This window comes from Strongylocentrotus purpuratus, unplaced genomic scaffold (genome assembly GCF_000002235.5).
Source record: "Strongylocentrotus purpuratus isolate Spur 01 unplaced genomic scaffold, Spur_5.0 spur5_contig_851, whole genome shotgun sequence".
Lineage (NCBI taxonomy): Eukaryota > Metazoa > Echinodermata > Echinoidea > Camarodonta > Strongylocentrotidae > Strongylocentrotus > Strongylocentrotus purpuratus.
This window is the reverse complement of record NW_022145559.1, coordinates 397030-461033: the sequence shown is the minus strand read 5'-3', so window position 1 is coordinate 461033 and position 64004 is coordinate 397030. Positions and strand designations below refer to the sequence as shown.

The following is a 64004-nucleotide window of genomic DNA, read 5'->3' as shown; positions in this document are numbered from 1 at the left end:
CCGTGAAAGAGCTACACAGAAAGATATATGGGACTACACGAATATGTGGCAAAAAAATTTGTCCCGATTTTTTTGCTGTTACATGCAATATTTAGAATATTATGGCATTTGAAGAGCCATGCTTTTCAGAGAACATTTGTATCCACACTTGCATAATACCAATTATAACGCTCACACATTATTTGTCACCTCTTCCCAGAACTCAACCTTCTCTTTAACACTAAAAAGACTTGTCATGATAATAGGCTCTCGTGGTAATCTCAGGAATTTTTTTGAATCTTTCACCATTTCATTAAACAGCAATTTGATCATAAATGCTTAGGATTTTTGATAGATGAATAATTGAAAGGGTCTAAACAAATCGAAAACGTAAGTAAACTTACACAGGAAAACAGTGGCATGATAAAGAGAGCAAAGAGATTTATGCCTGAACAATACTTAAATTACTTTATAGCAGTATAGTGTTGCCACAAATTGATTACTGCTCTCTTGTATGGTCAAACAGATTTTATTCCATAACAACTAAGCTACAACAAATTCAAAAGAGGGCCGCAAGAATAATATTGAACAGGACATATGACACACCGTCCGCTGATTTGTTTACAAGATGACACTAAACAAACGGTTTGAGTTAAGTCGCGTTATGATGATATATACATGCGTTCATAACTTAGCACCTTGCTTCCTTCAGGTAGGCTTAATCAATCCTAACGATGTACATGGGCATCATACAAGGCAAATAGGCAGTGGATGTTTGCGTGTGCCCAGATTTCACACTGATTATTATAAGTGTAGCCCAATTGTTTCTTTTATATTTGAATGGAATAAGCTAGATAAATCGATGAGAACGGCTTCCTCTCTCGATTCATTAAAGCCATTGTTTAATAAACAAAGTTTTAATTTTTGAAAAGCTCAACCGAACATTCACTTCGTGCTTATTCTATAATATTAACATGATTTATTCACATAATTGCGACTTAATCAATATTTCTCTTTTGGCCTAAATTAGATGAACAAGGTCCAGGCGCGCACGCAGGGGGGGGGGGGGGGGGGGGGGGGGGTGGGGATTGGGTTAACCCCCCCCCCCCTTGAGTTTTTTGTTGTGTATGTTCTGTGTATGTTTTTTGTGAAACCCGCCCCCCCCCCACCCTTTTGAGTTTTTTTTGTTTTTTTTTATTTAAAAAAAAAATAAAAAATTATACCAATGGTTGACCTAAAAAGGGTGACCTTACCCCCCCCCCCCCCCCAACGGAACAAAATATCAAATTGTCAAATTTCGAGACCATAAAAAAAGGGTTCCCCCCCCCCCTGTATGTTTTATGTGAAAACCCCTCCCCCCCCCCCTTTTTGAGTTTTTTTTTTTTATTTAAAAAAAAAATTAATAAATAAAAAATTAAACCAATGGCTGACCTAAAAAAGGTGACCTTACCCCCCCCCCCCCCTCCAACGGAACAAAATGTCAAATTGTCAAATTTCGAGACCGTAAAAAAAAGAAGTGTCCCCCCCCCCCCCCCCCCCCCCCCCCCCCCCCCCCCCCCCCCCCCCCCTGAGCGACTTTTCGGCTGGCTAACTCGTTGCAATTTTTTTTCGGGACTCCAAAAAAAAAAAAAAAAAAAAAGTCCCTCTTCCCCCCCCCCCCCCCCCCCCCCCCCCCCTCCAACTGAGCGACTTTTCGGCCGGCGTGATTTTCAAATTTTCGGGAGCAAAATAATAAAGCTGAGTCATTTTGGGCCCGATTTTAACCCCCCCCCCCCCCCCACCCCCCCCCCCCCCCCCCTTGAAAAAATCCTGCGTACGCCACTGACAAGGTCTGATACATGGTTATTTTGCAACGAGTCTTCGTTTATGCCACGTCTATTATTGCCATGTTGTATCTTTCTACACGTACTATGGAATTATATTTTAACTGTTCAGTATAAACGTTATACTCTTTGATGTAAATATTTTCATAATTATTCAGGGCCCCATGGAAAACCACTACTTATTGGTGAATGGGCTACCCTGAACAAAGATTATGAATGAATAAAACATGAATAAAAATACCATTACAAAAAATTAATGAAGTAGCAAACTAACCTCGAAACTGTTCTCTGACTCCCCGCCGATCATGAATGTACCAGTCATCATTTCACTACTGCCTTCCAACTTCGAGTCGTTCATCGCTGAACTCCCATACGGGAAGAGGTGGTCTACATGAAATACAAATGAGTGGATAGAGAAGCATTATGCTTCTAGAAAAAAAAACGCATCATTGGGTGGTAATCCCTATATAGTACTGCTTTACCAATTAGTTTATAAATATTGCGATATGGAAAATAAATACCAATACCAATACCAATACCAACACACTCGCTCGACTTGATGGTCTTTTTCAATAGCATTTCAGCCAGTTAATAAGATTGATGCCCACCCCCAGCCCCATTGCGGACTCATGACTCATGACGGCACTACCGTGTGAGTCAAAAAAAAGTTTACACCTAGAAAATTGCTAATTATTTTAACAATCACCTATGAACAGTAAATTATTATTCATCTTATCAAATCGTTTGGTATCTTTTTTGTGTGTTATGTGTTCACGCTTGGATGAACATGAGGCATTGTTTGCGTGAGGGCAAAAATTGATTTGCACCAAAGTGATGCTTACAGCATGTATTATGTTGGAATTAGCGGAGTGAGAGAATGAATGGAATCAATTGAAATGCATTGCATATGCTTTTTGCAGAAGCGAAGTCACAAACACACACACACGCGCGCACAAATGTTCGTTGATATTTGATATTTGCATATTGCTCCGTTTAGTCTTATTTCACAACGCCACCTATCGTCAGAGTCAGCAGCCTAACATGTTAGCCTATGGAATGTTGCCAAAAAAATCGTTAAAAAAATCATTTTTTGTTTAAACGAAAAGCACATCCACCCTGACGTACGTTATCACTAGTTCTTTCATTGGAACCCTCATGTCTCATTGACTTTTGAAATTTCACCCACCGTAATTTGATCAAAATAAGTTGCAAGCTCGTCATTGCCTATAATACACATGTGAAACAAGTCGAACTTTGGACTCAGTTTGCCAAGCGATTTGAAGATTATAGGTCAAGCACACGAAGGATAAGAAGCATGAATTATCATAGATCACTTCTGCTTGGTTCATTTAGTCCATTTCATCCAACCCCCCCCCCCCCCCCCCCCACCGTAATTTTTCCATCTAGTAAAAGCAAACATTTTGCCGAGGTTTGCAAAAACATGAATATTCATGAACGGTCAGACAATACAGCCTTTTAGTACGTAACGTATAGTGAATGGGAATGCTCGATGATCCGTCCAGGAGGTAGAGGTCAGTGGTTTGTGCTGGCAAAGTTCCAGCGAGCGAAAATGAGACAATCGGAGCCATATGATATGTGTGGCATGATTAATTTTGTTAGGGATGTTATTTGGATCTGCAAAGACCGAATTAATACCCAAATCCCAATTGTTTTATTCAAACATCACACAAGCAACTTTAGCGCAAATCTTTTTTTGCACTCTCGCAAACAATGCCTATCCTGTTCATCCAATCGTGAACACATACCACACAAAATGTTACCAAAAACTCTTTCATAAGATGTATAATCATTTACTGTTCATGGATGATTTTTTAAATAATTAGCAATTTTCTAGGTGTAAACTTTTTTTGACTACATAGCGCACACTCCAATGCATTTGAATGAATATACACTGTTGGTGATAATGGTGGAATATTTATTTTTACCCCAGTTTAGGGAAGGATTTTTAAAAATTATTTATTTCTAATAGATCTAGATAATGGCATACATTCTCAGATTTTATTGAATATTAATTTGCAAGTGTTTGTTTTGCGTGACTGCTTAATCATGTTGTGCTACCATGCTAATCAGCTAAGGGACATACGTCTTTAAGTCATAATTGACAGTAATGAGGATTAATGCCTCACAAAAGGGCACTAATATATAGCTGATCGACACGATTTTTATCCTGGAGCCTCACAGTAACGAGGCCATTGCTTAGCCCCTGAATCATGACTGTACGCAGTGTTTGCTAGGGTACGCGGCCCATTCCTCAAATCCCCCAAAACGAAGAAAATGCAATAAATTGTCAAAAATTCATTGCATTTCCCCCCGGCCCCCAACAGGAAAAATTCCTCTGTAGGGCCATGCATTATTGTTCAAGGCATGGCATCACAGAGGAATTTTTCCTGTTGGGGGCCGGGGGAAAATGCAATGAATTTTTGACAATTTATTGCATTTTCTTCGTTTTGGGGGATTTGTTGGGCTGCCGCGTACCCTAGCAAACACTGCGTACAGTCATGATTCAAGGGCTAAGCAATGGTCTCGTTACTGTGAGGCTTCAGGATAAAAATCGTGTCGATCAGCTATATATTAGTGCCCTTTTGTGAGGCATTAATCCTCATTACTGTCAATTATGACTTAAAGACGTAGGTCCCTTAGCTGATTAGCATAGTAGCACACACATGATTAAGCAGTCACGCAAAACAAACACTTGCAAATTAATATTCAATAAAATCTGAGAATGTATGCCATTATCTAGATCTATTAGAAATAAATAATTGTTAAAAATCCTTCCCTATAAACTGGGGTAAAAATAAATATTCCACCATTATGACTAACAGTGTATATAATACACTCCACATTTGAATGAAGCCTTCTATCCTCACCCCTCTCCCCTCCCTACACACAGGTCATGACACCGGCTGTGTCATATATCAGTAAGATCCGTGTCACAGGTCAGTAATCCACACTTGACCGCACATCCCTTATTACACGTACACATAATCGCATCAACTGAATTTTATACAGCACCGGCAGCCCAACTCATATGTAAGGTAAAACGCTTTGAAATTGCATATTCATTTCTAAGTTTATTCCGAAGTATTTATCGTAATAATTTTTGCTATATTCATGATGCTTGATTATGATTGAGTGATATTAAGTTTGTATGCCATGTATATTTGTTTATACAATGTTTTTGTTTTTGTATGTGTTTGCACTTCAGAACTTGAATAAGGCCTCATAAGCCGAAAGCTCGTAATAAAATTGTAAAGTACAGCTACGTCTCACGTTCCTAGACCATTTTCTCCACGCCTTTATATATATATATATATATATAAGTGCGAAAATTCTCAACTTTGACATGACAACGGGTGTTCCAGAATATGTAGGCGTGGAGAAAATGGTCTAGGTACACATACAGAAACAAATACATAGTATGAACAAATATAAATGGCATACATACTTAATATCACTCAATCATAGTCAAGCATCATGAATATAGCAAAAATTAGTACGAGAAATACTTCGGAATAAACTTAGAAATGATATATATATATATATATATATATCACATACAGGACGCCTCTCAATACCGGACATGTCAAACATGTTTCCATACACGAAAACAGACCATACCAACTTACACCCCAAAAAGGGCCATAAAACAATTGTCCGCATTCAATGGTCAATTAGCAAACCATGTAAGTCTTAATGAAATCAAAATACTCCGGTATTATACATATATTATATCTTCTATCAAACCTGGATTTTTTAAACATTTTAAGCACATTTATGTTTCAACTGAATTCAAAAGGGGCGAAAAGCCATTCGGCTTTAATTGCAATGTTTAACTGGTAGACTTAGGCATGACACTAACAAGTGATTAAGTTGTTACAGCTGCACAAGAGTAAGATACGGTTACATCATGTAGTAATTTCCTAGGGTTGATCCGAAGGTCCGTATTTCCAAAGGTTCATAATAGGAATCATAATTCCGCAAATGAAAAATAATCTAGATGCAGGCCTATTGTTTTTTGGAATTCCGAACCTTTAGAGACTGAAACTTTTTTCTTTTTTTTTCGGAATTATGAACCGCCTGACATGGGAAATTACGAACCCTTGAGTAAACTGATGCCTCCCTAAAGGTCTTTATACCTTTAATAAATTAAGAATCCATGCCATTTATCCAAGTATTTACTTATGAAAGAAATAACACTTGCCATTACCTTGAGCGGTCACAGCAATGGTGAAGCACGAGAGAAGGATGCACAGGTATAACATCATTGCGACTGTTCTGTTTCTTCACAAACCAACAAATGATGGAAACTGCCAGAAGATTATGCTATATAGATGGAATGATGAATAACCGCAAATAATGATGAGTGTGGAATCTATCAACTAAAATTACCTCCGCCGTGTGCAGATTTTTAGCCCCTCCCTTCTTTTGTCTCATTTTCGAACATCTGTTTACGATTAAAAAGTGGTGTCCTTCAAACTTTTCACACTTTCTCAGGTCTGGCGACAAATATCTGTGCATTTGTGCCCAATGGATTGTACACGCAGTGCAACGCACAATAAATGTTACCACTAAAATATCCTGTAGCCGAATGAAAAAGAGAAGGAGAGATGATGTACGAGGTAGAAGGAATATAATGGAAAATGAGACAGAGCGAAAATGATTGGAACGGACAAAAAAGTAAAGAAAAGCAACGTGGGAGGGAATGTGAAAAGAAATATGTGTCTACGAGGAGAAGATTCAGAATGAGAGACGGATTAGAGAGAAAAAGATATTGAGACGAAGGAAACATATATAAAGAGAAGAGTTAGAAATGTTCTATATTTTCTATCATCCAATAGTTCACAACCCCTGCTTCTCAACACCCCCTCCCCTTATGTCTCTCACTCACGGTCAGTTCATATCTCTCAATCACATACTTTGAACTCCTAGATATTATGTCGAAAGTTTCCATCCATCTCCACTCATTAGCAAATTCCTACTGTGAACCCCCCCCCCCCCCCCCGGGTTGTAGTCACATCTCCTTTTTCATTTCCCTGTTTCATCCATTCATAACACATTCCACTTGCTCGCCCTTCCATCACCCTATTTATTCCAGCGTTCCAACAGTAACATCTCCTTTTTCATTTCCATGTTTCATCTATCCTTAACACATTCCACTTCCTCCCCCTTCCATCACCCTATTTATTCCAGACTTCCCTCAGTCACATCCCTTTTTTCATTTCCATGTTTCATCCATCCTTACCACGATTCCACCCAGGCCTCTCCCTTCCTGTTTCATCCATTCTTAACACATTCTACTTCCTCCCCCTTCCATCACCCTATTTATTCCAGACTTCCCTCAGTCACATCCTTTTTTTCATTTCCATGTTTCATCCATCCTTAACACGATTCCATCCCTCTCCTTTCCATTTTCTGACTTTATCCATCTTTAACACGATTTCGGCTCGGTGTAAAAATGTCAGAGGTAAAAATGTCAGAGGAAAAAATGTCAGAGGAAAAAATGTCAGAGGTAAATATGTCAGAGGTAAAAATGTCAGAGGTAAAAATGTCAGAGGAAAACATGTCAGAGGTAAAAATGTCAGAGGTAAAAATGTCAGAGGTAAAAATGTCAGAGGTAAAAATGTCAGAGGAAAAAATGTCAGAGGTAAAAATGTCAGAGGAAAAAATGTCAGAGGTAAAAATGTCAGAGGTAAAAATGTCAGAGGTAAAAATGTTAGAGGTAAAAATGTTAGAGGTATAAAATAAAAACAAAAACATGTGACAAGTTTGTTATGTTTACACCCGGGTTATATATCAGGCTTATCGAAAAAGAACAGCGAGCGATATTCTGCAGTCGTTATTTCATCGCTGTCTTATTGTATTGTATTAGTTAAGTCTTATTTTGTATGGGCGGCCAAAGGGGCCAATATCAACAGTCACAAAAACAAACAAAGATGCATACAAACAAACAAAGAAGCATACAAACAAACAAAGGACAGAGCAAAATAGACAAAGTACCCAGAAGAAAGGACCAATTAACAAAGAATAAATCAAAGGTCAGAGCAAAATAGACAAAGTACAGGTCAGAAGAAACAGAGGGCGTTTTGGTTTACGGTAAGCAAATAGACATCAAGCACGAAAACGAGAAAGGACAAACTCAAAAGGACATCAGCTCAGCTACGAAGTGACCCTCAAAGGACAACAGAGGGCGTTTTGGTTTACGGTAAGCAAATAGACATCAAGCACGAAAACGAGAAAGGACAAACTCAAAAGGACATCAGCTCAGCTACGAAGTGACCCTCAAAGGACAACAGAGGGCGTTTTGGTTTACGGTAAGCAAATAGACATCAAGCACGAAAACGAGAAAGGACAAACTCAAAAGGACATCAGCTCAGCTACGAAGTGACCCTCAAAGGACAACAGAGGGCGTTTTGGTTTACGGTAAGCAAATAGACATCAAGCACGAAAACGAGAAAGGACAAACTCAAAAGGACATCAGCTCAGCTACGAAGTGACCCTCAAAGGACAACAGAGGGCGTTTTGGTTTACGGTAAGCAAATAGACATCAAGCACGAAAACGAGAAAGGACAAACTCAAAAGGACATCAGCTCAGCTACGAAGTGACCCTCAAAGGACAACAGAGGGCGTTTTGGTTTACGGTAAGCAAATAGACATCAAGCACGAAAACGAGAAAGGACAAACTCAAAAGGACATCAGCTCAGCTACGAAGTGACCCTCAAAGGACAACAGAGGGCGTCCTCGAGGTTTTTTTCTTTTTAATCTAGGGCCTACTCCAATACGCTGTACTGTAGGTCTATAGGCATACAACAAATATGCATGCATGGGCTGGCCGGACTTATACCGAAAGCATCTCATTTTATATTTTAATATGGATACTGTCACTGATAATATAAGACAGCGTGTTTCTCGGCTGATTTCAGATATAGAAAGTGGGCTAGAGATGAATATACCGGTAAATCTTGATACGATCAACTACAGGCTCGACAGTCTGTGTAGAGATTTACTACATTTTCGCGATGGCCTCCCGCGTTATGCCTATGGTGACATTTCAAATGCCCTGCTGTCTGCCAGACAAGTCTTGGAGTTAGATGCCGCTGTAATGAGCCAGGAAAGCGAATCAACTGGATCTCGTTTTCAGCCTGATACAAATCCAGCTGGGGGTGCAGGCGGAGTGGGAAGACCAAAATTTGACATCTCGGAGGAACAGATTCGCTTCTTCGCAGGTAACTTAGACTCTAACTTTTTTGTTAGGCCTAACTGTTAGACTCTAAGTTCTAACTTAGGTCTAGAGTCTAGATCTAACTGTTAGATCTAGTCTAGATCTAGATCTAGATCTAGATCTAACAGTTAGATCTAGACCGAATTTTCGGCAATCCTATACTTTAGTGTGTTTTATTATTTTGGGTTTCTAACTTCAGTTAAGAGCTATCATAGGGTTAGGGTTAGGGTAGGGTTAGGGTTAGGGTTAGGGTTAAACTGAAGTTAGAAACCCAAAATAATAAAACACACTAAAGTAGGCCTATAGGATAACCGAATTTTCCGTTTATTTCATTCGTTAAGCCTATTATTTGGGTAGGGTCGGCTCTCTCTTTAAAGACGGAAGCCGACTAGGTCTCTAGGGTCTAGGCCTATACGCATTCCCTTGCTAACACCATGGCCATTTAGTAGATCTAAAGTTAGGGTGTCTGAACGATTTTTCAATTTTCAATTTGGGATGTGTTTTTCACCATTTTTGTTGGATATTTGAATAAAAAGTGTAGATTCTAGATCTAATCAGAATAGACCTAGAGTCTAATACATTTCAAATTTCAAGACTCACCAATGTTTCTATCAAAAGATACAGCCCCTCAAAAACTCTGCAATATTCATAGCATTTTGGTCAGAATGGACAAAAAAGTGGTTCACGTCAAGTTATAATTTTTGCTCAAAAGTTGTAGGTCTACAGCACGATATGCAAAACGTGGAGTAAGGGTATTTTCAAACTGAAATCCCTTGGGACTAGAGAAAAAAAAAGCGCATGGATATATTCCTTACAGCTGGCCCAACTTATCCCTCGGGGGCTCACTTCATGAAATTGGTAAATCTCCAAGTTACCATGGAAACAATGTTTAAATCGCTGTTTTAAGCAAGATATTTTGACAATTTTGGGGGTGAGCCCCTTTGCGGAATGTGGAGAAAAACCTGCTCTTTCATATGACTCCTCACTTATTGAGTATCACCTTCAGGATCACGAGATATATTGGTTTGAATCTCATTTTGGTAATAAAATCATTGACCAAATTTGCATGAGCGCGCAATGCACATGGACTACATAGGGATGAGTGCAATCTCTATGGGGAGGATTTTAGCACACAAAACTGAGTGCGCGATCAGACACCCTACATTTAGACTCTATGGCCATATTTTTATGCCCCGAAAATCCCCCCAAATGTCATTTTACCTCGTGCATGTTATATTGTAAATTAGGCCTAGAATCTAGATCTAGAGTCTAGGCTATAAATAATAGACTCTAAATCAGTTCCACTTACCAACTTGACTGAAATAATCTGTTTAGAGGTCTAATTGTACTTTTTTAGGAAATTATGGGTCAAAATCGAAATCCATGTTGAAAAAGATTTTTCTGCACCCCCCCCCCCCCCCCCCCCATTACGTCAATGCTGGTCACCATTATGTACCAATATTTGGTTCGCACAGGCGCGTACGCAGGGGGTGGGGTTAAACCCCCCTCCCCTTGAGTTTTTTTTATGTGTATGTTTTTGGGGAAAACCCCCCCCCCCCCGCCCCCTTTTGATTTTTAAAAAAAAAATTAAAATATTTTTTTTTTTAAATTTAAAAATCCTTAAAGATGACCTTACCACCGCCCCTCCCCCCTCTCCCCCCCTCTCCCCCCTCTCCCCCCTCTCCCCCCTCTCCCCCAATGGAACGGAATGTCGATGGGTCAAAATTTCAAATTTCGGGACCCCCCCCCCAAAAAAAAAAAATGTCCTCTTACCCCCTCCCTCGCTTATTCAGCGGCTGGCTGAGTCGTTGTGATTTTTTGGGGACCCATTTGTTTCAAATTTGGGCCCACCCCCTAAGAAATCCTGGATCCAGGCCTGAGATCTAGATCTAGACCTCCGATTATAGAGGGGAACGTCAACAAATGTCAGTTTTACTGAAGAAATGACCCATATCAGACAGTTATATGGGTCATTGAAAAACCGGAATTAAATCACATACCGTATAAAATTCGATTCAAAATAAAGGAAAATTAACAGGAATTCAATTTCCTAGAATTCTGTATGCCATCTATATTTTATCAATGGATATTTTTATAATAGCGATACGCGCATATCGTAGAAATATTGTGAGAGGATGAGAAAGCGTGTTTTTTTTTTTTTTTTTGTAGGGGTGAGAAGACATGAGCCCCTGAACGCTGACGTACTGATGGGGGGGGGGGGGGGGTAGGGGGGTATTTGTTATTCGATACCAGTGATTTACAAAAGGTTGCTGAAATGACATGATTTTCCGGTATTTTTTCTCAATATTTTTGTAAGTCGTATAGAGTCTACCTTTTTTATGCGTTTGTTGGAAAATTAGAAATTCCCAAATTTACAGTCGGGCCAAAAATATGCTTATTTAGAAGCCTTCATGTCAGGGCCTGCAGAAACTTTTGGAAAAAAACTATGTTACAGAGAAAAAGAAAGAAAGAGAGAGAAAAAAAATAAGTGACCTGCCAATGTCACAAACGAGGTATCAAAATATGCTAATCTGACCGTAATTAAATGCCCAACACCCAAAAGCTTAAGGGGGCTCTGCTGGGGTTTCCAAATGTTTTTGCTCATTACGCCACTGCCCCTGGAAGGTGAGCCCCCTGGAACGTTTGCCCCCCCCCCCCCCAATCCCAAACTGCTTCCGGCGCGCCTGCCTACAGTAATCCCAAACCTTAACCCTCACCCTAAAGTAACTTTTAATTGTTTTTATTTTTTTCTTCTCACCACTAAATAGTTAGCCTAGATTTAGCAGCAGTAATGAATCACACCCACTTCTTCATTCGTTTTGTTTTTTCTGCTGATCAGGAGAAATGAACTGTACAGTGAAAGAAATTGCACAGTGTTTCAACGTCAGTGAGAGAACAATCAAGCGGCGCCTCAATACTATTGGCTTATCCATCAGAAGACTTTACAGTGAAATAGGAGATCTTGAATTGGATGACAGAGTTTCCTTCATTTTGCAAAATATGCCCAGGGCAGGTAAGTGAACTATTATGTAAATAACTTGAGTACCACTAATGTCATGTGCATGCTAATTGCTAAGTGAAACTTGTTTTGTCTGTTAAATCCAGGTAAAATGCAATTACAGTCAAACCTGTCCATAGCGACTACCCTAGGGAAACACAAAAAGTGGCCTTTGTAGACAGGTGGTCTTTGTAGACAGGTTCCTTTAGTACATGATTCAATAACATTTTTTCAAGGGATACCAGTAATGTGGCCTTTGTAGACAGGTTCCTTTAGTACATGATTCAATAAGAAACCATTTTCAAGGGAAACAACAAATGTGGCCTTTGTACAGGTTGTCTTTGTAGACAGGTGGTCATTAAAGCAGGTTTGACTGTACTGGATCGAGCTGATCAATCCTACTCTGAGGTCCGCATTTGACAGATTAAAGGTAAAGACCAGTAATGGTCATGCGATTGCATTGTGAAAGAAACGTTGTGGAATCGATCAGAAAAGGTTGATCATCTAGCATCTAGCATCTGCAAGGTTCTGGAATCATCAAAATGATAAGAAATTTGGCCCATTCTTCGTAAAGTTACAAGCACTATATACACAGAAAGATGTATACGGGACTACCCTATATCTCTCACACGACCATGAGAGAAACAAATTTACCAAATATATGAATTAGTAGGCGGTTTCCCGGCAAATTTTTTATCATCATGTATTAGTCAAAACATATTCTTTCACATGATTGGTAATGAGAGCTTCCATTTCATTTTTTGAATACCAATACTGGTCTTTACCTTTAAAGGGCATATCTTCAGGTTTAAGGACATTACTAGTATTACTAGTACTCCACACATATTTCCATTATTAAAGTCAGTAACGGTGTCGTACACAGACATCTTTGATTGGTGGGGTGAAATTGTCAGTTTCTCCCTGGGGGTTATAATGTGTGCATGTATTAAAGTGTAAAGCCTGATTTAGAGTGGGGTCCAGGTTCTCGAGATTTAGCTATTTGGAACCTTTCAAAACAGCTGATATGCCTGGAAACTTTTCTGGTTCCTCAAACTCAGTTCCTTGGTTTCTCAAACTTGGTTTTGCCCAACTTGGATGGGTGCGCTTTGGGGGGGGGGGGTGTTGTGGGCCCCAGCCTCCCCCTTTGTGTATACCACTGGTCACTAATATTTGAATGTAATTGTTCTTCAATTTCAAAATATATCTTTCAGATGTTCCATTTTTAGCCTTCCCCAAATTCCAGTTATATGTTATTGTAAACACCAAATAACATGGTGTTCTGTATTCAATTCATTGCTGTGTAATAAATGTAATACCTACTTGTTTTGTTTTTCTTTTCCTTTTTATCTTTTACAATTTTTATTGTTTGTTCTTTTATGTGTGTGTGTGAAAACCTATCCTTTCGCCTCCTGTGGTTCACTCTCACTCAGGGGCAGATCCAGGATTTGCCGATAGGGGGGGCCTAAAATGTGAAAATCGCGCCGACCAATATCTCGCTCAGTGGGGGGGGGGGGGGGGGGGGGGGTGGGGGGGTAGTGAGCATCATTTTTTTGGTATATGACCCCTAAAATGTGAAAATCGAGCCTACCAATATTTTGCTCTGGGGGGGGGGGGGGGGGGGGGGGTAGTATGCATAATTCATTTTTTGTATGTGACAAAAAAAAGCCAGGGGGGGGGGGCCTTTAATCTAGATCCATCTTGTGCACTACACTGTGCCTCGCCACAGATGGCGCTATTCCATAACATCCTCCTTTGTTTATAAAACAAGAGAATTTTAGATGCATTGACAAGATTAAACATCTTCATTTTAACTGAGTCCATTCCGTATTAACTGAGTCTGCCTGCCACTTGTCATTCAGTCCATTTTCTACTTTCATAAATGAATCCATGTGTTGGGTGTCCATGGTGATACCAAACATCGCAACGCTCACTGTTGAATTGATGAACGAAGCCTTGGCTATACGAATCGCGACAGCTGGTCTCTGTTGAATATGAGTTCTGTGGAAATTAACTGCTGTATCCGCTTCCTTGATATCAGCGACTGTTCGGTTCTTGCATGGATTATGCCCTCTTTATGCACTAATCACTGTATCTCTATAATTCCTTATTAAACTCAACAAAATATTATAAAATCGAGGGGCGACACTTATGTGAATATCTGATTCATTATTTCCTTTAGCCTTTCTTTCCTCCTTTCTCTTGAAATTTTGTTCCCTCAATTTTACATCAAATTGACTACATGTACCTGAACACCAGTAAACTCAAATTTCTAATATTGTAACAGCTACACTTGTTCCTAAGAAAATGTGCAAAAAACAAAAAACTTCCATTTCTTTTTTCTTTCTTTTTTTTGGTTTTGGTTTTGGTTTAAACTACCAAAAAAAGAAGAAATGTTAAAACACATGTGCTCTAATCAATAGGTAAATATCTTTGCCAGAATTTGTGGTTATCTATTTTCCAAAATAAGTGTATAATAACTTTGTTAATGATTTACCATCTTCTACTAAATATTTTGAATTTAGATTATTTGCTGATGATTCAAACCTATTTCATACTTTTGATAAAAGACAGAAAGAAATAGATATGAATGAAGTAAATGTCAAATTTTTGGAAGTCCAAAAATGGTGTTTTGTTAACAAGTTGACAATAAACTTAAAGAAAACAAATTATATGCTCATTAAGGGACAAAGGCAATCATGTGAAATTAGGGGTATTTTAAAACTCAGTGATACAGTGATAGATAGAGTCAGTGTAGCATCTTTCGTAGGAATTCAAATTGATGAAACTTTGATGTGGAAGGAGCAAATTCAGAACGTTAATAAGTGTATACGGAGGAAGATTGGACTGCGCTGTGTAAGTTGAGGCACTATACATGTTCCTAAGCACATTCTCATGCTCTTGTATAAATCCTTTATCCAGCCGCACATACTTTATGGTATTGAAGTTTGGGGAAGTTGCTAATAAAAGTCATTTAAATTGCATACTATTGGCACAGAAAATGGCCATGCGTGTGATATTAACATTTTCCCCATTTAGAACAAGTTCAAAGGCACTGTTTGTATGTCTACAGGTATTAGATGTGCATAATCTGTTTGAGCATTTAGTATCGACATTTGTATATGATCTGCAGAAAGGACATCTACCACATTCGTTAATGGATTACTTTGTTTTAATGAATCACATGTATAGAACAAGAGGGAGAGAACATTTAATGCTACGATTACCTAAACGTAGTAAGACACGTGGGACTTTTTCAATTTCTTTCATTGGAGCAAAGCTGTGGAATAATTTGCCCATAAATATCAGAGAAGAAAAAACAAGATCATCATTTCGTCAAAATCTCAGAATTAAACTCCTAAGCAGAGATGAATCATAAGGATCAAATAATATGATATTAAGACAAAATAAATGTTAATATGACTTTGCATACAGTTTTAGAAACCCGGAGAACCAATCCCGACTAGCACTCGTGCTAACTTTTGGTTCTCCCTTTAACAACATTTTAAGTTTTTAAGTTTAAAAATATCCTTTATTTGAATCACTTATACGTTATTGGAACTCTGTGAATTTCAATTCCAGCCACAAATCTCTACGTATTAAGTTATAGCTAATTCACAGGTTTTGATATGACATGATATATGATTAACTTAATTTGTATGGTTCAACTATGGATATTTTCTTTTTCTTTGTAACCCATGTACATGGATATGTATACGACATGTTATTTTTGTTCTCTGTTCGCGCTTCCACCTCAGGCACCGCCTGGTAGCGCGGGAGCCACGGGCTCCGACGGAAAGAAAATATTACCCAACTCCAGTGGCAAGTCACGGCTGGCAAAGTCAGCAAGAGTGGGCTGGGGAAAGCTAAAAGTAAAACAAAGACAAAGTCGGACTCAGAGCCAAAGGCAATGAGCGAGACGGGGAATCAGAAAGTGAATTCAACGTTTCCATTATCTACTTATTTACTCGTCTCAACTCTGTGCACATGCTCTGATTCCACTTTATCTGGTTGCAGTTCCATTACATGGATTTCATCATAGTACTCTTCATCCGAACTGTCTATGGCTTCCACTGCATGCACCGGTTTCTTCCCTCTCTTTTCTTTCCATTGATCCTGCTGCTGTGCCCGCCTTTCTTTGCACTGGGTTGAGAAATGATTCTTATGGCAGTTGAAACACTCCTTGCCATAGGCTGGACATTTCTCCTTTTTCTTCTCATGTTTGCGTCCACAGAATTGACACTGAACTGTTGGCCAGTGTGTAGTTCCCTCTCTGCTCACCGCACAAACCTCCTGTCGCTGCATGGTCACCTACCAGGACATCTACTCTGGCCTTGGAAAGCATGACGCCTGACAAGCTTTCACACACTTGTCTAAATCAAGTGAAGATTCTTGCAGAAGTCTCTCCCTCAGCATTCCATCTCTGATGCCACACCCTATCCTGTCACGAATCAGTGACTCCTTCAGCTCTCCAAAATTACAGTGAGCCGCCAACAGCTTCAGTTCGGTGAGGAATGTATCAAAAGATTCTCCACTATCTTGACTTCTAGTAAAGAACCTGTACCTGTCGATGATCTCATTCCATACTGGTTGACAATGCTTCTCAACAGCACTAAGAGCTTGAACAAGGGTTGTTTCCTGTAGGGTACCATCTGCCTATCTTGACCCTTCCGGTTTGATCGTCTCATACAGCTCTCTACCTTGTGGACCAACGAGGTACTTGAGCATCTTGATCTTTACCTTGTCCTCTTTCCCTTCCATGCTCAAATCGATATATAGCACAAACTCTTCCTTCCATTGCTTCCACTCCAACGCCAATGGCAGGGCACTTCCCTCAAAGTTCATCTGTCTAGGAGGTCTCAGCTGCTCCATTTTCCTGACATAATAAGTTTCTCTAACTCTGGAAACAATGATACTACTACTTCTGGCAAATGAGGGTCGCTATTCATAATGGAAGAAGAGGGTCGCTATTCATAATACGACGAAAGGGTCGCTATTCATAATACGAAATGAGGGTTGCTATTCATAATAGGAGTAGAGGGTCGCTATTCATAATACGTACGAAATGAGGGTTGCTATTCATAATAGGAGAAGAAGGTCGCTATTCATAATACGACGAGATGGTCGCTATTCATAATACGACAAGAGGGTCGCTTTTCATAATAGGAGTAGAGGGTCGCTATTCATAATACAAAATGAGGTTCATTACTCATAAGGTTCGCTATTCATAATACGAAATGAGGTTCGCTATTCATAATAGGAGAAGAGGGTCGCTATTCATAATACGAAATGAGGGTCGCTATTCATAATAGGAGTAGAGGTTTTCTTAGTTTGTGTTGTAGTGGCAGGCAAATTAACCCCTCTTTTTTTAAAACTGTGTCCCTCCGCTTATCAGAATTAGTTAGAACTGGAAACTCAAATTGTTGTTATTAAACCATTAAGTTTAATACCTGCTAAATTCTTTTAATCATATCTGACTAACAACATTTGTCAAATTACATGTACCTGCACATGCAGTGCACAGTTGGTAACATCTTTGATAATATTTAAAGTTTCTCCTATGTTGATTCTTATATGCATGAAATTAATTTTTATATAATTTATGATTAATCACACCTTAAAGCATATTATATCATATAAGAAAAAACTCAGTAACGCTATGAAAAATGAAAAAGAAATGGATGACTTTTTTTAAACAGTTACCGGTATAACTGTACAGGGAAGCACACATGTACATTGTTTCACAGTTAAAATACAGCCTGCTACCACCATATTACTGTTATTTTTTTAAAGTTGATTCAGATGAGGGAAGAATACGGTACCGGTAAAATGTTAATACGTATACTGCATGATTTTTGCCCTTATTTTTGCATTAAAGATTCTCCATACATAAAAACATGTGTTTCGCTTCCATGAATATCGATGATTTGAAAATCAGCCCGTCACAATGTTACCTGGTCCCTTGAATTGCATAGATGTACATGTATTTCATACTATTTTTTTTTAAATATTTTTTTTAAAGGATACAAAACGGTGGATGGATATCTGATTTCACAAGGTCTAAGGGTGCAAAGACAGAGGATCCGGGACAGTCTGTACAGACTAGATCCAGAAAGACAAGAATTGAGAACCATAACTGCTGTACGAAGGAGGCATTACTCTGTGGCAATGCCCTTGTCACTTTGGCACATAGATGGACACCACAAACTGATACGGTGAGTTTTTTTTTACAGTACTGGCAAGCCAATTTAGCATTGAGTGTGTTCTATATATTTACAGAATGCAGTAGTCCAATTTTCATGACATTCATTTTTCCCCTTTACAGATTGCAAAGTAATTTAACTTCATGAGGGCATGTGCATTTAAAGAAGTTTGAAAGAATTATCATTCATATTGAGAGACATATACATACATGTACATGTACATATACAGAAATTTTTCACAATCATTGGTTTGAATTTGAATTTTACCCTATTTTTGATATTTTAAAGGCTAAGTCCACTCCAAGAAATAATTTGCTTTTAATTTAAAAAAATTGAGTAAAATTGGATAATTAATAAGGAAGTTATGAATTTTTGAAAAAGAAACAGTTGAAATCACTGCACAAATTGCCAATTTGATAAATTAGTTTGTGACGGTATTGCCTCACTATCTATCAATTGTTTTATTTATTTTTATCCCATTAATTTCCCTTTTTACCTCCCAAATCTTGATTTCCCCATGTCTTCACCCAGGTTATACGATAATTTGTATCATATTGCGTGCATGACATTTTTACAAAATCTTTTATGAACTTTGAAGAATTTATAGTATTTTGTCTGAATATTCATAATCATTGATTTTTGTCTCGACTGCGTAGCAAAAAGTGATGTTGACGCCACCGCCGGAAAAGCAGCGGCGTCAACATCAATTAACCAAGGTTAATTTTTTTTAATTTTAAATGAAAGTATAATTAAGTTCTTCAATAATACTTGGTAAAGGGTTATCAAGTATCCCCAAACATGTAAGGAGATTTTCAGGTCACAAAGTCAAGGTCGAAGGTCAATTCAGGTCTGCAAACTTAGACTTTGTTGTGGCATGAACATAAAGATTTGAATTTTTAGCATAATTTCAAAAGTGTTTGTTCAAATTCCATGAAACTTGTACACAAGGTTTATCAAGTATCAGAAATCATATGACACAAATTCCAATTCACAAAGTAATGATAAAAGGTCATTTTAGGTAAGTAGAAACAGATTATATTTGTTCACAACTTATATGTACTATATGTCCCATTTGCAGGCCAAAAAAAATGAAATGGTTAAATTCCAACGGCATTTGAAAGATAATACTAATTTATTACTTCCCTAAAAAAGGGGCTTGAACATATGTCTTTAAGTGGGAAAATAATGACTATTAGTTAGTAGAATGCTCGTACGTTTTGTGCTGAGCGAATTCAATCAGTTTAATTTTAGCCATTACAAGAATTGGGTTATTGATGTACGGATGCTCATGTACCCTTTACAGCTCATTTTATGTGTGTTAATTATTACCAAAGAAGAAAAAAGTCAGTCATTTCACTCAATAGTGTCTGACAGTGAAGTCTAGCAAGTAAACCGGTTTCCTTGCACAATTTGAATATTAGGACACTGCTAACGTTTAAATTTCACAGATAGGACATACATGACATTCATAATTCCTGCAAAGTTCTACAGAATTTGATGTTGGATGCAAAAGGGACATTGTATATTAATATGATAATTTAAAAAAAAAAAAAATCAATTTTTGGTTATTTGTCCATATTTCATGAAAGTTATCAATCTTGGTACAAATAATAGTAACTAATTCTTCTACTGATTCTTAGTCAATATTCTCTTCAAAATGCTGATTATATTCAGAGGTTTCATTTTTGGGGGCCTGCTAATGGGCCACCCTGCCTATAAATAATGTCCCAACCTCAATTTCTCATCATATCGAAATGCGTAATGCAGGCGAGACCGCCGTGAGCGTTTCCCTTGTAATACTTGTTATTGTGTTGATCAAGATAAATAGCCAATTAATGTCATGACAACTTGATGATGTTCTTTATTTTTTAACTAGACCGCATTAGATCATGCAGTTGAAATCAATCTGAAAGTACATCACAGCATTGTAATGTTTTACTCTTATATTTCTCGGATCTAATAATTTCTCATTCAGGTGGCGCTTTGTGACTCATGGGGGAATAGACGGATATAGTCGAGCTATCGTCTTTCTAGGGTGCAGCTCCAATAATAGAGCTGGAACAGTGCTCGAACTCTTCAAGGATGCGGTCTCCAATTGGGGTTTGCCATCTAGAGTGCGCTCTGACCACGGAGGGGAGAACACAGGAGTGGCGATGTTCATGCTAGACCACCCTCTCCGTGGTTCAGGAAGGGGTTCCTTCATTACCGGCCGGAGCGTCCACAACTGCAGGATAGAACGTCTGTGGCGTGACCTCCATGAACAGGTGACAAGAACTTTCTATAACTTGTTCAGGAGTTTTGAGAGTAGAGGCATCCTAGATCCTGATAGCGAGCTGCACATATTCTGCCTTCAAGTGGTGTTCCTGCCTCGGATTAACCACAGCATCCGATGCTTCACAGAAATGTGGAACAACCATAAGATCCGAACAGCCGGCAACAAGACGCCAATGCAGTTATTTATAATGGGGCTGCATAGCCATAGAGGAACTGCACTCCTCAATGAGCACTTTGAAAACTACTCAGAGGTACATAATTTAATGCATAATGCCCCACTACATAAGCCTTTGAATATTAATTAAACTATAAATCATAACAACGAGCATACACCGATGTCCCCTAACAGATTATTTACTTCAATTACCGGTACTGGATTTGTTTTTCATTATTACCTCACCAAACTGAAGACTAGCTGGGCTGCTATAACCAAATTAAATCAAAATTCAGTGTGCATTTAAATGATGCTGTGTACTAAAGTGCATGTTTACTTGTATATTTTTGCATATTGTACAGCTAGCTATGGATTACAGTTGAACATAATACTACTTGATTTTTAGATAAATGAAAATGAATTTGTCAAATTTTAAAGTTTAGCTCTAGGCACAAATGTCACCTGTAGGTTTAGAAATACAGGTAGGGCTACAGGTTTCTGATTAATCAAACTGAAGGATCATTTTATAATATTTATTTGAAAATGAAATTTTGTAGGTGGGGACATTTTGTACATGGTTATTAAAGATAAAGTTGAGTTCTGTTCGTGCAATTGATTGAGAAAGAAATGGTGTGGAATCGATCAGAAAAATTACAAGCACTGTACATGGGACTGTATATGGGACTTCACAAACACGGTGCATAAAAATCCGTCCCGATGTTGATTATGTTACATGCCATATTTAGAATATGAAGGCATTTGGAGAGCCATTCTTTTTAGGGAACATGTTTTATCTTATGTTCTTCCACACTTACATGATAACAATGTTAACACTCACAATTTTTTGTTCACCTCTTCCCAGACCTCAATCTTTAAATGTTTTTGGTAAGCTTTTATAAAATTTATCTTTTAATAGGACGAAGCTGCCGAGTATGGCATTGATCCCAATGGTCACTACTTGGGAGGAGCAGAGAATGATGGAAGTGTCCAGATTCCATCTACTGTATGCCCTCTTGCACTAACTGCAGACCAGATGGACCACTTTAATCAGCAAGTCAGATTCCATCCTAATGACGTAAGTGTATTCGATGACACAGCCTACCTACAAGGGCTTGAGGTGCTTCAGAGTTTTAATCAAGACTGAAATAACTGCATTGGCGTCTTGTTGCCGGCTGTTCGGATCTTATGGTGGTTCCACATTTCTGTGAAGCATCGCATGCTGTGGTTAATCCGAGGCAGGAACACTACCTGAAGGCAGAATAGGTGCAGCTCGCTATCAAACGTTCTATCCTGCAGATGAAGGAACCCCTGCCTGAACCATGGAGAGGGTGGTCCAATTTTAGGTTCTAAAAGGGCACTAGAAATGTCATAAATAAGAATTTGAGGAATAACCCTGCACTTTGAAGGCATTTGCAGTCTGAACTCGACTATCCCGTTAATCCTAGTCCATGCTATTCTTTTTATTTGTTATTTTTCTTTTGCGTGTTTATAAAACTCTTGAACCTGTTTATTTTGTAAACTTTTGTTACTAACCGTGTTTTAATACAGAACTTGAAAAGCTAATGCATCTACTGCAACCCCGTCAGAAAGATTAAGAGAGCCACACCAAAGTTCCACCCATACATCCTAGTCCAGCCAGTCATAGAGGCCGTTGCAGCAAGCGAGTATCCAACACATAATACTTCAGGCAGCTTAGATGGAATTACTGACCTGGATTACAAAATGGACAATTAAGTCAAAGACAGCTACTGTAGTATACACCTGTATGTTCCAGGATACGTGCTCGAGTTTAAGCAATTTGATATCATGCAGCAAATGTCATGAGAGAATCAAGAAAAGATGTGCAATGTGGATATCATAAAAGATAAGAATGCCCTCTTGCAGAAAGAGGATAGTGAGCCAGGAGCGTCATCTACCAGTGTTGTCTATGGCATTGACCCAACTGCAAAATGGTTGGACATCATACATCGATCTCCAACTTCTGCATTAGTTTAAAACGGATCGAATTCCCCTTTCTTCTGCAGCTTCACCTTCTTCCTGATCACACTCTGTCGACTTTGTCCTGAACAGAATGTGTTGGAAGCCTGACTTTGACTCAGAATCTAGATAATTATGCCAGTGCTAGCTTATCAGCCCGCCATCTTCTATTTTTATTGAATGACATGTGTTAAAATCCATGGGTAAAAACATTTGCATCTTTATGGACGAATGGTTATTTAAATGTAGAAATTTTTAGAATTTGAACACAACTATATTTTGTATTGCAAATAACATTATCCAATTCAGAGTAGCATGCGGTACAGTAGTGGGATAGAAAAAAAAATGAATCGTGAGGGAATGTGGAAATAAATGTACAAGTTGATGACAATTAAAATGATCGATATCAAGTGGAAATGGAGTTTGGTGAAAATTGGTTCATAAACTTCAAAGATATCAAGAAGAACCCACTCTTAATTTAATTTCACAGGCCACAGAACGTTATAAGAAATTCAGTATAAACTAGCGCTGTAGCAGGATTGCAAGTTCGTAATGGGTATTATTGGATGATAATTACCACCACCAATCATTATGGTCGAAGGCATAAACCAACAATGTAGTCAAATCTAGTGTGCATCATTGATGCATCATTTCTTGACAGATTTCTTTCAAATTGAGTATGGAAGTGTATATTGGTAAAATCTATGCACCTAGTTTTTGGTGATGCTGGCACTAGTGTCCCGTGTTTTATAGGATCAAAAGCTCATATTTTGGTGGGTATCTAGTGTGCACTCTGTAGTTCATATTGACAGATTTCTTTCAAATTTTGTATACCGTAGAGATGTATCCGAGGACAATTTACACATCTCTCCTTTTTGGTGATGCTGCCCTCATTGTTACATTCTTTATAATGTCAAAGGTCATTTGTCCTTATTGTGCCTTGTTACTGCTGCATTTTTTGAAGGATTTTTTTTTCAAATTTTGTATGGTAGTGTATCTTGATCAAATCTACATATGTGTAGTGTTTGGTGACGCTGCCACCAGTATTCGTCTATTTATTAGGGTCAAAGGTCATATTTTGGTGGGTGTCTAGTGTGCGCTCTGCAGGTTATATAACCCATGACCGATTTCTTTTAAATTTTGAATGGAGATGTTTCTTGGTACAATCTACACTTTTGGGCGGTGCCCTCATTGTTCCATCTGTTATATGGTCAAAGGTCATATGTCTCTTGTGCATTTTAACTACCACATTTCTGGACAGATTTCTTTCAAATTTTCTAAAGATATGCATTATACTCTAATCTAGACACATATTGCTTTGGTGATGCTGCTCCTAGTCTTGACAATAGTCCGAGCCACTATAGTGGCAATCTCTATGTCATCCTTTTGTTTCAGGGATGGGAGAGAGGATCTTAATTGTCCCTCCTTCGAATATAAGGATGACACAAAATTGCTGCCACTGCCGGGGGATACATTCGCATTGCGCGGCAATACAGATTGTGTTATTTCTATCTATTATTATAGGAGAAATAGGTGAGGAGTAATTTCATTCATGTGAATTAATATCTTCTTCTTTCTCTTAATAATTTTTCTGATAATAAATAATTGTGTATCATTCTTTTTGTTAAAATTATGATTACGGTAGTTGATTATAGATGTATTTATTTCATTCTTTTTTTTCTTGGGTAAGGGGGGGGGGGGGGAGAAAGCAGAAATTTGTCCACCCCCGATACATTTAATCAGTTTGGTATAGTCTTTTCTGATAGTCACCCTTGCATATAAAGTCAAATTTATTGGAAATATTAAATAATAGGCTTGATTTTGATAAAATTATAAAATTTAGACTCTCAAAGACAATATAAAATTGTTAGAAAAGGGCTTGTATTGGGCTATTGGCCTTCGACCAATGCTAGGTAAACTTATGTAAGGTTGTACATTTGCGTATAAAAAACGTTAAAGTACACTGTCTTGCTAGAGTTTTGTTTTTTTCATACAAGTACGTTCATGCTCCTCAACACCTCATAATTTCTAGATGTATTATACTTTCTTTTAACAATAAAGTAAAGTATAAATGAAGCTGAATTTTCAACATTCCAATTATTTTATTCTTGTTTACATGGAGAATAATACTGGTTGAGAAAAAGTGAAAATACAGTGAGTATACTGTACATGTATTTGGATCAAAGACATACACATGTATATATATAATGAATAAAATTTTCACTACAAAAATACACTGGTATATTGAGGTATTTTTTTTTAGTCACTAAATATTACAAACTTCAATATCACATTGTGTCAATGAGCCAATTAAACTAAAGATGTGGTCTTTTCTTGCGAAACACAATTTTTTACTAAATTTGCTTAAAAATTTGCCTTGCACACTTATGGACACCATTTTAATTGCCCTTTAACTTCTATCCTTGGTAGTTTTGCTCAATTTTTAACTTGCCCTAGACCTATTAAAGAGATGCACCTGTGGTGTGAATAAACTTTGGTGATCCCAAATGCCACAATGGTCAACCTTGTTTTGTCATTGCATGGACCAAAATGCTAAATATAAATAAATGACATGTGATGTGCATCATATTTCCTCATTTTGGATGAAAATAAACAATTCAAAATGGTTGTCTTCCCAAACTGCCCTTTTTTTTTGGACACACTTGGGCTAAAAAAATCTACGACAAAAAATAGTGTTCCAAGATGCCCCCCAAAGAAGAAACTACAAATATTTTTACCCTTGCACTAATCCAAAATTTATGTGCACAAGAGGGTATACTACCTTAAAGATGGGTAGAGGGATTTTCAAAGGTCAAAATTTAGCTCAAGCTGGAAGTTGGATTAACATGGACACATTTTAATTGGAAAAAAACAGGGCAAAAGCCGCAATTAATGACTTATTCTCAACCATATAGTTGATGCATATTTACTAGCAAAACTATTCCTAGTATGAGAATTAAGCGGTTGATTTACTTCAAATTTCATACATGGGGTCCAAACATAACCTTGGTACTGTTCAAGTTGTAAATAAATTTGTGATCCTTCTACCAACTTTAAAGTCACACGAAATGCTCAACACAGCTTAAATGCATGACAAACTCTTTTAAATTTTCTGGTGCAGGTTTATACTGAGTCAATGAACAGATGAAGTATTTATTGTCCCATTTTCATAAAATTGGTTTACATAATGTCTTTGCTTACTTCATTTAATTGCATTTCGATAGGTTTGTAATGTCTATCCATTTAGGGCCCAATATTTTCACTTTAAAACCTGCATAGATCAACAAAAATTTGGGCTTAGGAGAAATAGAACTGCACAAGGAGTAAATATGAAATAATATGCCTAATTGGTATAACACGACATTTTTTCTACCGGTAACTATGGTAAAAACAAAATTATAATGATGATGGTACCATCAATGTTATTATGTTATTAAAATATGACCCGTTCTGGTTTTTCTGACTAAATTTAGCCAAGCTCACAAATATCAAGGGCAAGTACTGCAATTAAACAAGGCATTTCAAGGTAAAGTTATGTACTACATAGAAACAAATTTACAAAAATGAAGTGTTTTTACTTCATGGCATATGGCAAGTCAAATATAACAACATCAGCAATGACAATTCATGAATATTTTCACTGTAAAACTTAAATAGATTAAAAACATTTTTAGGCTCAAAGTGACTCGGTAACATGCATTGTTGAAGGTTGATTAAATTGGGTAATTTTTGTATGAAATGCTACTTATTATCTTCCTCCGACTGTATCTAACATGCAAAAAAACCCAGAAGGCACCACTGTGCAACACCCTCTAACAGTGATTAACAGTAAATTCTCCCAACCGTTTTTCCATGAAAAAAACACATAAACAGGCCTTTAAATATCTTTCAACAGTTAAATGTCATGAATGGTATATAGAGCCAATTCATTGCTTTGTGACGATTTACATTCACCCAAAATGTAATTAAATTGTAATAATATAGTTGGGAGATGTAAGGTATCAATCAGATCAGTTTTTCCCAATTTCAATCGCCACTAATGGTCTGATTTCATTCTAACTTTCAGATTATCTTAATTGTACATCTAGCATTGAAGTCACTACCTTAGCAACATTTTCTCTCATCAGAACAGTATTACCAAGTCCCTTTAAGAGAAATTGATCTGCACTAGGAGTACATATGAAATAACATGCCTATATAACACCCTATTTGTCTAACTTTGGATAAGTTGTGGTCCATTTCGGGTTAAATAATGTTAAGTAGTTCACCCCACATGCCAACTAAGTGTACATTGGCTCATATTCATACTTCATTTGGCAGGGGTTAACTAAACATATATCAAGTTTCAAATATTTACTTCAAACAATGTTATAGGACAACTCCTAATTGGCATAAATAATGAGCTGGATCTTATTTATCAATGGCACTTCAATTTAGATGATAAGGTATACTCATGTCCTAAAAAGAACAAGTCAACACAAAGCGTAGCATCCCCTCGCAAGGGTACAAATGGGCTATATACATCAGAACAAATTACCTCCATTGGACTATACTATTATATTACTAGGCAAGGAAGTTGACCACATTTTCACATATATAAGTAGGTGTTTTTGCGTATCTAATGAGCTATGACCTTTGACCTACATACTCGGAAATTGAACTTAGGCTGCATGTACAAGTATTTTGATATCATCCACCTTCATATCAAATTGCATTGAAATTCGTCTTACATTACTCACGTTATCGAATGGAAACCAGATTCGTATATCTAATGAGCTATGACCTATACTCCGAAATCGAACTTATGCTGTGTTTCGATACCCTAGCTGAACCTTCTTATCAAATTTCTTAAAAATCCTTCAAACATTACTGAATGCATCAATCGGTTCTTCAGATAACGCGATCACGAGAACGAGACATACGTACAGACGTACGTACAGACGGACGGACAACCCGAAAACATAATGCTTCCGGCTACTTCGTAACGGAGGCATAAAAATATCATCATATATATTATACCATAACTACAAGATGAAATTTTGTAATCTGAGGGGACATATATCCTTGGACTTGCCTAGTATAGTGTTGTTTATTTAAGCGGTTAAAGAGAAGGTTCAGTTCTGGGAAGAGGTGAAAAATTATTTGTGAGCGTTATCATTGTTATTATGCAAGTGTGGAAGAACATCAGATAAGACATGTTCCCTGAAAAGCATGGCTCTTCAAATGCCTTCATATTCTAAATATGCATGTAACATCGTAAAAATCGGGGGGCCGGCTTTTTACGCCACGTGTTCGTGTAGTCCCATATACACATTTCTGTGTAGAGTGTTTGTAACTTTACAAATTTCTTATCATTTTGATGATTCCAGAACCTTGCAATACACACAAATTCTTATATGCTCGATGATCAACTTTTCTGGTCGGTTCCACACCGTTTCTTTCACAATGCAATAATGACCAGAACTCAACTTCATCTTTAAGCATTCCCAAAGAACTGGTCTGGAAACGAATTATCGAATAGCTGGAACAATTCATCCCTGGAAGGAAGAGTTTCTGTGGCTTGGTATGGAATGGGCAACTGGAGCTCGTGGCTGCATGTCGAGGCTCCAATCCCCATTACAGGTGGTTTGAAAAAGGTTATCGTCAGCGGGGGCTGCCAACCGCAAACGGGCACATGTGACAATCCCGTCACAAATATGATTATTTGCTCCAGGGTCATCAATTCTTCATCACTATTGCAGTGATGGCTACCAGCTGCAAAAGATGGAATAATGAGTAGCATAAGGTGAAATGTAATTTTAAATAAATTTAAACATTATTATTAAAAAACAAACACAATTATACTGGGATGAAGATTTGTTGTGCCCTTGAAAATGTACCCCCCCCCCCCTCATTTCTTGTTGATTGAACACCCCTCACAAAACATAGAACAACCCAACCCAGAATGGGAGATAAGGAATTGGTAGCTGCTGGGCTGGCATCACATTGTTTTAGCTGATGCTACATCCAACAGTATAAATGACTTCACTCTCGTTTTGTCCATTTTTAGGTAAGAAATTCAACCCTTATTATATAGATTCAGTTGGTGACAATCTATAATATTGTTGTATTTGTACTAAAGATATTGATTTGTGATAATAGTAATTATGTGAGAGTCTGGATGAGGATATATTAGAACTTAATAAGAGGTTGTTTTGTGATTGCTTTGTGCATGTGTTCAAGCCTTAAGACAAAGGATGTGTATAGGCAAGTTAGGGTTTCCCTAGTAAAAAATAAATAGGAAAAAAATAGAAAAAAAATAGGGAAAAAATAAATGCAAAAATATATTTTTTTCCTATTTTTCTCATCCCCAAAAAAGCTATTTAATTGCTATAGTTTTGGAACAAAAAATAGGAAAAAAATAAAGCCACAAATAGTTTTGAAATATATTTTTTTCCTATTTTTCTCGTCCCCTAAAAATAGGAAAAAAATAAAGCCACAAATAGTTTTGAAATATATTTTTTTCCTATTTTTCTCATCCCCCAAAAAAGCTATTTAATTGCTATAGTTTTGGAACAAAAAATAGGAAAAAAATAAAGCCACAAATAGTTTTGAAATATATTTTTTTCCTATTTTTCTCGTCCCCTAAAAATACCCAAAAAAGCTATTTCAAATAGCATAGTTTTGGAACAAAAATAGGAAAAAAATAGGAGACTTAAATAGCGTTGAAATAAAAATAGTTTATAAATATATTTCAGAAATATTTTTTTCTGAAATATATTTCTAACATAATTTTTTTACAAACCAAATATATTTAAAATCTATTTTAGAAAAAATGGAATATTAATTGAATGATTGGTGTACTGTATAATTGTTTGGTAGCAATTAAATCTCTGTCAAGCTCTACTTTGTAGCACCTTGTTGTACAATATATGCATGTAGGTGCATGTCATGCACACATGTACAAAATAATTGGATTAGTCGAATCCCCGTCCACATATTACCCGAGTAAAAACTAAAATAGGAATAAAATAGGGGGAAAATAAATACACTAAAATATTTCTATCCTATTTTTCTGCTGCCAGATGTACAAGATAAATAAAATGCAAACACATTTTTATTTCAGTTTGAAACGTTAGAACACTTTATTACATAAAATATCACATGCAATGTACACCCATATGGTGAATGAGAATACTAAACAAACAGTCCACAAACTATTAAAACATATTTACAAAAGTCACACTTACAAAACTTGAGCAGCATTTCATATAGAAAATTTTGGATTTAGAGGTAAGAACGGCCGGTAAATATTATGTATCTTTGGCAAACCGATTGGCATATACCCGTCTTATAAATAATACAAATATTACGCAAAGGTAGTACTAGGTCTTTGTAAACATAAACGCAAGAAAGAAAAAAAATATATCTTTTTCTTCTTCATTAAATTGTTCCCTATATAATCACTGGTAAAAATTGCAGATATTGGGTTCACATATATATATGTATTAGTTGTGTAAACGAAACTATTATAATGTAAATCTAATCTGAATGTAAGATATTAGAATTAAAAAAAAAAAAATGAATTTTCACATTTTTGGCTAATAAAATACTAGCATATATACAGGATGTGAACCAGTATTGAACAGCTTATACATGACTATAAAGTGTTACATGATACCAGTAGCAAGGCTATCTGGCAAGTTTCAACAGTCTAAACAAAATCTTTAAAAATGTCTATAAATGAAAACATGTGAAGGCAAAGGTATAGTTCACATCTATAACAATGTAAAAAGTGTTAATAGCACTGGCAACTTGGTCTATCTGTCAAGTGTCATAAGGATGTCAAACATGAATAGTCTTCAGATGTCTTTAAAACTTTAAATGAATACTAAGACAAAGCTTTATTACTGTTACATGAATACACATCTATAAAGTGTTACATAATACTGGCATCAACTACATAGTGCACGTGAGCTGACATGGCAAAGAGTATAGTGAAACAAAGTTATACAAAAATATTCATACGCAGATATAGAATATATATATATATATACATCAATACATGTATATATTTAATTACGCCGTGAGGTAATTCAATTTGTGTTTGTTAAGATTGCCTTGGTAAAAATTAAGCTGTGTATTGAAGATTTATGTCTCAGATTCATTCCGACCGCGAACACATGTTTGATTGTGGCAGGGCGAGGCAACCTGGAAGTACTTGCTGAATGTTTGTTGGACGGCATTATTGGCATCATTTTGAAATGCTTTCCATTAATTACAGATGAACAATAAGTCATTAACCATGTATGATTCTAATACTTTCACCCATGTCTTGCATTTCCTTGATGTGTGTTGGACAGTTCAGTCTAACAAATTAAGACTGTATGTACATGTACTCTAGAAGACAAGGGTGCCAGTGCCACACAGTCCAAGTTGATGACTTTCCAGCAGCCGAAGCTAAGATACCCTGAAGAAGAAAAAATAATAAGTAAAAAAAAAAATAAGCAGGTTGTAGTATTCTATTATGCTTTCAAATCAAATCTAGGAAAATTTAAGAGATGAACGTGGAATGTACACTGTACAAATGAAATTCATGTAAGAACTACAGTTACTTGCATCCTTCACAAATTCATGACATGATAGATGCTTGACTACTTACATGTATGAATTATGATGATTGAATGATGAGCTATACTTTGCAACTATATGGTCATGCATGATGCAATACACCTACATGTGCATGCAGGATCTGCACAGCCAATTGAATGCGGGATTGTGATGGAAAAAAAATCACAACACACATAATATATACAGTGTATGTGACATACAAATGTACGGCTTCTAAGAATAAACTTTGCCATTCAATTTCTGTTAAAAATATGCAAGAAAATCTTGCACGTATGATTTAGGATGATTTATTGGCTTATGAAATTTCTACCTGGCTGTAAAAAGTGTAAAGAATTGCAATTCATTCAAAACGAGTGCAGATCCTGTGCCATGTGTTCAATGGAGATGCTATATATCCACATGCGTTCACATGTCTTACCAACTACCATGCAGCCAGCACGCGCATGTGGCGGAATCTAGCCTACACTGCACTGCGTTAATTTGCTCAAATATATTTGTGAACATGAGTAGACCTACTATAATACGCTAATTCCATTCTTTAACGAGATTCGTCATGTTTGATTGTTCACTTCCAATGAAAAGCCTTACGTAAACACAGATATATAGGTGACTATGTAAATTATGTAGACATACTACTAGGGAATATAATCTACGATCTTCGTCAACTGTGATCAGTTTGATGATGGTTTGGATTTTTTCATGAACCAAATAAATTTACAAAATCAAGATTTACTTAACCAATTTCCTAATTTAATTGTACAGAAAGCAAACTCAATTTCGTATTGAATTGTGTGTAATTTTATTACTCACCTTCAAAATGAAGATCTTTAAAGTAGCTCCAGCAGCTAGCAGTAGCAGTCCAGTGCATGTAGTGCAACGCAAGTTGATCGTATTTCTCCAACACAAGAGTGCTAGTGTGGGACTGTAGGCCTAATCTTGGTAATAAATTCGATCCTTTCATTTTGTTCTTTCAATTCTTGCCCTGGAATTACTCTTGAAAGTGTCCTTTCCTGGTGTAAATCTACCCCTTATTACCCATACTGTGGGTTTTACAGGAAGACAAGTCTGGCGAAATGGCAAAGTAATGATTGAAATATGCGCCGTTGAGCTGATCATCACAGAGTCTGAGTGAAGATTTGAATTTGAAAATAAACTACCGGTTGGCCTATTCGCTTTCTACCACTAGATGGCAGCACACATTTAGTTGTGTTTCATTATGATTCAACATTTTTGAAGAGTACCCTTTCACCTTTGTATTTATTATGGGGAAAATTGTTACAATTACATCCAATTGGATAAGTTCTAGTCACTATAACACTATAGTAGTAAGCTAATTCTTTTGCTAATTACGTACTTTTTTACTTGAAATATTCAAAATCGATAGTCATTTCATTTAAAGATAAAATTAAAACATTCTTAATTCTTGATTAAATGTTCACAGGCCTATACGATATATTTATGCTCCCTTAAAATGTTCACAGGCCTACGAAATAATTATGCTCCCTTAAAGGAAGAGTTGAGTTCTATTTTTTTTTCATTTTAAAAGACGAAATATCGCAATTTTTGTTAATATTATAGTTGTATTGTGAAATATGTTTTGAATTGTGCAAATATATATTTATAAAGTGTAAAAAAGTTTCAACAACCTTAAAAATCAAATATCGGCCTATATTAAAAGCAAAAAGGTGACAAAATCCATTAAGTCTGTGAACATAGTAAACAAAATATAGGGAAAAAATTGTGATAAAAAAATTAAGTCCCTAACCCTAAAAAAATAGGAAGAAAATGGGTGAGAAAATTGAAGTCCAAAAACATAGTAAAAAAGTAGGAAGAAAATGGCAGAGAAAAATCCAAGTCCAAAAACATAGTAAAAAAATAGGAAGAAAATGGCAGAGAAAAATATAAGTCCAAAAACATAGTAAAAAAATAAGAAGAAAATGAGTATAAGAAAATCTAAGTCCAGAAACATAGTAAAAAAATAGGAAGAAAATGAGTAAGAAAATCAAAGTCCAGAAACATAGTAAAAAAATAGGAAGAAAATGGCAGAGAAAAATTTAAGTCCAAAAACATAGTAAAAAAATAGGAAGAAAATGGCAGAGAAAAATCCAAGTCCAAAAACATAGTAAAAAAATAGGAAGAAAATGGCAGAGAAAATATAAGTCCAAAAACATAGTAAAAAAATAGGAAGAAAATGGCAGAGAAAAATCTAAGTACAAAAACATAGTAAAAAAATAGAAAGAAAATGAGTAAGAAAAATCGAAGTCCAGAAACATAGTAAAAAAATAGGAAGAAAATGGCAGAGAAAAATTTAAGTCCAAAAACATAGTAAAAAAAATAGGAAGAAAATGGCAGAGAAAAATCAAAGTACAAAACATAGCCAAATAGGAAGAAAATGGGTGAAAAAGGGCAAAGTCCAGAAACAAAGTGAAAATATAGGACGAAATCTGGTGACAAAAAATCTAAGTCAAAAAGAATAGGGAAAAAATAGTAAGAAATAGGTAAAAAATAGGAAGAAAATGGCAGAAAAAAATCCAAGTCCCAAAACATAGTAAAAAAATAGGAAGAAAATGGGTGAAAAAATCAAAGTCCAGAAACATAGTGAAAAAATAGGACAAAATCTGGTGACAAAAAAACTAAGTCGAAAAGAATAGGGAAAAAATAGTAAGAAATAGGTAAAAAATAGGAAGAAAATGGCAGAAAAAAATCCAAGTCCAAAAACATAGTAAAAAAATAGGAAGAAATAGGTAAAAAATAGTTATCAAACCACCAATTCCTAGAAATAGAAAAAAAATAGGCTGTCATATGCTATTTTTAATCTATTTTTAATAAAAAATAGTGTTTAAATAGGGTACATTCACATAAAAATAGGAAATAAATAGTGAAAAATAGGAAAAAAATATATTTTTCCAGAGCCCATTTTGACTAGGGTTGTTACATAACAGTGAACACAGGGCACTCTCATTTGCTGTGTGTGTGTCTGAGTGTGCACTGCGCACTAGTACTAGTAGAAACAAAGGATAGACTTGTGCCTCTTGTTTGCTTAATGAGCTGTAATCTATGCAAGAGGGAGTAGAAGCCCAGAAACCTGCTCTGGGATGATTATGTTGCAGTATAAGTGTACAGTGTATATATTGCTGTAGAAGGAAGGCATATATTCTTCCAACTAGTGTTAACATAGAGTTTAGTGTTAAAGTATATGAGACTGAGTAGAAAACATAGACTTTGATAATTAGTTTGGTCTTGAGAGTACAGTTTTCTAATTGTTATGGCTTACGCCTATACAGATGTTAGAGAAAGCTAGTATATTGAATTCTCAAACATTAAGTATTGTAGTATTATAAAGAGTAGACATGTATAATACAAACAGTATAAAACTGTTACCATAACCAGGAATAATTTATGGTTTCATATGGTATTATATTATATATTATCAGTTATTGGTTTACTAATAATCATTGTTGTTATTCAAGTTTAAGTAAATTCCAGTAGTTAGATTTTCATCTTCATATACATGTTTATAATAGAAACAAAGTAGTTAAAATAAATGTATTAGATGAAACTGAGATAAGGACATGATCGCAGTTGGTCATAAGTATGGTTTTGATATTATAAGTATTTAATGAAGAACTATAGAAGATTAGATGGATTCAAAGTCAGATGCCAAATGTTCCATTGCCAAAGTAAAACAGACCAAAGTATTGAATATGCCTTGTTCAAATTGTCAACAGTGTACACATGTACATTGTAAATTCACATATTAGTTTGAACTATCATATTTTTAATAAAGATCACATTGTTTTAGCTGATGCTACATCCAACAGTAAAAATGACTTCACTCTCGTTTTGTCCATTTTTAGAATAACTCCTGGAACCCCGTAACAGATTAACCACTTACCAAATTATAAGTAATTGTACCTGGTGGAAGTTTATACTTTTTAGATAATGTGTTTTTCTGATATACTTCCGGAATAAATCCTGGACCCCATGTTAAATACGAACCTGATCTAGCTGTATGGTATATGTTTGTACATTCATAATAGAAATGTAGTTATTACAAACCCTGGTTGTCAATCCCATATAGCAACCAGTATAAAATTATATTGGTTCGTACGGGTTTCTACTGATTTGTTATTCCTTTTCCAGTAAAAAAAACAGTAGGAAATAGCGCCTTTTACGTTGTATTTCAGCCAATGGTGGTGTTTGCTTTTTTGTTGGCTTTTTTGTGCTGGTTATATTACGCACAACCAGCCGGCCCATGTATTGTTATTATTAATTAATTAATTAATTGACGGTAAACGCATTTTTGTGAAAGTGGAGCTGAATTGCATGGTATGATCATATTGGCTAAAATTTGCACATTTTGGGGTCTAAAATTACCTTCATAGCAATTTTAGGTCGTAAAATCAAAGACACTAGAAATGTCATAGTAGATGAGCAATAATCATGCATTTTGAAGGCATTTGCGGTCTGAAAACAGAAGTCAACTATCCCTTTAACATTAATCTTGAAATGATTGTAATTCTTTGGGGACACAAAGTAAACAAAATTGAATTTAGATGCAATATATCATCTTTTATAACCAAGCTTTTACTTTACCTTCAACTTCCCGGACATATCTCACAAAATGGCTGAATACTGCTTCCTCCTGACGTCTCCTGTTTGAGCCGGGTTCAGCAAATTTAACCTCAAATGAGCTCAGCAGCGCTGCTGCTGTCAGCTTAGTGTCCTCTCCACCGTGCAGAAGTTCCTTGCACTGCGGAAAAGTCTTCATGAGCTGTTAAGATTCATGAAAATTGAAAATTTAAATGAATATAGAGAAGGTATATATACCAGACCTGCGAGAGGAATTTACCCACACTATGAACATGAAGCACAAAGCAAAATATAACATAAAAGAGCTGGGAGGCAGAATCTCCCCTGTCATGGAAGTTTTGCATGTTATACAGGACACCCCCACTGGATTAAGCGATCACCTGAGCCTGACAGTTTCACCTTTGGGGTACTCTGGATGCAAGTGCCTAATTTTGAATATCTATAGGTCCCCTTTACCTAAGGATAATTCCTGACAAGTTTTGTTGAAAACCAGCAGTCAATTTTCAAGTAACTGAAAATGTCAATATTTCCATTAGACCCTCCCCCCCCCCCCCCCCCCCCCCCCAAAGAAAAAAATAAAAAATTAGTGCCCCCGCCCCCCTCAATGGGTGATGCTATGAAAAGCAATTATTTTTAACCTTCAAGGATCTATTCAATATAATCCTATTCTAGCACAATGCTTCTTAACCTAGCTAGGGGGCCAGATGCCTTTTCCAGGGGTCATCAAGAATCAATTGAAAAATTGGAGTCTTATGTACTTGATTAACCCTTACTGCACTGGGCTATTTTGAGCCCCCTCATTTTTTTTTTTTGTTGCAATAAAATCCTCAAAATCACGGAAATTGCTCAAACCTCTCTTGTTCTTTGTCTTTATTTCCTGTATTGACTGATTGCACATATTGTTCTTAATTTCAATTCTCTTTCAATTTAAAGCAACATTTTATACCTCCGTCATCAAGATGGTTCCACGATGATAGCTAAAAATACTAGCAGCTAGACGATTATCCAAAAATGTGCAAGCTAGTACATGTATCTTGCACAAATATTTAGTTATTGAGATTATAGACAAATATTTACTTGTACAACTCCCGTCAGGCACAACCCTTTGTGAAGCTGCTGCTCAGAGTGGGCGTCGCATGTCCCCTCTACCAGCCGAACAGCAAGCCCGGATTCCAAGAAGTTAGGTGACGGGCCATCTTGAAGTATGCATTGTCCTGTAGTGATATTTAAGAATAAATACAGCATGTACATGTACCATAATTGGTGATATATTTGTTTCCTTTAATATTTAGAGCATTGAAAGCCTTGATTGTGGCATTGAAATATGTTTCTTAGTTTTTACATTTTTCATGGAGTATTTCTCCTAATTACAGGCAGTAAAGCACACACCAATTGCATATATTATACAGTATGTGTCAGAAAACAATAAACCCAAAGTGTGAGTGACAATAACTTCAATAGTATATATACATTATTCAAAATTCAGATTAGGACCCTAAATTGACTCATCTTGACACATTTGCTGCCAATTACATGTAATTTGGTTCAGTAGTTATGAAGAAATAATTAAAAAATAGAAAAATGACTTTAGGGCTATTACTTGCAACCAAACATGCTAAAAGATGTCAACCCGGGGCCTGACCGCGATCTTTCGGTGAAGTTTGCTTGACAACTCTTCCAATCTGGAAAAGATGCCAAGCCAGAAACACTCCAATTTAAGCCGGTGTGTGATTTTTTGAAATGTCGACTGCTTGTTTCGTAATGTAAACGGTAGCACTTTGGATTGCTAGAAGTATACTGGGTCAGAATGATGATTCTGAGCTCTCGCCGTCGCTTGATAAAATACCTAAAAATCTGAACCTTACAATCGTTATCCCAACGTTAACTCAGCGAATTCTAAAGATTCTTCTTAGCAACGATGTTCATAAATTTTCCCATATCGTTGTTACTAGATTTAGATTGTATTTGAGAAAACCTCGTCGGCAGCCGTAATCCGTACTTTGTGAGTCGTCTTACTAGTGGCGCTAGTTCAGTTCATGTATAAATCATGAAAACATGTTGAAAGTAAGCTTATATGTAGAAATAGTCAAGTTACACCCAAATTTTGTGAATAGGCTCTAAAAATGTACGTTATATAATGCCATGATAACACTCATGAAACTGCCCAGACAGATCCTTTAGCGTTCAGAAATTAAGGACCCCCTTCAATCCACTTACTTTTCAGATGCTGCTATTATTACGACATATTAGATTAGATTGCATTTTGTACTATAAAAATGGATAAAAGTCTTACATTTGAGTTTTCATTGATGTAATCAGGTAGATATAATCACTGATGTCATTGGTTACATGTGTAAATATAGTTGATTTGGTAGATTCTTGAGGTCATCTGTGACCAGAGCAAAAAGCAATTACAGATTTCACACATTGAACATACCCATGAGTATTCCCGCTGCCAGAAAGGCCTTTTGCTGACAAAATCTGGTAGCTTGCTCAGGCTCAGTCACAAGCACCCTGTCCCTGTCTGGACCTTGCGTCAGTCTTTCGTGAACCTCTTGCAGTGCCAGACGGAGGAACTCCTTGCGGAGGCCTCCAAGGTCCTGGCCCCTCTCCCCCATGAACTGTATCTCGAGGGGGAGACGAGGCCTATATGCGGCAGCTGAAAACTCATCCACCATGCCTTGGAAGATGTCATAGCGGGAGATGTGAAGGAGGTAGGTGTCTCCTTGCATGGAAGCATCCATGTCTGCAATATCTTCTGGTAGGTTTAATCTCCTTCCGTTGAGATAAATGCTCCGAAACTGGTGGATGACTTGCCCAATGTCTGTCTGCTCAGACCTGGATAAGTGGGATGAATGGTTTCATAAATAGTAGATTATTAAATTTATGAACAATCAGATTTGTTGAAAATGTTTATATATAAGCATAATTTTCAGTAGAGTTGATTTTTATTAATTTTAGCAAATATATCTTGATGAACGACTTCTGGTATGCATACCAAATGCACGATTTTGATGAATTTCTTCATTGAATAAACAAATAGATCTGAGGATGGAAGAATTTTGATGCAATTTTTACCTTTGATCTTTTCTGTCACAAGGGGACCATTATTTATTATTTTATTTTCTTTCAAATATTGCGCAACTTTTGACACTATTTTTTAAAACCAACATCACACCAGAGGGGATATTGGCCATAGAGCGAGCAAAAAAATCATCCACATAACTAGTACGTACAGTAGAACAAGTCAGGAAAATTTTATTATATAGATATTTTTTATATCCTATGTGAATTCTGAAGTGTTTTAATATTGTTACAAAATTCATTTTTAACACATATTTCTAAAGCCAAAACCTTTGCACTTAATTTGTTCATGATTTGTCAATTTTTCTCTTTTTGGCAAGACGCAAAAGATTTTTTTTTCTTCATGCAAAATCACATGTGAAACATTGAGGGGGTAATCAATTCTACCCCCCCCCCCCTTCCCCAAGCTCTTTTATGGATGAACCTACTTAAAGGGAATTTACAATCAAGGTAACATAAAACTTGTGTGGAATAATTCATAGGCATATTTTAACATTGAGAATGGATAATTAAAAAATGTTTGAGCTATAAAATTATATTTGAATGGATATTTACAAGAACAAAAAAAGAATAATTTAAAAAAAAAAATTGTTTCGCCAAGGTTTTTATTATAACACTACAGACATGGGGGAATTGAGTACCAGGTATGTTAAAAAATGGTGAATTGATTTTTCAAGCAGACATTACCTCATAATTCTCAATCAGATTGGTTATCTTTCTCCTTTTTCTTGGCTTCATTTTTACATTAATTTTCAGCATTGACGACATATTCACCTAAAAATTCGTTGAAAAACTTGAAATGCATCTGCAGGTTGTTTAAAGTGCTGAGTTACTCGTATTTTGATGTGTTCAAAAATTTAAAAAATGCTGGGTATATATTATTTGATATATACTGAACAAATAAATCAAATTTTTCTTTACTCTCTGATTTACCGTTTTTTTGTTATTAAGTGTTGAAATTGGCATTTTTCAGCCAACACAAGCGTTCAATTCTGAAAAGCTTACTAACAGTCACGTGATGCAGGTCGGGATTTGACGTCACCACTGACGTCACTCGCAGTAGTGTTGACCGCGCGCTGATCTGACATGTCGAAAGTACCCGCGAATTACACTTACGAACATCACAATATAGTAGAAAACCACCCTATCCAAAAACGTGTCCTTCTCCGGGCTCGTTTGCAAACTCTATGAGACAATCCCCGAGTTAAGGACACTAAAGTCGGAACCTCTCTAGCGAGGAATTTTCGTAATGTAAGCATTATAAAATTAAATTGCCATTTTGAATTATGCCTATCAGTACTAGGGAAATAAAAACAACTTCCTTTTTTCTTTCCTACCCTTTTGATACATACTGTATGTTGTTTGGGAGGATTTCAAGATGAATTGTTGTCTTAGTCAAATCATAGGCCAGACTAATTGTTTATTGGTACTTACAAGCCTTCTTTCAGTATGGTGAGGATTCTTGCCAACTCCTCTTCATCTGACTTACATTCTTCCGTTAGAGATGATATTGCCTGTAAATAACCATTGTATGAAAGGCAATTTGTGACACACTATAGTCTCGCCAAATTCTATTATTTTTAGTTACGTTAATCCAAGCTGTAAGTGTCCACTCTTGTAGTTTTACGTTGTGTGGAAAAAAAAAATCAAAGTTTTCACGTTACTGCTCCATTGTTCTGCAGAGACAATTAGGCCCCTAATATACCATTTTTATCAACAATCTGTAACTCAGTCATTGATTATAGGCATAGTAAAAACGATTGTTGTTGTTTATAAAGGGAGTTCTTGTCATCATGATCTGTTATCGATGCAGATTAGGTTTTCTAAGAACAAGACTAATACATATTAATTTATAACCTATACATGTAAGGTTGATATCTAAATCAAAGATCAATGCCATCAAGTTCTATCCCAATTAGCTGCTGTCAAATGCAATGTATGAACCAAATTTAGCCCTATTCTTGTATCATCCATAGATGTTCCTGTAAGGAAAGATAGGGCACCGCCACTAGAAAAATGAAAATCTAAATTAATAAAGACTTCGCAAATGAGCAACTATTTTGTATATTTGACAAGAAAGAGAGAACGCGAGAATAGGGAGCGATGTAAAGAGAAAGGCAGGGGGGGGGGGGGGGGAATAACAATACTAACCAGTGGTGGAACTTCAAACACAGAGGGTAGATCCTCATCTGATGGAACTTCAATGTTAGCTTGTAAATCCTGAAGAAGAAAAAAAAAGTCACCACCTAGTAGCATGAGAACTCAAGATATATCTGTAGAGTATATAGGGACAACTCCACAGAAAGTATTTTGTAAGCTATCCGCACACCCTGCTTGCTTGACAGATATTTCGGTATTGCTAGGATGAGGCTATATAGTCTGCGACTGCTGATGCCTTTCAAACTTCCATGGATAGTTATGATTAATAGCACACGTGGTTGCCACACGATTTATTGCCATTAGCTGCCTCCTCTATGTGAGAAGATCTAGACTACTAACTCTCAAAGATACACATTGAAAACAACCGTGCAGATAAACTAGAGAAAAGCCAAGGTGGTGTCATAAGTTGACTCTTTTTTTCAGTATATATAAAAGTAATATACGCACGCCTCTGCTAATAGCACGATTGTAACCTCCCCTTGAGCGTATAAAAACAACTATTTCTCTCAAAGCAGTCATTATTACTATTATTATTCAATATAATTTTGAATACTAACCACACTGTCACAGTCAGATAGAGATGGACGTTGATCATCTTCTTGGGTTTCCTCCTGCAATTTAGTATAAATATAGAGAACATATAATAATACAAATAACATGGAATTATATTCAAGCACATGTCAGTCTATGAGTTAACCTTATCAAGCAAATAACTACCGTTGATGAAGGTGATGGGACAAATATCACTTCCGAGGCGATCTGGATGTAACTATATCTTTCCGAAGCGAAGCTGAGGAAAGATAGCGTATACATTCAGATCGCCGAGGAAGTGATAGTTTGCCATTGCCACACTTATTTGCTTTATATTCTACATCAGAACATTTCACTTCTTCTGTCACTTTAGAGCAACAAAAGCCATCAATTAACAGCAAGCAAACGGTACACTGCGTGCAGTATGGTGGTGTAACCACATAGTTCGCGTACTAACACTAAAAGTGCTGAAAGAGGAGAGTAATACGCAGCGTATACAATTAAAGGGCATTGCCCTGTGTAGATAGGACTTCTATCTTCAGTGAAAGTGCGTTGCCCTGTGTAGATAGGACTACTATCTACACAGTGTAACAAACTTTTTGCTTCTCCCAGCAATGATTGGCGAACTATCTTTCATCACGTGATTTACTTTTGACCAATCGTAGAGCAAAATTCTTAGTATGTGGAATATAATATATATCTGTAAAACGCTTTGAGAGGGCCTTTCGTTCCTGAAAAGTGCTATATAAGAACTAGCTATTATATTTATTATTATTATTATATGAGATCACTAACTTAGTCTATTCACTCAAATTGGTAGTTTGGTTACTAGTGGATTGTGACGTAGGACATGGAAAACTCTCCGATTTGCCGTGTACAAAAATATCACTAACTTCTGTTTTTGCTCGTAAGTTCCTTCTTTCTTGGGCACTATACTCATAGCTAATAATTATTTTAATCCACTAATCAGCCTCAAATATATATTGATCACATTCAATGTATTACTTTACTACATGAATCACACAAGATGCCACAGAAGCCTGTGTAAATTTTCTTTAACTCACATAGTTGCATAGTTCGCTGTGTTCTCTTAGTTTGCTTGTATGAATGAGGGCTCCACATTTGCAACAGGGTAGCTCATGATCTGTTGCAGGTGGTCCATCTGATTCTATGTTGATATCTTGCTGAATCGGGCGTATGTAGACCTTCTGTGTGCTGATGAGTTTAAGGTCTTGCGCATTGCAAGGCCCCGAATGCACTACTTGTAATGCTGTCCTGGACTTAGTTCTGACCGTCATTATCTCAAAACCATGATGTAACTCATCTTTCTGAAATGCACTGTTGGAAAGAAGTAGCAATAAATGACCAAATAAATACAAAAATTGGAAGTGCCAATTCCCTCTAATTAGCACTTTCCTTTGCACTATTTCAAATTCTAATTAATACAAGTAAAATGAAATCTGCACATGCAGGTTAAGATTTTGGTTGCATGACAATGCGTTAATATTGGACACTGGTAGTGTAGGAAAATTTTATTGAATATCTCAAAATGTCTCATAAAGTTCAATTTTACAAATTATTTCTGAATGAAAAGTAAATGAATTAAACATCTTTTATTGCACAAATTAGACAAAATGCATGTCTGTTCTGTGTTCATTTGAAGTATTTGCAATTCAAACGGACACCAAGGTTGTTTTGGCTATTATATATTATTTTTAAATCAAAGGCCCATTTCCTAAAATTACCACAGAGAACACTACTGAAATATTTCCATCAAGTGGTATTTGCTTTTGAGTACATTTAAATTAGTTTCTGCTAGAGTACTGTCATTGTTTCAAAGATAGCAAATCCACAATGTTCACCATTAACTACCACTGACTTATTATTTCATAAATGTATAAAATGTACAAAAAAACATTCAGACAGAAGTATTACTTATGCACGCATTTTTTAAAATTTAAGACTTTTGAAATATAATGTTATACCTATCAAATTTAACCTATTAGATATTTTAGGGCGAACACCACTGTGTACTGTCGGTCGGCCATGAATTCTGCATGTGGCACCATTCGAGATCGGCCAAAATAGTTATTTGATAAAAAGTTATGGTTGCAGATCTGATCTTGAATATCACATTTCATTTATTTTCTGAAAATTTTAAATCATATTTCAAACTGAAATGTTGTTTAAAACCATGGCTATTTATATGTCACACATTTTACTCCCTCCGCAAAAAAAAAAACGGGCAGACATCACACAATCACAACATGTTAAACATTATATGAGTTGACAAGAGGCTATGTTTGATATCGTTTTTAAATTTGATATGATCAAAATTAATACCATGTGATGTTATTAGTTTGAAAACATGTTAGAAATGCATTAAACCACTGCCATTTGTGAGAAAATATACCTTAGGATCTGATCTTGGACATGTGCACTATCACCACCTGTCTCAAAGCTAATCAATACTTCCCCCAGGCCATTGTTCTTGAGGATTGCTTTCTCCTCTTTGGTAGGGACATGCTCGGAGTTGCATCCTGGCAAGCACAGCACAATTCGGCCGAACGTACTGGTCTTTCCTGTTAAAAAAGATTAATTGCATTAAAAAAAACTAACAATTGGGAACCTAGAAAATAATATATCTCATTGTAATTTCTTGGAAAATTACCTTGAACAAATATATCAATTGGTGCAAATTGTTTCAGATATAAAATTTACATTTCTGCATTTTAACAAAATATTCAAAATGAATGTTGATTTTAAACAATTTATTTGAAAACTTTCTATGATTTCGCCTACAAAAGTTATAAATATTCAATTTATTGTACAGAACTTGGATAATGCTATTACACCGTATCCGGACACCTAACCCCTGGACAACCACATCTAGAATAACCACCCTCTAGGGGGTAGTTGTCCTAGAGGGTGGTTGCCCCATATAGGAGCTGTCTGGGGGATAGATGTCTGTGGGGGTTGTTGTCCTGCGGGGGAGGGGGGGGGGGGTAGTCATCCTAGAGGATGGTTGCCCTAGGGTAATTGTCCTGGGGGGTGTTTCACAAAGATCCTAAGTTGAACTTATCTCTAAGTTGGACTTAAAAATTATGGAAAGCCATTAGCATCTTTGAAAATATTTTGTAAAAGTTATTTTGAAAGGCATTAATTGTTTATTCAAATCATTCATATTTTCTATCATCAAGGAGATTTCATGTTCTGGATGTGGAATTTATAAAAAGTCTAAAATACTTGAATTTCTGCCTTTGAATATATTTCATTTTAAGACTCCAATGGCTGTCCATAATTTTTAAGTCCAACTTAGAGTTAAGTTCTACTTATATAGGATCTTTGTGAAACACCCCCATGGAGGGTAGTTGTTCTGGAGCTAGGGTAGTTTTTTCTGGAGGGTAGTTTTTCTGGAGGGTAGATGTCCGGGAGTAGTTGTCCTGGGGGTAGTTGTCCTAGAGGCTGTGTGGTTGCCCAGGGGGGTAGTTGTCCTGCGGGGGAGGGGGGGGGTAGTCATCCTAGAGGGTGGTTGCCCTAGCTAGGGTAGTTGTCCTGGAGGGTAGTCGTTGTGGAGGGTGGTTGTCCTAGGGGGTAGTTGTCCGGGGGGTAGTTGTCTGGAGGTTGTTGTCCTGGGGGGGGGGGGGGGGGGGGGGGAGTCATCTCAAGAGGGTGGTTGCCCTAGAACAGTTGTCCGGAAGGGTAGTTTTTCTGGAGGGTGGTTGTCCTAGTGGGTAATGATAATACTCTGTTTTTATATAGCGCTTATTAGAATCACTAAGCACTTCCAAACTTATTACTCCGGCTTTATATAGCTGTGCTGCCATTGCGGCGCTCTAGCATTTCAAAGAATTAATTCCTGCCAGACCCCATTTACATCACCTGGGTTGAGTGTGGCAAATGTAGATCAATGTCTTGCCAAAGGTATAGTCCTGCGGCAGGTCTTGAACCGCGGACCTTGTGCTCGACAGTCCGGCGACTTAACCACTCGACCACTGCACCTCAAGTTGTCTGGGGGTAGTTGTTCTTAAGGGTGGTTGTCCTAGGGGGTAGTTGTCCTAGGGGGTAGTTGTGCTAGAGGGTGGTTATCCTAGGGGGTAGTTGTCCGGGGGGGGGGGGGGGGGGGGGGGGCCGGGGGTCATTTTAGAGGGTGTTTATCCGGGGGGGGGGGGTAGGTGTCCTAGAACCGTATTACACTTATGTTGAAAAATTGATATTTAATTGCTTTCTTTATTATTCAAACATGCACTCTGTAGGAATTGGGTTTTAATTATTAATTTATAATAATTGTACTCACTTTTTTTGGGTGGTGGAAGAGATGAATGGGCATGCTGTAAGAGATACAAACAAATTGTATACATGTCAAGTACTAAGTAACTGGGGGCACCTTAATTTTAACATAAAATCAAGATGGGAAAGAAAACAAAAACAAATGTTACTATAATTGTAGCAATTGATACACACAGGAGTTCATATCTATTATAATCAATTTTATCATCTTTTAGGATAATGCAATTATTCTTAATGACTTTAACAAGACACGCATTTGTCTTTTGTAATATATGGTACATGCATTCAGACAGGAACATTTTGGAAACACAGGCTTCACTTTAATTTTTTAAACAGCATGTGAATTAACTTACATGTACAAAGCTTATTTCAATAATTATACCACAAAATTTGCCTTTCGCCAAACCATTTTCCCTCAACATCACAGCACTCTCTATGCTTTATCTTTGCATTAAAGCCCTTTCAAAATGAATGTACAAAACACTGCCAAGCATCACAAAGAAGCTCCTAGCAAGGATACCAACTCCCCACCAACCCGACCCAACCAAGGGAACTTTATTGGACTTGTCAGGCTAAAACATTATATACAAAAAAGAATTTAGTGTATTTGACCTTGATTCTACTTTTCAAAGTACTTACCCGAAATAGGCGACTATGTTCTTGAAGTGCCAAGCATCTGAGAAGAAGTATAAGAATATCTCTGATATTAATAAAAATAGCAAAAATCAAAACATTTTACCATTAAACCTCTTCTACTACTAGTACTGTTTCTACTACAGTCTGCCAGAAATAAAATAAAGTGTCTTTATTATTTCAAATAGCAAACCAGAACGTCAATGACGTAGCGCTCATCCGCATCTGGCAACAACAAATATCGTAAATTTTATGTGGTACACTTTTGAACTGGTCAAAAAATAAAAATTTGATGCCCTGGAAGGGACATAATTTCATTTAGCTGTACAAGATTAAATAGAAACTAAAGGAAATTGAATGAAAATTGGTTGAAAAATATATAGTTTTATGACAAGCAGGACTCGAACTTAGTAAGAGATAAATGTAAACATACATACAGAGGTATAAATAGTCAGTAAATTGTCAACAGAAAAATATGGCAAAATAACAATTTTGTAAGGGACAAATTTCAAAATTCTGTGTAGAAGTTTAGTGTTCCAAATTTAGCTCTACCAGATAAGGCAAACCAAATCAAAATCGGTCAAGAATTGAGGGAGAAGAAGCAATTTTTGTTCTTTTTGGAATAAATTTGCATAAATTACCATAATTGATTAATGGGGAACAACTTCAAAATTCTGTGTAAAAGTTTAGTGTACCAAAGTTAGCTCTACGATATCAAGCAAACCAAATCAAAATCGGTCGAAATATGAAGGAGAAGAAGCATTTTTTGTGATTTGTTTTATTATTTTTGGAATAAATTTTCATAAATTACCATAATTAATCAATGGAGCAAAATCTCAAAATTCTGTGTAGAAGTTAAGTGTTCCAAATTTAGCTCTACCAGATAAGGCAAACCAAATCAAAATCGGTCAAGAAATGAGGGAGGAGAAGCAATTTTTGTTATTTGTGGAATAAATTTGCATAAATTACCATAATTAATTAATGGAGAACAATTTCAAATTCGGTGTAGAGGTTTAGTGTACCAAAGATAGCTCTACCAGATAAAGCAAACCAAATCAAAATCGGTCGAGAAATGAAGGAGAAGCATTTTTTGTGATTTTGAATAAATTTGCATAAATTAGCATAGATAATGAATTTCACGATTCTGTGTAGAAGTTTTAAATCCCCCTCCTAGCCCTATCATATGAAACAATCAGAATCAAAATCGGTTGAAAAATAACGAAGAAGAAGCATTTTGAAAACTGTGGACGGACGGAAGGACGGACGGACGACATGGCATGGCATAAGCTCATCAGGCCCTTCAGGCCGGATGAGCTAAAAATGAAAGATAATTTATAACAACGTTTACTAATGTATGTTCTATGTACCGGTAATAACCAGGAATATGACGATGTTGTGATATCATGCCTCTGCCCAAGTTCTCCATTCTCCAAATTAAGGCCATATATCAATAACACTTGATAATAAGCCAGTTCACGGTTGCAGTCTGAGCATGAGCAGATAAAGGTCATTGCAGAACAAATTTTGAAATACACGGAGACGAAATAATGGATACGTGCTCATGAAAGCTATGTAACATTATTCATTCATGCACATTCAGTGCCATCCATGATACACAGGTGGAAGTATTCTTTGAAAAGGGGAAACAAAGGCTATTTATATAGCACCTCCATCGCTGTAGGAGTGATTATTTCGAAATGTAAAAAGTGGGACCTCTTCATGTTTTTAAGATCTGTGGATATTCGGGGTCATTGCAGTAATGTGCTAACCGTGAACTGGTCTATTGCATTATCTTAATTAATCACAAAACTTGACCTACTGACCCCTAAATACTCACATCTTCATCTGTCTTCACAGATGGGCACTCTTTGCCCATGTTTGGTTAAATTCTGCTTATCACTTCTTGAGTTATTGCAATAACAACCATTTTAACCCTTACTGTACTGGGCTAAGCACCCACTGACTGGGGGGGGGGGGGGGGGGGGCCTGGGAAGCCCCCCCCCCCCCTATGATCTCGGCCGTCGATTGTCCGATGAACACGAAAATGTGCATGTTTGTAGATATTTACTTAAGGAACAAGATGGTATAATTAGTTTTGTCCGAATATGCAAATTTTTGTTGTTAATTATGCAAAATACGCTAATTTTATGCATTTTACAGAAAACGTGTCAAACTCCACTTTTTGAATGTTGAAACTCATTATTCATATGAAACTTCTTTTCTAACACAAAAAAAGTTATTTTAATGTAATTAATAATGATAATTTATGCAAATTTTGATGGATTTTCAATTTTTTTTTGGTTTTCTTTTATGACATGCGCATACTAATTGTTATGTAATGCCTTACAGGTATATCCGATTTCGACGAAAATGGTATCAAAATGTGCGTAAGATTTGAGGGAAAAAAGTCATGAAACGACAATTCAAAATTCCAAGCGGTTGCGGCGTAATCTCCGAAAATGTCGAGGGGGGGGCCTCCCGGGCCCCCCCCCCCAGTACAGTAAGGGTTAAACTATCTGAACTACATGTACATACAGGTGTAGGCCTACCTGCGAGGAGTTGCACTGGCAGGTCTAAATGTACTGGTACCAGCCTCGTCTTGCCCTAGGCCTGGTCTGGTCCTGACTAGAACTGGAGGCGGTGGCCTGGTAACTGGAGGCGGTGGCCTGGTAACTGGAGGCGGTGGCCTGATGACTGGCCCCAAGCGTTGAGTCTGCAGAGGCTGTAGAGGCTGTGGATGAGCCCGGGGCTGACTTCGCTCATTTGGACGAGCATTGCCATCTACATCTGGGTCTGATGCAAAATAAGTACACACAAAGCTAAATTTTCAAATAAATGTATTAGTGACCCTTGTATATCATATGAAAGCAGAAATCTGTATTTTATGAAAACATACAAAATGATTTGTGGACCAAATGGATTGTGGACCAGTTGTAGACATAATGGTAGACTAATTGGATTGTAGACCAAATACATATTAGTAGGCGAATCAATTGTAGACCAAGCATATATTGTAGACCATTTGAATCGTGGACTACACGATGGTAAACTATTTGGTTATAATAGACAAACTGAATATTAGACAAAATAAATTGTAGACCGAATAATTGTAAACCAAATGGGTTGAAGACCGACTGGTGTGTGGACTAAATGGACTGTACACCAAATGACTTGTGGACCAAATGAATAGTAGACATATTAAAATTTTAACAAGTTACATTGCATAGCATTTTGCTGATTTTAGATCGCACCCACCTAAAGCATTAATTACTTGTCGTAAGGTTTGTAGAAGATTAATGGCAGTTTCTTGTGTCATCCCTGTTCTGGATTCCGACATTGTTGTTGGATTATGGCACCTGGACAAAACAGAAAAATATAATAATGTATTAAGTATAATACAACAAAATGACTAAATAACATAAGTTACATAGCTAATTAATAGGTATACCAATTGAAAAGCTTATTTATGACTAGAATCATGTAGTATAATTAAGGTATATTATAATTTAATGCCAATTTCTTTTAAAAAAAAAATTAAGAGCATATATGGAACGCAATTCATGCAGTCCAGATCTGGACCTTTGTGAGGTATAATCCAGAACATAATTATAGCCTCAGTCATTGCAATGTAGTTGATAGATCTATATGTCTTGAGTTATTTTATTGAATTTGGTTTGCCCATTCTTTAGACTTTTGGCCCGTCATAAAAATCAAATCCAGCTAGGCCATTAAGGAAAAGTTTCAGACCCCCCCCCCCCCCCCCCCCCCCCGCATATAATTGGCCCCCACTAGATGGGGTATGGATGGGGAGGGTAAAATTTAACACAATATGTAACTTACATTCATGAGCCTTCTGATGTCTAAAGTACTTTTGATTCATATTTGAGAATATAACTAATCTTTTTTTTTTAATTGCTGCAAAGCTGGACTACCCTCTCAATACAAAACTCAAAAGAAGACCAGTTGCTTACATGTTTAGGCTTCTGCCTAGCCTATAATCTAGGCGGAGTGCCGAGCTTTTTTCTTTGCTGCTAGACTAACCCTAAGCAGAACGTCTGATACGGCGAGACTACGAACCGTGAGTCGCGAAGCGGCTCACGGTTCGTAGTCTCGCCGTATCAGACGTTCTGCTTAAGGCTAGTCTAGCAGCAAAGAAAAAAGCTCGGCACTCCGCCTAGATTATAGGCTAGCTTCTGCCCTGTCTACTGCAATCTCAGCGAAACAACCGTCGATATCACACATAGGTGCATTACTATCATGGCTGTGTATTACACGTAGTGCAGTGCTACGCATTAGCATTGACTCTCTATGCTTTGCTGGAGTGGTCGATATATCAGAGACTGAAGCTTTCGGTCTACCATCTAGATCTTGAAGGGCCAAGACCTCTAGCAGTGAAAAAAATACAGGGGGGCTCAGGGCGATTTAGCCCCCGAAATGCCCAAAAGAGCCCCCGAAAATCAGAAAAGAGCCCCATAAATTTCCATAGAGTTCAATGCAAAACAAATTTTAAAATGTTATTTTCATGCAGGCAAGCTTGAAAAATAGCCCCCAAAAAATAAACATTAATTTTTTCCCTGACCTCTAGTACATGTAGGAGTTTAGGGTTAGGTAGGCAACTTAAGGTAAATTTGTCCCCAGGTCTGAGTTAGCCCTGATCGATCCTACTAACATATTCAAACAGTAGCTAGTATAGATCTAGGTCTAGACTTAGTAGAAATGAAGTAGAAATCTAGAAATCTGTAGGCCTAACTTTGTTAGGCCCTAGAGATTTCTAGATTTAAATGAGGTGTCATATGAAAGAGCAGATTCCAAAGAGGTGTCATTTCAGATTTCTTAAAATATAGATCTATTGGTCAAAACAGAGATTTAAATGTTGTTTCCATGGTAACTCTGAGATTTCCCAAATTTGAGAATCGACCCCCCGAGGGATAGTTCATTCAAGTTGTACGGAATAGGTCTAGCCTAAACTATGTTGATGTTATGCTCCTGGGTACAAGATCGTAATTGAACGGGATGAAATGCTAAAAAGACATCAGACCAGTGTGGTGAGGAGGTCTATAGACTACCTCCATATCTGATATAGATCTAGAAGTCTAACTAGTTAGGCCTAGACTATTGCACGATTTAAGTTTGAAAATACCCTTCCCCTACTTTTTGCATAGGTCTAGTCGCCTAATGCCTGGCTTAGTAATGCAGCTGTTGAGCAAAATTGTAACTGGGCATGTAGACTAGGCCTAGAGTCTAGACCTAGAGACATAGAGTCTAGGCCCCTAGGCCTAGACTCTACCACTTTTTTGTCCATTCTGGACATTCTGGACAAAAATTGGATGAATATTGCCTAGATTTCGGGGGACCGTATCTTAAGTTTTGATAGTGACACGTCCCAGTGAGTCTTGAAATTTGAAATGTGTTCTAAGTTCTAACTGAGTAGATCTAGATCTAGATCTAGATTTCTAGACCTAGATCTAGTCCTAGATGATAGATCAAGATCTAGGCCTAGACTAGATCTAGGGCCTATTTGATATTTTCAATTAGGTCTAGATTCTAGACTAGCCTAGGGTCCATTCAAACTGAGTCTAGGTGTTACACAACCATAACATATTAGCAGAGACGCCAAGGTAAAAGATCGGCAATGCGTGACATTTTCATTTTTCGGCGCGCAAGCGCGCGTGCGTGCGTGCGAGGGTATAACGCACGTATAGGTATGCCGTTTTTTTAAAAATCTAGCGCGCGCACCGTGCGTGAGAGCCCTCTTCAGACCCTCCAAATGCGTGACGTCACGTCTAATGCGTGACACTTGGTAGCTCTGTATTAGCCTAATGCCAATGGTGAAAAACGATACAAAAAGGAAAATTGAAAAATCGTTCAGACACCGTAATACTAGTCTAGAGTCTACTAAAGTACTATCACGCACCCGATGTTGTGTGCTAAAATTCTTCCCATAGAGATTGCACGCATCCCTATGCAGTCAACGTGCATTGCGCGACCATGCAAAATTGGTCAATTTTTTTTCTTTTCAAATCAAGATTCAAACCTTTATTCTTTGTGATCCTGAAGGCGATACTCAATAAATGAGGTGTTATATGAAAGAGCAGGTGAATCCCCATATTTCCAAAGGGGCTGCATCTCGGAATTCTGAAAATATCTTGGTCAAAACAGCGGTTTAAACATGGTGTCCTGGCTAACTCTGGCTAGACTATGCAGCCCCGATCGATAACGTAGTCCTCAGGGAATAATTTTCCTCAAATTTTTTGATTAGCAATTTCAGCCGATGGATAAATATTTCAAATGAAATTCTGTACATTTCTATGGAAGAAAACTGCTACACAAAAGATATTTTGTATAGCAGTCATGCAAAAATGCATAGCAAATTGCGATGCGATACCAGGAAAATTATTCCCTGGTCCTAGACCTAAGGAATATATCTAGACCCCTAGATATACCCCTAGGCCTAGGCTAGCCTATGCGCTTATTTTTTCGCTAGCCCCCCGGGATCACAAAGCCAAGGATTAGGCCTAGATCTAGGCCTACAGTTTAAAAATACCCAAGAGTAAAGGACCCGGTTTTCGGCCACTTAAGACAAAATCCTATTTATTGGACTCTTTACTTCCTATTTATTATCATTTCTTGTTCAAATCATGAAGCAAATATTATTATTATTTAAACAAAAAAAGAATCCCAGAAAAAAATCACGAATTGCCATGACAATATTCATTTCAATTTTCACTGTTTTGGAGCCAGTTATCGGCCGAGCGTTTCAGTTTACGGCCGCATGTACAAAGTCAATAGGAAGCGCTCGCGCGCGCCGTGCGTTTCCGCGCTGATGTATAGCACAAGCGGGCGGAGCAGGTATCCCACGCCGGAGCTCCCGGCCGGGTGCTCGCCTGGCCGAAGACAGGCACAGCGGTGATCGGAAGTTGGAATCTGAATTAGACAGACATATCGTGTGTGCGTGGCGCGGCGGGGTCCGGCTGCATTGATTTAATACATGCGATGAGATACTTTTGAGCTTGCGACTAACACAAAATCGGGCTATCTACTAGAATCTAGAAATCAGGTAGATCTAGATTCTAGTAATAGACTCTAACGTTAGACCCTAGACTAGAGGCTAGATCTAGATAGACTCTAGACCCTAGATCTAGATCTAGACTGTTTAAATTTAGATTCTAGGCAAACTAGATCTAGATCTAATTAGTTAGATCTAGATCTAGGCCTAACAAGTTAGATCTAACTTAGATGTTACTGCCTGGATATGATTATGGATAACACATGGTTCATCGAGTGGTCTAGATCGAGCTGCTATATAGACCCTAGCCTAGCCTAGATCTAAATCCCCCCACCCATTTAGGGTAGGCCTAGATCTAGGCCTATTATTTGCGTAGAGACTAGAGTCTAGATCTAGATCTAACCGTTATAATGGTCCCTTTTAAGGAAATTATGGGTCAAAATCAAAATCCGTTTTGAAAATCTTTTTCAACAAGGATTTCGATTTTGACCCATAAATTCCTAAAAAGGGACTAGGCCTATACTATATAGTAGACCCTATTAAACTGATTATTTCAATCAAGTTAGTAAGTGGAACCGATGTATTATATTATAGCCTAGGCCTAGACCTAATTTACATTTGGATATGCACGAGGTAAAATGACATTTTGGGGGATTTTGGGGGCAAAACGCTACGACCTGAAATGGCCGTGGCGTTATCAAGGGAATGTACCTAGACGGTTTCCGTCTCTAATCTAAAGAGAGAGCCGGCCGACCCTACCCCAATAAGACTTAAGAGGCTAACGAACGAAAGAGACGGAAAATTCGGTCTAGTAATAGTAGGCCTATAGGCCTAACGTTAGGCTTTACCTGACATTTTGGTAACACGCATGCGGTCATTCCGACCCCGGAGTGGGGGGGGGGGATCTAGATCTAGGTCTAGAGTCTAAATCATAATGTCAATTTAGATCTAGATCTAGACTCTAGATCTACCTGCAAAGAAACGAAGTTGCTCCTCCGATATGATTGAATTTGGTCTCCCAACACACAGTGTAGAAGTTTAGGCCTAGCTACTACTATAGTAGTACTAGGCCTATACTAGATGCATACAAACAATAACTAGAGTCTATAACAATAACTAGACTAGACTAGATCTAGTCTAGATCTAGTTCTTGAGTAGATCTAGGTATAGACCTAGGTCTAGGCCTAGATATCGACTACACTATGTACAGCTCATGAGCTACACTTTCAAAATTCAAGTTAGACCCTACTTCATGACTTACAAGTTAGAAGTCTACAGCAAAGATTGTCACAATGTCAGGTCTACCGTCTAGAATAGATGTCTCCAACTGTTGGAATGATTGACACGTATGCCAGCGCACCAGCCGCTTAACCTGGCCTTGCATGCATGCATGCATAGTCTACAGCTGTTCCCGCCTCGACCATATTGAATATTCAAGAGAATCTAGACTTTCCCCGACCCTGCGTAATGAATATTCATGAAATAATAGGAGGGGTGGAGGGAGGGTATAATAGGGGGTCCTTGGAGGGAGGCAAATGACCCCCCCCCCCCCCCCCCCCCACCAAAAAAAAAGAAAAAAAAAAAAAAAAGAGTGACTGACAATCACAATAAAAAAAGATAATCGAAGACGAAGCGATAATGATTAATCAACAGGGCATTTTGGCCCCAGTCTTAATTGGGCAAAATGGTCTATGCAATTGGATGGATAATCATTGATTAAAGCCCCACTGTCCTACTTGTAATGTTGTAGCTACTTGCTCCCTCTACAGGCGCGTACGCAGAGGTGGGGGGGGGGGTGTTTGGGGGGTTAACCCCCCCTTGAGTTTTTGTTATGTGTGTATTATAGACTATGTGTATTTTTTACCAAACCCCCCCCCCCCCCCTTGAAAAAATCCTGCGTACGCCACTGTTCCTCTATATAGAAAACTTCCCCAATCGGTGCCTTTTGGTCCCCCACCCTCTTTTTCTTATGTTAGTTGAGAGCTGAGTTAAAGAGATAGCCACCTGTCAGTGACCTCGTTATCGCTGTGTGGTCTAATCCCTTCTGGCCCAGTATTGACGGTCTTTAAATGAAATACATAGATCTACGCATCTGTTATTACTTGCGAGTCTAAGCCCTCTGTTGTCCTTTGAGGGTCACTTCGTAGCTGAGCTGATGTCCTTTTGAGTTTGTCCTTTCTCGTTTTCGTGCTTGATGTCTATTTGCTTACCGTAAACCAAAACGCCCTCTGTTGTCCTTTGAGGGTCACTTCGTAGCTGAGCTGATGTCCTTTTGAGTTTGTCCTTTCTCGTTTTCGTGCTTGATGTCTATTTGCTTACCGTAAACCAAAACGCCCTCTGTTGTCCTTTGAGGGTCACTTCGTAGCTGAGCTGATGTCCTTTTGAGTTTGTCCTTTCTCGTTTTCGTGCTTGATGTCTATTTGCTTACCGTAAACCAAAACGCCCTCTGTTGTCCTTTGAGGGTCACTTCGTAGCTGAGCTGATGTCCTTTTGAGTTTGTCCTTTCTCGTTTTCGTGCTTGATGTCTATTTGCTTACCGTAAACCAAAACGCCCTCTGTTTCTTCTGACCTGTACTTTGTCTATTTTGCTCTGACCTTTGATTTATTCTTTGTTAATTGGTCCTTTCTTCTGGGTACTTTGTCTATTTTGCTCTGTCCTTTGTTTGTTTGTATGCTTCTTTGTTTGTTTGTATGCATCTTTGTTTGTTTTTGTGACTGTTGATATTGGCCCGTTTGGCCGCCCATAATTTTGAGCGTATTTGTACCAAGGTTGTAAGAGGAATCATGTAAGAATGCTATCAGTTGTTTGATGATCGCTTGCAAGGCGTGAAACTCGGAGTAGCAACCATGCATGTCCCATTACTCTGCCTTATTCAATATTTATATACCGGTATATTATGCTTTTGTATAAGCAAATGGTACTGGTACACTGAGCAAACTTCTTGGGAAAAAGATTTCTAAAATCGAGAAGTTTGGCCATGTTTTATAGGCTGAGTTGTCGCTCCATGGTGTAATCATTAAATAAAAAGAAAAGTCAGTACAGTCCCCAAAATAGGATCAGATATCTATAGAACCTTCCCCCTCCCACTTCTCCTTCATATTTGAAGATTGTTGGACATTTTAACTGCGTGGCAATGTCTACTATTATATGTAATTTCCAATAAATGCATATTTCCGACAATTCCACTTTCTTGTGGGCTTGGTATTTTGATACTCTGAAACAAAGCAGAGAGCCATGTTATCAATGCTAACCGCATCATCACATTCCCGAAGTGCGCGCGTTGCAATAAAATATTGTCGATTACTATTGCGGTATAAAATAGTCTGGGAGAAAATCAATAAGCAGCTTTGTTACTCCGATACAAAGCAGAAAGCCGCCCATGTTACATCAATTAAAGAGAAGGTTGAGTTCTGGGGAAAGGTGGACAATAATTTGTGAGCGTTCAATGCAAGTGTGGAAGAACATCAAAGAAAAAAGTTATTCCCTGAAAATCTATTTCAAATGACTTCATATCCCAGATATGACAAGTAACATCTTTGTATGCCTGCCCGATTTGTATTCCATATGTTTGTGTAGTCCCATATCAATATCTTTCTGTTTACAGTGCTTGTTAATTTACCAAGACTGGGCCAAATTTTTGATCATTTTGATGACTCCAAAACCTTGCACTACACACCAATCCTTACATGTTTATGCTAAATAATTAACCTTCTCTGATCGCTTCCACAAAAAAAAAAATTCAAAATCTATTTTCCACATTATATTATCCTCAGGACATGTGCGATATACAACACACAGCCATTTAGAAAGGAATATAATAGACTAGCCCATGCAGTAGCTGTACGTCTCAACATTCTGAGTGATAAAAGTGCTGAGATATTATGACGGCACTCATTTGTTTTTCTTGTACCTCTGACATTTTTACCTCTGACATTTTTACCTCTGACATATTTTCCTCTGACATTTTTACCTCTGACATTTTTACCTCTGACATTTTTTCCTCTGACATTTTTACCTCTGACATTTTTACCTCTGACATTTTTTCCTCTGACATTTTTACCTCTGACATTTTTGGCTCTGACATTTTTGGCTCTGACATTTTTACCTCTGACATTTTTGACTCTGACATTTTTACCTCTGACATTTTTGGCTCTGACATTTTTACCTCTGACATTTTTTCCTCTGACATTTTTACCTCTGACATTTTTACCTCTGACATTTTTGGCTCTGACATTTTAACCTCTGACATTTTTGGCTGGCACCAAAAAAATTACTTCCTGCATATCAACTGCAACTACATCAATGGTCGTTTTCATGTAAGAGTGCAACAAAAGAAGGGTTAAAACCCATGAATAAATAATCATATGTCCAACCCAGCATCTTCACCCCTTCATTATGTCTTGTTACCTACCAACCAAATTACATGTTCCATCTTCCTTCCTGTCAATCTTCTGTCATTAACACTTGGATTAAGACAGAACTATGAAAACTAACCTTAACAAATTTGCATCAAGAAACTACTTCTCTTTCATATTTGTAATAATATATAAAGAATTAATACTCTCTACATTTCTTATCCTGTGCGAGAAACTTCTTCACTTTTAATTTTACACAAAAAAATAGTCTACATATAATATTTCTTCAAAATAGCTCCTAAATTACATTTCCTCTGTGCTATCTCCACCTTAATTCAAATCTTGTCTATCCTACCTTCATTGTATAACGCCTGCAATTCAAGACTATGCACTATCTCACTCTTCTTTCTACATTCAACAGTACACAAAACAAATACTTGACTACAGATCGACTGCATTGTACCTCATTAACACTTGGATTTAGGCAGTGCTCTGAAACTGTTGTAAGTAGAATTGCATCGAGAAACTGCTTCTCTTTTAACTTTGCATCAACAATAACAACAACAACAAATACTCTCTACATTTCTTTTTCTGTTCCAGAAGGGATCCTTCATCATTTCTGTTTTCTTTCTTTTTTATCTGAAAATCGTTACACAACTTAAACACACAAATTCACTCCATCAATCAGAAGCAGCTTCTACAGTGTAAATACATTTCCTCTGTGCTATCTCCATCTCAATTCAAAACTGTTCTATCCAGCCTTCATTTTACATACAGCTTGCCATTCCAAAACGAAATTCTTTTCCATGTAAGAGTGAATCGAAATATAAGAAAGAAAATATTTGTTATTATTTTTATTTTATTTAAATAATAATTATTAAAAAAAACTATGCACTATTTCACCTCCTTGTACATTCCACAGTTCACAAAAGAAATGGACTTCCTGCATATCAACTGCAGCTACACCGTCTTTTGTCTTTTCTATGTAAGAGTGCAACTAAAGAAGGGATAAAACCCCAATGAATAAATACTCATATTTCCAACCCAGCATCTTCACACTTTCATTATATCAATTTTCCACTTTTCTTTTGTCGATCATCTATAATTAACACTTGGATTAAGACAGTTCTCTGAAAACTGCTCTAACAAAGTTGCATCAAGAAACTGCTTCTCTTTCATATTAGTAATAATATATAAAGAATTAATACTCTATATTCTTTTTTTTCTGTACAAAAAGCTGTCTCTCCTTCACTTTGCAAAAATAAATACTCTCTAATTTCCTTTTCTGTTCCAGAAGGGATTTTTCACGGTCACAATCGATCAACCAGTTATATAGCCGATATCAGTTTTGCGATATGTGTTCTCTACTCCGAAGCATTTTGAAATATCTAAGGCCTATATCTAAATACTTATTTTTTATGTGTGGTTGTTGTTTTTTTTAAGTCGGCATGTTTCTCCGATTTTTCTGCCTCAATAGAAGAGTATTCAACTATACAGAGGTTGAATTTCACTCCAGTTTAATAGAAATAATGAAAGAATATTTTTAATTGCCACAAGCTTCTAGATACTCTCCAGCCACCGGTACAGTAAGGGAGTAAGAGGGTTGCCACTGGTGCAGTAAGGGAGTTAGAGGGTTGCCACTGGTGCAGTAAGGGAGTTAGAAGGTTGCCACTGGTGCAGTAAGGGAGTTAGAGGGTTGCTACTGGTGCAGTAAGGGAGTTAGAGGGTTGCCACTGGTGCAGTAAGGGAGTTAGAGGGTTGCCACCGGTACAGTAAGGGAGTAAGATGGTTGCCACTGGTGCAGTAAGGGAGTTAGAGGGTTGCCACTGGTGCAGTAAGGGAGTTAGAGGGTTGCCACTGGTGCAGTAAGGGAGTTAGAGGGTTGCCACGCACACAAACAAAATTTATTTTTAATACGACAATATTTGTATTCAAGAGAACGCTCCATCTGTTAATTTTTTAATTTTCAGTTTATTTTACTAAACAATGGAATTGCCACCTTACTGTCTGCTTGCGACATCACTGTCCTTCACAGTGAAAAGGCTTGTAATCGATATGAAGTGCAAACGTACAAATATTTTGACAGAAATTTCTTTGATCAGAAATTGTTTTTCCCCTGAACAATTATAGGGTTAACCTCTTTCCCACGCTACAGAGGTGCCAAGTTTGTTACAGACCACTTTCCCACGCCACAGAGGTTTCAAGTTTGTTATAGACCACTTTCCCACGGCACAGTTTGTTATAGACCCCCTTCCCACCGAGCAGTTTGTTACAGACCCCCTTCCCACGGCGCAGTTCGTTATAGACCCCCTCCCCACGGCGCAGTTTGTTATACACCCCCTTCCCACGGCGCAGTTTGTTATAGAGCCCCTTCCCACGCCATAGAGGTGCCAAGTTTGTTATAGACCCCCTTCCCACGGCGCAGTTTGTTACAGACCCCCTTCCCACGGCGCAGTTTGTTATAGACCCCCTTCCCACGCCATAGAGGTGCCAAGTTTGTTATAGACCCCCTTCCCACGGCGCAGTTTGTTATAGACCCCCTTCCCACGGCGCAGTTTGTTATATATACCCCCTTCCCACGCCATAGAGGTGCCAAGTTTGTTATAGACCCCCTTCCCACGGCGCAGTTTGTTACAGACCCCCTTCCCACGGCGCAGTTTGTTATATACCCCCTTCCCACGCCATAGAGGTGCCAAGTTTGTTATAGACCCCCTTCCCACGGCACAGTTTGTTATAGACAATAGGAAGAGGTGTCGTGGTCGAGTGGATCACCGGACTGTCGATCACAAGGTCCGCGGTACGAATCCCGCCGCGGCACTAATGTCCTTTGGCAAGACATTAATGTACATTTGCCACCCTTCAACCCAAGTGATCTAAAGCCAGGGTAATAACCGGGAGAGCCAGGAGGGTCACGTCTGACAGACATGAGCGCTATACAAGAACCCACTATTATTATTATTATTATTATTATGTTTATACTGATGCATATTTTTGTCATTATAAAGTGTCTATCCAACCTACTATAAGAGATTATATTAATGCTGATTATTTAAGTACAAAGCCTTGAAATCAACTCTTTCACTACTCCGCGGTTTCATAAGATGCGATGGTTTTGAATGTTGCAAGAATTTAAGGTTGAAAGAATATTTTGAAAGAAAGAAAGAATATTGAAGACGAAACAGAAATCGAACGCCAGGGAAATTCATTGATTTCCTAAATACTTTTAGAGTCTTGACCACTGAACTAAGGAGATGGGCCAGAATATAACAGGTATAAATACATTCATATTCATATTTCAAAATTATAAATGCAAGATATAATTACGGCGGGTCAATGTCGCTATTCATAAGGACCGCTATTCATAAGGTCCGCTATTCATAAGGTCCACTATTCATAAGGACCACTATTCATAAGGTCCGCTTTTCATAATTGGAGAAAAGGGTCATTATTCATAAGGGTCATTATTCAGAAGGACCGCTATTTATAATCAAAGAAGAGGGTCGGTTTTCATAATAGGAGAAGAGGGTCGCTATTCATAATACGATGTGAGGGTCGCTATTCATAAGGGTCCCTATTCATAATATTACAAAAGGGTCGGTATTCATAACACAGAAAGAGGGTCGCTATTCATAATACCGAAAAAGTCAAAATGACATAAGCAATAAACTTAATGTTAATAAGAAAGTGACATACTGGATAGAGGACACCCTATGGCTACATCATAGGCCGGGGGGGGGGGGGGGTAGGCCACATGGTTTCAAACATTTGAAGAAAATATTTATTGAAAACTCACATTTCTGAAGAAAGAAAGGCATGTCTAAATAATGAACGTGTCCCATCATTTCGGTCACCACCCCCCCCCTATTGGAAAATTCTTGATCCGCGCCGGGGCGTACTGATGGGAGGGGGGAGGGGGCTTGGTAGGTAGTTACTAGGCTTATGGTCAGGTCCAATCCCGCTCAATAGTTTGTAGGTCCATAAGTCCTAATACAAATTACTTTCTACAAAAAAATTATTGTCGTATAAACAATTACTAGTTTCTTAAATAGCAAGCTAAAATGGATAATGGACCTGCTTGGCGTACTTAATATCTCAGTGGCGTAGCCTGGATAAGAACAATGAGGGGCAGGGTGGTGGGGCAAGATTTCCAACAAGGAGGACAATTTACGATAGGACTACATGTGTGTTATGTTTTACTTTTATTTTTCCTCACCACATGAGCTCTATATAATTATCAAAGATAAAATTAATATAACTACTTTAAAAAGAGACAACTATTCAGGGTTATATGACACCCCCCCCCCTACAGGACCAGGAACGATCCTATACTTCTATTATGAATAGAGAACCTCATTTCTTTTTATGAATATCGACCTTCATTTCGTATTATGAATAGCGACCCTCTTCTCCTATTATGAATAGCGACCCTCTTCTCCTATTGTGAATAGCGAACCTCATTTCGTATTATGAATAGCGACCCCTTACTCCTATTATGAATAGCGACCCTCTTCTCCTATTATGAATAGCGACCCTCATGTCGTATTATGAATAGCGACCCTCATTTTGTATCATGAATAGCAACCCTCTACTCTTTTATTAATAGCGACCCTCTTCTCCTATTATGAATAGCGACCCTCATGTCGTATTATGAATAGCGACCCTCTTCTCATATTATGAATAGCGACCCTCTTCTCCTATTATGAATAGCGACCCTCATGTCGTATTATGAATAGCGACCCTCTTCTCCTATTATGAATAGCGAACCTCATTTTGTATTATAAATAGCGACCCCTTACTCCTATTATGAATATAGCGACCCTCATGTCGAATTATGAATAGCGACCCTCTTCTCATATTATGAATAGCGACCCTCTTCCACTATTATGAATAGCGACCCTCATGTTGTATTATGAATAGTGACCCTCTTCTCCTATTATGAATAGCGAACTTCATTTTGTATTATGAATAGCGACCCTCTTCTCCTATTATGAATAGCGAACCTCATATTGTATTATAAATAGCGACCCCTTACTCCTATTATGAATAGCGACCCTCATGTCGTATTATGAATAGCGACCCTCTTCTCATATTATGAATAGCGACCCTCTTCCACTATTATGAATAGCGACCCTCATGTTGTATTATGAATAGTGACCCTCTTCTCCTATTATGAATAGCGAACCTCATTTTGTATTATGAATAGCGACCCCTTACTCCTATTATGAATAGCGACCCTCTTCTCCTATTATGAATAGCGACCCTCTTCTCCTATTATGAATAGCGAACCTCATTTCGTATTATGAATAGCGACCCTCTTATCCTATTATGAATAGCAACCCTCTTCTCCTATTATGAATAGCGACCCTCTTCTCCTATTATGAATAGCGACCCTCTTCTCCTATTATGAATAGCGACCCTCTTCTCCTATTATGAATAGCGACCCTCATTTCTTATTATGAATAGCGACCCTAATTTCGTATTATGAATGGCGACCCTCTTCTCCTATTATGAATAGCGACCCTCTTCTCCTATTATGAATAGCGACCCTCATCACCTATTATGAATAGCGACCCTCTTCACCTATTATGAATAGCGACCCTCTTCTCCTATTATGAATAGCGACCCTCATTTCTTATTATGAATAGCGACCCTCATTTCGTATTATGAATAGCGACCCCTTACTCGTATTATGAATAGCGACCCTCTTCTCCTATTATGAATAGCGACCCTCTTCTCCTATTATGAATAGCGACCCTCTTCTCCTATTATGAATAGCGACCCTCTTCTCCTATTATGAATAGCGTCCCTCATTTCGTATTATGAATAGCGACCTTCATTTCGTATTATGAATAGCGACCCGTTACTCCTATTATGAATAGCGAGCCTCTTCTCCTATTATGAATAGCGACCCTCTTCTCCTATGATGAATAGCGACCCTCTTCTCCTATTATGAATAGCGACCCTCTTCTCCTATTATGAATAGCGACCCTCATCACCTATTATGAATAGCGACCCTCTTCGCCTATTATGAATAGCGACCCTCTTCTCCTATTATGAATAGCGACCCTCATTTCTTATTATGAATAGCGACCCTCA

At 37.4% G+C, this 64004-nt stretch overlaps 2 protein-coding genes and 1 long non-coding RNA gene across 5 annotated transcripts; 1 reads left to right on the top strand and 2 right to left on the bottom strand.

The window, feature by feature from the left end:
* Nucleotides 1-8632: 8632 nt before the first annotated feature.
* LOC105440703 lies at nucleotides 8633-23072 on the top strand. Of its 3 annotated transcripts, XM_030994587.1 has the most exons (6): nucleotides 8633-9046; nucleotides 11882-12055; nucleotides 18060-18252; nucleotides 20216-20765; nucleotides 21585-21743; nucleotides 22217-23072. In XM_030994587.1, the coding sequence occupies exons 1-6, from the start codon at nucleotides 8644-8646 to the stop codon at nucleotides 22229-22231; spliced, it is 1494 nt and encodes a 497-aa protein (XP_030850447.1). In that variant the 5' UTR covers nucleotides 8633-8643; the 3' UTR covers nucleotides 22232-23072. The 3 variants fall into 3 exon arrangements, with proteins under 3 accessions (XP_030850447.1, XP_030850454.1, XP_030850440.1); XM_030994594.1 differs by having other exon boundaries at nucleotides 20216-20504; nucleotides 21585-23072; XM_030994580.1 differs by having other exon boundaries at nucleotides 21585-23072.
* A 5049-nt stretch (nucleotides 23073-28121) lies between these two features.
* Nucleotides 28122-49883, bottom strand: LOC105442586. Its single transcript, XM_030994356.1, has 13 exons — nucleotides 49798-49883; nucleotides 49096-49365; nucleotides 46553-46589; nucleotides 45921-45954; nucleotides 44037-44205; nucleotides 42688-42961; nucleotides 41650-41703; nucleotides 41084-41152; nucleotides 40367-40446; nucleotides 38286-38686; nucleotides 36926-37062; nucleotides 35852-36029; nucleotides 28122-28399 (listed from the first exon to the last, which is right to left on the bottom strand). Exons 1-13 carry the CDS (start codon nucleotides 49881-49883, stop codon nucleotides 28122-28124), a joined length of 2067 nt encoding a protein of 688 aa, XP_030850216.1.
* Nucleotides 29745-32775, bottom strand: LOC115928037. Its single transcript, XR_004065835.1, has 2 exons — nucleotides 32066-32775; nucleotides 29745-31094 (listed from the first exon to the last, which is right to left on the bottom strand). It is a non-coding gene; the product is annotated as an uncharacterized LOC115928037 (long non-coding RNA).
* Nucleotides 49884-64004: the final 14121 nt, after the last annotated feature.

What these genes read in the sequence shown, in the direction of transcription:
- LOC105440703 (XM_030994580.1), top strand. Translation starts at nt 8,644, where the DNA reads ATGGGCTGGCCGGACTTATACCGAAAGCATCTCATTTTATATTTTAAT. An exon ending in ACAGATTCGCTTCTTCGCAG is followed by an intron (nt 9,047 to 11,881) that starts GTAACTTAGACT and finishes TCTGCTGATCAG; the next exon opens with GAGAAATGAACTGTACAGTG. An exon ending in ACTTTGAAAACTACTCAGAG is followed by an intron (nt 20,766 to 21,584) that starts GTACATAATTTA and finishes ATCTTTTAATAG; the next exon opens with GACGAAGCTGCCGAGTATGG.
- LOC105442586 (XM_030994356.1), bottom strand. Translation starts at nt 49,883, where the DNA reads ATGTCGGAATCCAGAACAGGGATGACACAAGAAACTGCCATTAATCTT. An exon ending in ACAGCGAACTATGCAACTAT is followed by an intron (nt 41,704 to 42,687) that starts GTGAGTTAAAGA and finishes ACTAAATTGCAG; the next exon opens with GAGGAAACCCAAGAAGATGA. An exon ending in TATCTGACTGTGACAGTGTG is followed by an intron (nt 41,153 to 41,649) that starts GTTAGTATTCAA and finishes TTTCTTCTTCAG; the next exon opens with GATTTACAAGCTAACATTGA.